The following is a 72,089-nucleotide window of genomic DNA, read 5'->3' as shown; positions in this document are numbered from 1 at the left end:
CCTACATGTTAGGATTACACATATGTATTCTATTCTCAATTTGTTTTCAGTTCAGTTGTCCCTCTTAGCTTTGGGAATTTACTTCTCTCTTTACTAAATTAAAGGAAAGGATTGCAGCAGTTAAAGGGAATTTGTGTTCAGAAAATAACTTACTGTTTAACTTCGGTTTTTGTGTTGCATGTATTGGGGGGATGGGGAGCAATTCTTTTTATATCATCACTTTATTAAAAAGAAAGATTAGTAATCTCGTAATTTTCACACTGGCCATTATCAGGAAGAGTTTTAGGCAGGCTACTTAAATTTAGGAATACAATGATGGGTAACACATAAAAATATAGGATCAACCATTCGCAATAGGCAATATCACAGCTGACCACACTCATTAGTTTCCTCCAGGGCCGGACTGGCCATCTGGCAATTCTGGCAAATGCCAGAAGGGCCTGTCTGGTTGTGGGCTGCACTGTCTGCAACGTTGTTAGCAGAATCGGTGTTCTCAAGACACCCATACTGTTGAGAGTTGTGATGGGGCACAAAGTCAGTGATTCTATCACTTACTCCAGCAGGCCTCAGGTTTTATTTGAAATATTGGTCTTGTAGTAAATCTTGCTTTCCTCCATCGAGGGTAATTTGTGTAATACAGTGGGGCAAAAAAGTATTTAGTCAGTCAGCAATAGTGCAATTTCCACCACTTAAAAAGATGAGAGGCGTCTGTAATTTACATCATAGGTAGACCTCAACTATGGGAGACAAACTGAGAAAAAAAAATCCAGAAAATCACATTGTCTGTTTTTTTAACAATTTATTTGCATATTATGGTGGAAAATAAGTATTTGGTCAGAAACAAACAATCAAGATTTCTGGCTCTCACAGACCTGTAACTTCTTCTTTAAGAGTCTCCTCTTTCCTCCACTCATTACCTGTAGTAATGGCACCTGTTTAAACTTGTTATCAGTATAAAAAGACACCTGTGCAAACCCTCAAACAGTCTGACTCCAAACTCCACTATGGTGAAGACCAAAGAGCTGTCAAAGGACACCAGAAACAACATTGTAGCCCTGCATCAGGCTGGGAAGACTGAATCTGCAATAGCCAACCAGCTTGGAGTGAAGAAATCAACAGTGGGAGCAATAATTAGAAAATGGAAGACATACAAGACCACTGATAATCTCCCTCGATCTGGGGCTCCACGCAAAATCCCACCCCGTGGGGTCAGAATGATCACAAGAACGGTGAGCAAAAATCCCAGAACCACGCGGGGGGACCTAGTGAATGAACTGCAGAGAGCTGGGACCAATGTAACAAGGCCTACCATAAGTAACACACTGTGCCACCATGGACTCAGATCCTGCAGTGCCAGACGTGTCCCACTGCTTAAGCCAGTACATGTCCGGGCCCGTCTGAAGTTTGCTAGAGAGCATTTGGATGATCCAGAGGAGTTTTGGGAGAATGTCCTATGGTCTGATGAAACCAAACTGGAACTGTTTGGTAGAAACACAACTTGTCGTGTTTGGAGGAAAAAGAATACTGAGTTGCATCCATCAAACACCATACCTACTGTAAAGCATGGTGGTGGAAACATCATGCTTTGGGGCTGTTTCTCTGCAAAGGGGCCAGGACGACTGATCCGGGTACATGAAAGAATGAATGGGGCCATGTATTGTGAGATTTTGAGTGCAAACCTCCTTCCATTAGCAAGGGCATTGAAGATGAAACGTGGCTGGGTCTTTCAACATGACAATGATCCAAAGCACACCGCCAGGGCAACGAAGGAGTGGCTTCGTAAGAAGCATTTCAAGGTCCTGGAGTGGCCTAGCCAGTCTCCAGATCTCAACCCTATAGAAAACCTTTGGAGGGAGTTGAAAGTCCATGTTGCCAAGCGAAAAGCCAAAAACATCACTGCTCTAGAGGAGATCTGCATGGAGGAATGGGCCAACATACCAACAACAGTGTGTGGCAACCTTGTGAAGACTTACAGAAAACGTTTGACCTCTTTCATTGCCAACAAAGGATATATTACAAAGTATTGAGATGAAATTTTGTTTCTGACCAAATACTTATTTTCCATCATAATATGCAAATAAAATGTTAAAAAAACAGACAATGTGATTTTCTGGATTTTTTTTTTCTCAGTTTGTCTCCCATAGTTGAGGTGTACCTATGATGTAAATTACAGACGCCTCTCATTTTTTTAAGTGGTGGAACTTGCACTATTGCTGACTGACTAAATACTTTTTTGCCCCACTGTATATACCATCTGCTGCTTGGGGACGGGGACAGCATGGGCCTGTGTGATTTCAAAGGCCAGGGCTGAATTTCAGCCCCAGTCCATACCTGGTTGCCTCCATACAAAAGACAGGGTCAGGGTCTGTAAATTGCAGGGAATGTACATGTGAATTTCGTGAAATAACAGGAAGTTTGAGTCTAAAAAATCTTCAGTGGCCATCATGAAAACTGCAAGCTTTTCATTTTTTGCATAAAAGGACTTCTGCATTGATCTGGCATTCCAGACAACACTACAGTGTTCAAAATAGTATGGGGTCAAATCATCAGACAGTTTTAGCACAAATCTGGCATGAAACTATTTGAAGCATCGCAAATTTATTTTGAAGCAGCACAATAAAATTGTGACTTTTCAAATGTAAATTAAGACAAAGATGTGCTCCAGTCCATGAATGAAGTATATTTCTGAAACTGGGGCACAACAGCTTAAAGATGTAGTAAATGCTTAAAGAGAATCTGTCCTCAGGTTATTGCTATATATTAGGTAGGGGCTGAGGCACTGATTGTCACTTATTAGGCTATTTTCTCATCTCCAGTAATCATCCATTAAAATGAATCCAGCAGCAATACATCGACATAAAAGTTGTGCAGATACAAAAACACTAATTTCAACTGGATCTGTTTTTTTAATATTTAAGTCTATGGAAAAAGGATTCGTTAGATAGCCATCTATAATGCTGTAGATAAGCCCCCAGTCCGATCTGTAAGATAAGAAAAATAAGTTTTATTATACTCACCTGGGGGTCGGTCCGGTCTGATGAGTGTCGCAGGTCCTGGTCTGGCGCCTCCCAGTTTATTGCGAAGCTGCCCTCCTGTTTGCTTCACAGGCTCCCCGGCATTGCTTAGCATAGAATGCTGTAGATAAGCCCTGAAAGGTGATGGCCGTATCTTATAGCGGCCAAAACTGCTGACAGGTTCGCTTTAAAAAAAAAAGATCCATTTGACATCAGGTTTTTTAAGCCGGACAAAAGTTGCATCTGCACAACTTTTTTGTCAACTCTTTGCTGCTGGATCCTTTCTGATGGATGATTACTGGACATATGAAGATAGACTAAAGGTACCTTCACACTGAACAACTTTCCAACGAGAACGACAACGATCCGTGACGTTGCAGCGTCCTGGATAGCGATCTCGTTGTGTTTGACACGCAGCAGCGATCAGGATCCTGCTGTGACATCGCTGGTCGTCGCTGAAAGTCCGGAACTTTATTTGGTCGTCAGGTCGGCGTGATTCGTCATGTTTGACAGCAAAAGCAACGATGCCTGCAATGTTTTTTCATGGAGCAACAACCAGCGAGAACGATAAGTACGTCACTGGATCGCTCCTGCATCGTTCTGCTGTTGCTGGTGTTTGACGTCTCCTAGCGACCTAAACAGCGACGCTGCAGCGATCAGCTCGTTGTCTATATCGCTGCAGCGTCGCTTAATGTGACGGTACCTTTAGACTGTGTGCTGTTGTTTCAATACAATTAATGTTTTATCACCAGGAGATTATCACTGCCCAGCTCACTTAAACCCTGGTCCAACCCCATCCCCTCCTCTGATAAGCAGCTTGCTGTCAGTAGACAGTGTACGCAGAAAACTATGCTGTTGGTGAGGTTAGTTTTCTGAGCTCTGCTGCATGCTAAAAACTGATTGTATCATAACTGTTGCACCCAGTAAACTAAGAGACACATCTGGATCGCCCCGTCAGGGAAGCAGGGTACTCGGTACCGGGTCCTTCGGTTCACAGGGAGGATGTCACGTGGCTGACCCGGTCCGTGGCTCTGGGACGTCCGTATTAAAGGGAAAGGTCTTTAAAGGGGAAATGTTCGTGACGCCACCTGTGGTATTCGTTCAGGGTGACCGACGCTGCTTTAAAGGGTCCACTGGGGTGATGTTATGGCAGCTAGATGGTATACCTTCCCACAGGTGAAGTATGTCCCCAGGGCTTCCCAGTGTGTAGATGGTGGATGGTGAGAGGCGCAGTGAAGAACGAGGACACAAGGTTGCAGTCCCTTTACCTTTACTGAAGATTCCAGCATCCACAGTCCAGAGCACCAGATCACAGGACAGGCAGAGTCCGGCCGGTTTGGAGGCAAGTCCAGAGTCCCCTTATCCAGGTAGAAATCAGTAGCCTTCCTCTAGCGCTGTGGTGTTGTAGTCCCTTACTGCCAAGCTTCTCGTAAGGTCCTCACAGATGTTCTAGATGTTATGTCTCTCTCTCTGTCCCCCAAATGGATAGGACAAATCCATATGGCCGGTAGCTTGAGGCATTTTACAAGGACTCTATCATAGCCCAGCCTCTAAGGGGTGCCACCTTGCCTCCTGGGTATAGGGCGGGCAGGTAACGTGAAATTAGCTGTCCTGCCGGTCTCTGGAGCAAGGCATAAAGGATCGCTGCTCCCTCGGTGTTCCAGCTACCAGGATCCTGCACCCCAAAAGGGGGCAGCCTGTGTAGAGCTGTTCCCCTCCTGGTATCCACTCCTTTGCTACGACTTCTTCACCCTCTCTACAATACAGTCCTCCTTCAGTGTCTCTTTCTAGAAGCTGCAGCTCTCAGGGCATGCACAGCTCCGTGTCCTTCTGTCTCGATCTCTGACAGGATCCCACCCCTGTCAGGGACCAACTACCTGAGCGAAGCTCAGCCATCAACTGACGAACTTACTCCCCAGGCAACCAGTTTTACCTAAGTGTGAAGAGTGCCCCAATAAATAGAAGCAGAGCTCCCCCTGGTGGCCTGGAGTGTGAAATGTGTTGCATGTTTGTGATACCTGGATGCAGTTGTCCTTCTTTGCCTCCAAACGTAATATCACTCCCCCTAGAGGAAAATGGTATTACTGCAACGACCAGGACCCTGGGGCACTGCACATCATTCGAATCAGGATCTCTTTTCCTAAATTATGCTGCTCTCAAGTGCAAAAACCTGGAGACAGATTCCTTTTAAAAAGTGCATATTTCCTATTTGAATTTGGCAGATCTTGCTCCTAGGCACCTTGTACTCTTACAAAAAAGTCATTCTTGATTAATCGGCCCTTATGTTTATTTCGCAACAAACATAAAAAGAACGTTAAAAAAAATATAGTTACTTGATCAGTGATTAGTTCTAAAGCCCTCAAAATGTGAATCTGAACAATTTACAATGAAGTTAGAGGAAAAGTAAGCAGATTACTAATACAGATAAAGTAAGACCATACATATAAAAAGTCAAAAAAAGATGTTGGAAGTTGCAAATAAATCCCTTTAACTCTTGGGGTGGGAGCCTTTTCAGGGTCCTGTACATTATGCCATGTATCTGCAAATACAATGAGGCTGCTCTCTTGATATTTAAATGAGCGGCTTATCCTGGCACAAGTAAGCAGTAGTAAAGAACATGTAGTAGAATAAAGGTGCTCCGAGTCCTAGACAGGGAGGGAGTGCACTGAGCAGAACAGGTAGACTGTACAGCAATGTATTTAGGAAAATATATTATTGTGCGCACTAGTACACTATAGTTTTTTTATTTAATTGAATACACATTTTAAGGTAAAAATGTGGCTTTTTCCTTATGGACTTAATGACTCTTAGGTTATGTTCAGTAATTGGTCAGTATTTTACCTCAGTATTTGTAAGCCAAAACCAGGAGTGAAAAAATAAGAGGAAAAGTAAAATAGAAACATATGCACCACTTCTGTATTTATCACCCACTCCTGGTTTTGGCTTACAGATACTGAGGTAAAATACATACCAAATACTGAACGTGTGAAGGTGGCCTAAGGCTAGTGTGTATGTCATTCTGCATAAGGTCACATTCACATGAGTATTTGGTGAGTTTTTTACCTCAGTGTTTGTACCATTCCTGATATTGGCTTACAATCAGAGGAAAAGTATAATAGAAATACGTCACCACTTCTGCATTTTTCATCCTCTCCTGGTTTTGGCTTACAAATACTGACCAAATACTGAACGTGTGAACGTGACCTAAGGCTAGTGTGTACGTCAGTCTCCATAAGGCCATGTTCACATGAGTATTTGGTAAGTTTTTTACCTCAGTGTTTTTACCACTCCTGATATTGGCTTACAATCAGAGGAAAAGTATAATAGAAACACGTGACCACTTCTGTATTTATCACCCACTCCTGGTTTTGGCTTACAGATGCTGAGGTAAATTACCAACCAAATACTGATAGTGTGATCATGGCCTTAAGGTACCGTCACATTAAGCGACGCTGCAGCGATATAGACAACGATGCCGATCGCTGCAGCATCGCTGTTTAGTCGTTGTGTGGTTGCTGGAGCGCTGTCACACAGACAGCTCTCCAGCGACCAACGATGCCGAGGTCCCCGGGTAACCAGGGTAAACATCGGGTTACTAAGTGCAGGGCCGCGCTTAGTAACCCGATATTTACCTTGGTTACCATTGTAAATGTAAAACAAAAACACTGCATACTTACATTCCGGTGTCTGTCGCGTCCCTCGCCGTCAGCTTCCCACACTGACTGTGAGGGCCAGCCATAAAGCAGAGCACAGCGGTGACGTCACCGCTGTGCTTTACGGCCGGCGCTCACAGTCAGTGCGGGAAGCTGACAGCGAGGGACGCGACAGACACCGGAATGTAAGTATGTAGTGTTTGTTTTTTTTACATTTACAATGGTAACCAGGGTAAATATCGGGTTACTAAGCGTGGCCCTGCGCTTAGTAACCCGATGTTTACCCTGGTTACCAGTGAAGACATCGCTGGATCGGCATCACACACGCCAATTCAGCGATGTCAGCGGGTGATCCAGCGACGAAATAGGGTGCTGGCCTTCCAGGTCTGACCAGTGATGTCACAGCAGGATCCTGATCGCTGCTGCGTGTCAAACACAACGATATCGCTATCCAGGACACTGCAACGTCACGGATCGCTATCGTTATCGTTGTTAAGTTGTTCAGTGTGAAGGTACCTTTAGGCTTTAACTATCATTATTTAGCTTTATCTACATCCTAGCTTCAGGTAATGCCCATCACCTTCCAACAGCGCAGATGGCACCCTCTTATTTTACAATGGATCTCCAAGACTGGTCCACATCCGTTAGCAATGTGGCAACCTCTATTACATTTTATGCATCTTTAGTCATCAAGAAATTGTGTTACACCCTGTTATAAATGATAGAAAGCATCTTGCACACTTGATATCAGAGATGTTAAAACATTTTCTATTTCTCTTTTGTATTTATAGAGCTCATTTGTGTTTTATAATATATTCATTTATATTTTACTAGATGGCAGCCCGATTCTAAAGAATCGGGAGTCTAGAATCCATATATACTTTATTTATTCAAATGTAAGAATAATACAATTAATAAATAATAGTAAGAAAGAACAAAAATAATAGGCAGTATATGGAGAAAACACCAAACAAAAGTTCAAAATTGGTGTGAAAATGTCACTGAACCACTTCACAACTAAATATATATAGTTTTGGTAAATGGTATTATCATTTTTTTGACGAAATTCGGCAGGAGCTTGAAGAGCAACATCACTGGGCCCGCCTCCACGCAGTAGAAACTTGCTGTGAGGTAAAAATTCAAAAATCACACCAAAATGGCGGGCGGAGTGTGTCACAGTACGGCACGTTTCTGATTGGTCGCTCGCAGCAGGCGGCAACCAATCAGACACTGGACACTGTTGACGTCACTTATCTCCGGACATTAGCTCCGGACATTAGCTCCGGACATTATCTCCGGACATTATCTCCGGACATTAGCTCCGGACATTAGCTCCGGACATTAGCTCCGGACAAAGCCACGGAAGTTGGCACAAATTGCAGGAAGTAGTATTCTAGGCAATTATATATTAGAAAAGTTTCACAATATGATAAAGTTATAAAACTACAAGCAATAGATTTGCACACTTGTTTTACTAGTCAAGGTTTACACCTACACGCTACACCAATACATTGCACTGTAGCTGGTGCTGACTTTAGGGATGTGTACTGTACCTATCTAGAACTTGTTACATTCTGTTTTGCAAAAGGGGATTGAAATTTGTTATAAAAATAGAAAAAATAGTAAAAAAAAATACATCTTAACCTTTTTACACCTGTTTTGCAATTTGAAAACCATATATGCTACAATAATACTGTGGGCTGTTGCTTATTTTTGCTTTTTGGTCATATACCTTCCAATATAGTAATTTTTCTTACGGCTTTTCGGTCAAGATGGACAGAATAGTCTTAAAAACAATTAAATGAATTTTTTATAATATATACACATTTAACTTTTTGCATACCTGTTTTACTAGTCCAATTTGACAACTGTAGACGCCACAATAATGCTACGGCTTTCTACCACATTTTGCTTTTGGGGCATATTCCTACCTGGCATTTTTTTCTTATGTCAGTTTTAGGAAAGAGGATTTAATTGTGTTAAAGAAATAAGAAAAATATACAAAAATCTTCACATTTCATTGTGTAGATCTGTTCTTGAACACCTATTTATTTTGTTAAATTTGAGGCCCGTACCTGCCACACCAATTCTACAGGTTATTGTTGGATTAGGATTTTTGGGTGTCACGTGTGGCTACCTAGCATTTCTTCTTCAGTATTTTGTCAATGCTTGAATAACTAGTTGAAAATTTTTGTAAACGTCAATTACACTTATGTATGTACAAAAAGTATGGTAAAAGAAAAAGTGACAATATCATTGAATGGGATAGTTTGAAAGAATTTCTCTCCTCTTCCGAATGTATGTGAAATGTATAAAGCCAGCACTGATAAGCACAGGGAATGCATGACATAACTATACTGGGAGAGCGAGTGTCCAGACCACTGGACCAAAGCCAGCACCATAGGTGAGTATAGGTGTTATTATTTTACTTGGGATTCAGCAGGAGTTGCCGAGTATTGGACAACCCCCTTTAATGCTATGATTACTATTGGTGAAGGAAGCTCATTTGTGCCTCAACCTCTGGTGGTACTCATTGGGATTAATATTAGGCAAGATCTTATATATCACTATGAATATGTTTTGTAATATCCACAATGGCAGCCAAGCCTGCTGCACCCGCCTGAGCTCATCAACCTGTCCTGTCTGCACCTGTAGTTCCTGTCATCTTCTTTGTATGTCTGCATCTGTTGGGCATTTCCCCGGGCCATCTCAGATACCTGTTTCTAGGGGTTGTTCACGCAAAGTCAGTCCTGGAGTAGAACCTGCACCACCTCCCTTGTCTCTCCTTAGATCTCGGTGTTGTTAGCTGCTGCGGATCTGAGGTCAGATTGGGTGAGGCTTCAAGTCACACCCCTCCAGGTCTTCTTTGGGATTTGGTGCAGTGGTTCCACCCTCCAGCCCGTTAAAATATATCGCTTTCTCTGTTACTGTTCTTCCTCTCCTGCATTGTGTCATCAGTTTTGTGTGCACAAGAAATGTGCGTCTAGTAATGCCTTTGTGTAGAAAGTCAACTCCAACATGTCCAAGTTCACCACATTGGGCTATTATACCATTTGCTTTTTACAAAATGATGGCATGTGCTCAGCATTAATGGAAGATACATAGCACCACTATTTGTAGAAGAAAGCTGTCTCATTATCTCCTTCCTTTTTTGTTGAAATTAAATACTTGGGCATCAAGTGAGGTGAATTCCACCGGTCGGACTCTGCGTAGGATAAATTGCCTGCGCAGGGCTGGACACAAGAGGCAAACTTTTTTCTCAAACTAAAATTGATGGGCTTCCATGACTGCAATATTTTTACATGACCAATTTTGACAATAACACGATATCACACTGCGCTGCTGTATTGAAGAACCCTTAGGACCAAGATGAGTTGAGCGGTTTTTATTTTGACAACGCGTTTCAACCGCTTGCCCTCGAACTCTTGCTGTGCAATTGGGTTTTTTTTTTCCTGTTAAAAAAAGCTAGTCTGATATTGAAATGCATTGTGGAAATAAAAACCATTCAATTCCTCACCCATCGTTTCCAGGCAATTGAAAGCTTTGCGGTATTGCGATTCGCGCAGAATTATTTTGCTGCAAATCAAATTTTGTTGACAAATTCGCTGTTAAAATATTCACTCATTCCTAATAAATATATTAAAAAAGACATGACACATTGTTGCTATATATTGGCATCCAAATATATGCAGCTCTTCTATATTTCCATGCATACAAACACAAGTCAATCATCTCTCTACACAACTTTACCTAATACATGTGACTTGAAATGAGCAAGTGTGTTTACACATACACGGCATTTCCCAACAGCCAAATAACACATTTTACATCATGCATGTTTTACAAAACAAACATCTTCTGCTGGTCCTAAAGGAATGCATTAATCCACTCTCACTGTAGCTATTTTTCATCAGCTATTATACCCGATAGTGACAGATTGGGAATTAATTAGAAAGCTAATGGCATTATAGAGTTCCATTACATGCAGATGAGATTCAATAAATATTTTTAGATAAAATCCTAGCCTATCCATTTTTGTTCTTTTCATGATGATCCCACATTAGAAACTGCAGATATTTTCTGATGTTAAGAAGGGAGACTTTTATTAGGGCGCAGTCAGACGGCCTTATAACATGGCATCATAGTGCACAGATGGATTCTTAGCTTTAGATTCCAACAGTTAGGCCTCATCCAGATGTCTGTTTCACTTATGAATTGTATCCATGTTTTTCATGCATAGAACGAGTACCCATTAGGTTAGGTGCAAATGACCATGTATTCTATCATTCAAGAGAATAAGGTCAATTATGCACCATGAGGTCGATCAGAGTGTGACCTGATTCTCTCAGATGTGGAGACGATGGAGAAAAAAATTCTCCATCTTCTCCACTCAGTCAGTCTATGGAAATCAGATTGCACTTAGAGGTCATCCGAGCACAGTTTGATGGTTTCAACGGACCCATTGACTTGCATGGCTGAGTGCAATCCGAATATCGGGCATACAGTGATTTTTTGTTCCCATCGCAAGCTTTGTCGTAGGAAAAAAATCGGACTTGTGCACAGCCCCATATAATAACATGTGGACAATCAGTCAAAATGACGGGTAGCGCTCATCCGAATATTACGGTCGTCTGCCCAAGCCCTTATAGTCTACAGGGAAAAAGTGATGAAAATCTGATTCAAGACACTGATGAAAATCAGTCAATTCTTCACAAGTAAAACAGACATGATTGTTTACACGCTGCAGCCACATTTCATTTAATCTCAACAAAATTGCAATTTTTAACAAAAAAATATTTATTATGCCTGCAGCATGTGACTGCAGTGTCAAAATGTTCCTAAAATACCTCAGTGTCTTCATTATTGGCTTTAGTAAAGTAGTATAAGGTCAGTTTTACATACAAAATTATTTTGTGCTGTTTATTGTTTGGTTGACATTCTTTTGATCATTTTTATGGTTATTTTCCCCATAAGCCTTTATGTACTTGAAAAATACCATGAAAAATAAATTTTAAATGTAACAAAATTAAAAAAAAAATCTAACCAACTAATCTATTAAAAATGCTTAAAATTCCTGTTTTTTTTTTCCAAGTGCTTGAAAATGCTGAAAAAAGTGCATTTGAAGGAGACCTGAGAGTTTCACAAAGCACCAAATTAAATGCTCTATATAGTGGACTACAAATTAATGTTACTATACATTGAATTCAACTAGTTTTAAACAAAGATCCCAATCAGTAATACTGATAAAATGTCAAACTCTGAGACCGTCACAATTGATTTTTTTTTTCAAAACTAAAGAATAAAGGTGTTTATTGAAAGAAGGCAATGACAAGACCAACAGCCTGAGTTTGGCAAGCTCATTGATGTAGGTTTACACCACATTTAGGGATTATGTTCAATTGGGCTGTATGGCTGTATGTGTCACGACTTTTGACGGGTATCCCAGGACCAGGGGCTCCTTCCCTGTCCCTAATGCTAGGAGGTGCCCTAGCTATCCCTGTTCCCCAGATTACTTCTAATGGCGAAGATGATGGGGCCACTTGCCTTGCTGAGCTCCTGAATCTGCCCTTAGTCTGTTCCCTCCCCCCACCCAGGGAAGAGGGGAGTAGTGGTGTATTGCAATACACCCACCAAACTAACAAGGTAATATGAACAGGGTAAAGGAAAATACCAATCATACAAATATGCGCACACAAACAACAGAGGAAAACATCGGGGAGTGGAGTATGGGGGAAAAACCAAAGTAAGAGAAGGAGAGGATATGCACACACCCAAACCAAACAACAATCTTAAATAAATCCAACAAAGACCTTCTCAAACAACAACTTTCCACAAACTCCTGAAACATGCAGCAATAAAGCTAGCTCTGGCAATGTCTGCTTGCCAGATTCCAGTTTACATAGGAGAGGGGAATAGCCAACAGTGAACAGCTGAAAGCCTTAATGCAGGTAATCTTCCATGAGTCTCACTAAGCAGATTAACCCTTGCACTGCTAGAAGAAACCTGTACTGTTTAATATAAAAGAGAAATTTTCTAGTCAGTGCAGGAACAAGAGAAATCAGATGGTGTGGTCTTCTGGCTCCTCTCCGTTGCAGTAAACACGTGACAGTACCCCCCATTCTACAAGGGACCTCCAAAACTTCAGGGCCGAGTTTATCAGGGTGTGCTGTTTGAAAAGACCGGGTCAACCTTACCGTATAGACGTCAGATGCTGGTAACCACATCCTCTCTTCAGGACCGTAACTCTTGCAGTGTACCAGATACTGAAGCAGCCGATGAACTAAGTGAGAATCAATGATCTTAGCTATCTGAAATTCTAAATTTCCATCAACAATGACTGGACATGACGGTAGCGGTGATGAACAGAGGATGCAATGTATTTTTTGAGTAGCAACTGGTGAAACACATTATGGATCCTAAAAGTGGGCAGCAAAGCAAGGCAGCATGCTACAGGATTGATGACAGTCACAATTTTATCAGGACCGATGAACCTGGGACCCAATTCCTAAAAGGGAACCTTCAACTTAATGTTCCTTGAGAACAGCCACACCATGTGACCAACACACAGGTCCAGACCTACCAAACATTTCTAGTCAGCCACACTCTTATATTATATCCCATCTTCTTCAGATTATTAAGAACCCCTTGCCACACCGACAAAATAGATTATGAAAATCGTTACTCGGAGGTATTCCTGAAGAACGATTCTTATTAAACGAGTTGAACTAAGGATGAAACCTGTATGCCCCGAGGAACGGGGACTTACCAGTAGACTTATGACAGTGGTTATTCAGATAGAGGTAAGTAAATAATCCAATCCTCCTGCTTCTCAGACACAAAACACGTAAGATAAATCTCAAAATTCTGGTAAACACGTTCAGTTTGCCCATTAGACTGTGAGTGAAATGCTGAGGAAAATGACAGATTGATCCCCAAACAAGTGTAAAACGCTTTCCAAAATTTGGAAATAAATTACACCCCAATCAGAAACAATATTGGTAGGAATCCCATGTAATTTTACGATCTCTCTGATGAAAACTTGTGCTAAGATCTTAGCATTAGGTAAAGCAGGTAGCGCAATGAAATGTGACATCTTACTGAATTTGTCCACCACCACCAAAATTACAGTATTACCTGTCGACTCCGGTAGATCAGTGATGAAATCTACTGATAAATGAGACCAAGGTCTACTGGGAATCGCCAATGGTTGGAGAAACCCAGGCGGACGAGTATGAGGGGTCTTAGAACACGCACAAACATTGCAGGAGTCTACATACTCCCAAACATCCAAATGCACCCCTGACCACCAAAAATGCCAAGTAAGAAGATCTGTGGTGGCTTTACTACCAGGATGTTTGTCCAAAACCGAATCATGATTTTCATTTAGAACTCTAAGGCCGGCGTCACACTAGGCGTAAGTAAATACGGTCCATTTTTTACGGCCGTAATACGCAGTAATTGTCCCAAAACACTGTTCCGTATTCAATGTGAGGATGCGATTTTTACGCACAAATTTATCCGTGTGTCATCCGTATGGCATCCGTATGTCTTCCGTGCGATTTTTTTTCTTGCAGGCTTGCAAAATGGACATATCATGGATCCATCGGCTCAAATATTCTTAAAAACATATGTACAGTCACATATATATATATATATATATATATATATATATATATATATTTAATTCAGCGCTAGAGAGCAGAAAAGCCAGTAATTCAAATGCCGGCTTTTCCTATCTCCTTCACAAACCCGACAGGATATGAGACATGGTTTACATACAGTAAACCATTTCATAGCCCATATTTTTTTACATATTCCTCACTATTAATGTTAGAAGTGTATGTGTGTAAAATTTGGGGACTGTTAAAATAAAGGGTTAAATCGCGGAAAAAAACTGGCGTGGGCCCCCACGCAATTTTCTCCGCCAGAATGGTAAAGCCAGTGACTGAGGGCAGATATTAATAGCCTAGAGAGGGACCATGGTTATAGGACCCCCCCCGGCTAAAAACATCTGCCCCAGGCCACCCTAGAATAGGCACATCTGGAGGATGCGCCTATTCTGGCACTTGGCCACTCTCTTCCCACTCCCGTGTAGCGGTGGGATATGGGGTAATAAAGGGTTAATGTCACCTTGCTATTGTAAGGTGACATTAAGCCAGGTTAATAATGGAGAGGTGTCAATTATGACACCTATCCATTATTAATCCAAAAGTACGAAATGGTTAATAAAACACACACACATTATTAAAAAGTATTTTAATGAAATAAAGACACATGGTGTTTTAATATTTTATTATACTCTTAATCCACCTTAAGACCCTTGTCACCTGAAACAAAGTTAAAAAAAGAAACAACAATATTCCATACCTTCCGTCGTTCAGTCTTTTCCCACGCTGTAAATCCATCTGAAGGGGTTAAATCATTTTACACCCAGGAGCTCTGCTAATGCAGCTGTGCTCCTAGCTGTAAAACTTGGTGAATGAATGGAATGCAGGGGAATGTACTGTAGTTACCTCGAGTCGTGGTGATGCGCCTTCTGCTGGATGAACTCATATGAACTCGAGCGTGGGAAAATCTTCTGAAAAGTTCCAGTGGACAATAAAACATAGTCCAGAAAAGGAATCTCCTCAAACAAGAGCATACATTTATCTGGTTTGGCAAATGATTTATTGTCTCTGAGTATCTCTAAGACTTGCCTAACATGTACCTGATGTGACTCAAGGTCAAGAAAATAAATTAATATGTCATCGAGATAGATCACAACAAAATCTCCCTGCCAGGTGATTAAAGATGTAATTTACAAAGGGCTGAAAGACGGCGAGGTAATTAGTCAACCCAAATGGCATCACAAGGTTCTCGTTGTATCCCTCAGGTGTATTGAAGGCTGTTTTTCACTCATCCCCCTCTTTAATATAAATGAGATTATACTCCCTAAAATCCAGTTTAGAAAATCATTTTGTTCCAACTATCTGGTTAAAGAGGTCAGGGATGAGAGGGATAAGATACGGATCCTAGACCATGATCTGATTGAGTTCATGGAAATGTAGGCAGGGCATAACCCAACGTTTTTCTTCTTTACAAAGAAAAATCCTGCAGCAACTGGGGATGAGGAAGGTCTGATATGACCCTTTGCCAAACTTTCCGTGATATAGTCCTTCATGGTGTGCCTCTCTGGACCAGAGAAATTATATAGTCTACTCTTTGGCAGCTTGGCCCCAGGAATAAGATTAACTGCACAGTCATAAGGATGACAGGGAGGAAGTTCTTGGCACCCCTACTCCAAAAGCACATTCCCAAAGTCAGACAGGTATTTAGGCATAGATTGGGTATCCACCCTGGCTAGCCGGGTGCCCAGTGTCCTTGACAATAGTCGCTCCACTTTACCACCTCCCGAGTCTCCCAATCTACCGCAGGGTTGTGCAGCATGAGCCAAGGTAGTCCAAGAACCACAGGAGAGGGCAGACTCTTAAACACATAACAGTCAATACATTCTGAGTGCATGGCCCCTGCCAGTAGATGTATCCATTGGACGACTTGAGTAAAATACTCCTGGCTCAAGGGTGCAGAGTCAATGGCAATTTTGGGTATATGTCAAGAAGGCATACAACAAAGCAAAATTTACATCAAGACAGGACGCCTTATACACCTCCAGACTACCTTCGATTATGTAATAGGTCAGATTTGTTACCTCCGTAAATGTCTGGAGAGACTGTGGCACATTCTTTTGGTGGATCCAGTCCTGGCAAAATATTTGAGTGACACACCAGCTGTTACCTTCACAAGAGCCTCCAACCTGAAGGATACATTGGTCCAAAGTCACTATAAACACAAGCCAACAATTTTCCGTGATTCCATCAAACAACCATGGGGTTGCCATCTGTGTGGCAAATGTGTGACCTTCCCAAATTTTTCTAGGTCAAATTCATTTACTGACTCCACTGGCAACAAGAACTTTACCATTACCCAGGCTATTTCATGCAATACTCATGCAGTGATCTATTATGCCACCTGTACATGTTCAAAAATTTATGTTGGGTTGACTACCAGACAATTCAAAGTTCGCGTGAGCACATCAATGGCATTATTGCAGCCAAAGACATTGATGACCTGAATACTCTCAAGACCATCCCCAAGCACTTTAAGGAACACAACAATTGTGATCCATCACAATTGATGTTCAAGGAAATTGATCATATTATTCCCAACTTCAGGGGTGGCAATGTGAGTAACAGGCTGGCCAAATTAGAAACCAAGTGGATTTGGACCCTCAAAACATTATACCCCTTAGGCCTTAATGAAAACTAAAGTTTTGTCCCCTTCCTATAATTTCTCTGCCATATAACTACCATTTTATTATCAAATGTGTATACACCTTTGTAGGCCTTGTTCTCCAATTTTTAACCTCATAAATTTTTAACCTTTTAATTAATTATTTATTATAATAATAATTTGTTATTTATCTTGTTTTATTACAATTATGCCCTTGTGTTTTGCCTGGTTATATCCTTGATTCTAACATTTTTCTTATATCCTGCGGCCCGTTGGGTTTTCTCCAGGTTCTCCAGTTTCCTTCCACACTTCAATACATACTGATAGGGAATTTAGATTGTGAGCCCCAGTGGGGACAGCATTAATAATGTACGTAATGCGCCGATGAATATGATAGGGATATGTAAGCAATGCAAAATAAATTAATATTTACACTGAAGGATTATATAATTGTGTTGCCTAAACAGCCTGCTGATCAACCAATGATCCTTTGTGGTGCATAAAAGATCTTTTGTGGTGAAATGATCTTTTGTGGTGCATAAAAGATCATCATTCTCGGCAGCGTATCATCCTATCTAAACATGACTCGCACTGCAAAGAACAATGGCAGCCTATGTGCACTGAGCGAGCTACTACAGATCATTCAGTGTACGTTGTTAAGGGAGGCCTGCATGTGTAAAACTGGTTAGTAAAAGACTGCCGTTTGGTAGATGAACCTTTTGGCCAGTTTTGTGGGGTAAATTATAATCAATTTGTCAGCTAATCTCGGCCTTGCTCCGTCTCAGATAAGCTGCAACTAGTTTTCAGAAAATTGTCAAAGCTGACATAAAAATGCATTTTTTTTTGCCAAAATTCTGGTGAAAACTGATGAATCTGGGCCTTAGTAAGTAACCATTGATCTAGCAAACCTGGGCTTCAGGTGACTGCAACTTATACATATGCTTTCCCAAATAAAATAGAAATCTAGATCTCTTTGGGCCCATCACCAGATCACAAGCGGCAGACTTCAGAGATGGCTAGCAATTTAGGCAACAAGTAAAATAGAGTAAATTCATTCATAATTCACCATCATTCTCCACAAGTTAAAACTGTCTTACCAGTGTAAAATATACAAAAAAAGGTTGCACTCTATCGTGCTAAAGCATGTCAATGTGAAATATATGAAATATGAATAGCAATACGGCTTCTGAATACTAGGAAAAAAATGAGACGCTTTGCACATAATTTGGCCAAATCATGCCTGCCCATCAACCAACATAAAAAAATGATGGGTCCCTACGTGTTTGAATAGCTTTCATAGGAGTGCTCAGTCAGTAAGCTACCATACATAGAGTGCAACCTTTTTTTGTATAGTGTATACGGAGGTAGCTGATCTTTGTATGCACCTGTTCACACTATATTGGATTTGCCAGTCAGTCTTTTGTTATTTATATGTTAACTTACTGACCAAGCACTCCGCCCTTCAATATGAGGTCATTTTTTTTTAATACAGTAGGTTCCTACCTACCCATAAATGCAGGCTGTACTGAGAGTGGTGTCCACATTTAATATTTGCAATATTTGAGGTAAGAGAATCACAGATGTTAAATAGTACGATGTGATGACCACCTTTCTTCTGCTCAATTTATGACATATTTTAATCATGTTCAAATTACTACATGAACCAGAAAGCTCAGATAAGTGTGGAAAGTTAGGAGCTAAGACTGAAAAGTTATAGCTCTGCGAGTCAGACCTGCATTATTACCATAGAGAGCTATTGTTTTGCTAGGGAAAGTTCACAATAACAAATGGATATCACAAAAGCAGGACCCCCAAATCAACTTACACCGCAAGATTATGGTGAATGAATGAGTATTCCTAGCTCGTTCCATGATAATATTGAAGTCTCTGCAGGTTGATGATGCTGCTCAGAAGAACATCATTCTCGACAGCGCATCGTCCTGAGAAAACAATGGCAGTATATGTATACGGAAATATCTATTACTGATCGTACAGTGCGCATCGGAAGCCGGTTCAGCCTGTTTGTTGGGAAACTGGCAGCCGGTCCAGTTACTGGCCAGTCTAAAGCCTTGGTCTACCTGGCTACATGGCTAAATGGTTTGGTAAATGCCAGAAACTCTTCTCCAGATAAATGAACTGGTGAAGTGGTTCAAAAAGGAAGCATAATGGGGCATTTTTATGAGCAAAAATGCACCAATTTTGGGGAGTAAAATATGCTAAAACAACTGGCGCATTTTATACTAGACATATTTATTAACTATTTTCACAAGAAAGAATGATATTTTTTGACACACTCGACACATTGCTCCTGAATGCTCAAAAGTCACAAGGCTTATGAGTGTCTAAGTTTTATACATATTTTTGACTAGTTTGTAACAAAATGTGGCACAATAAAAGTGACGTAAATTATACCACATCCAAACTGGCAGGGTTTGACTAGTTTCGCAAAATTTACCATTTACAATGAAAAATCATCCAAGTAAAAATGATTTAAGTTAAACTCAACAAAAATCACAAGTAGGCATAAACAATGACTTTTAGGCTTTGTTGACACATTTATGACTCTAAAGACTTTAAAATAACATATATATGTCATACAGCAGCTTGTGACTCAATTGTTTCATTTTTAACCCCCATATCACAGGCATTGACCTTAAGGCTATGTGCACACGTTGCGGATTAGGCTTAGGAATTTCTGGTGCGGATTCCGCCTCTCCTGGCAGAAAACGCACCTACGGATTTGTTGCGTTTTTTGTGCAGTTCCGCAGCGTTTTTTGTGTGTTTTTGCTGCGGTTTTCTTTTGGATTTGCTGCGTTTTTTACCCCTGCGGTTTTCTATAATGGAATGGGTCCAAAAACGCTGCAGATTCACAAAAAAAGAAGTGACATGCTACTTCTTTTAAACCACAGCGTTTCCGCAGCGGATTTTCCGCAAAGTGTGCACAGCATTTTTTTTCCTCATTGATTTACATTGTACTGTAAATCAATTGCGGATCTGCAGCATTTCTGCACCTCAAAAAACGCTGCGGATCAGCCACAGAGAATCCGCAATGTGTGCACATACCCTAATTTGTAGTTTTATGGAAAATATATATGCAGTGTGACCGCGTAAGAAATGTGCTCCAGTGAGGGACATAGACAAGTACATTCTGGCCGTTATTCAGCAAACAATTTGCTCAAGAATTGTGACAGAAAACTGAAATATCACGTTTTTGCGCAACTTGTAGTTTTTACACCAATTTCAGCCAGCTGCCCAAATATTTAGAAAGTGGCAAAGCTTCACTGGTAGGACGCATGGTCAACAACAAATTCATTATTGCTTCTGCTGCTAAAGTGGCGTAAATTTTTACAGAAATGTACTCCAGTTAAATTAGGCTTATATGTTATCTGATGAGTTTTTCTCAATGACAATTTATTTTTATCTATTGTGGTGCATTTACTTTTTCCATAAAGATTGTGATATCTATGACTAAAACATCAGACTAAATAGCCCCAGCGGTCAGTGTAAAAATTGCATGATTACTAATTTTTTTTTTTTTTATAAAGATTGCGATAAATATACACTGTAATGGTTGAAAGTGTTGCCACCCTTGAAATTTTTCCAGAAAATGAAGTATTTATCTCAGAAAATTATTGCAATTACACATTTATTTCCTTTGTGTGTATTAAAACAGCAGAAAAAAAAACAGATGAAAAAAAAGGCAAATTGGACATAATTTCACAGAAAACCCCCAAAATAGGACAGACAAAATTCTCTGCACCTCAGCTTAATTTTTGGTTAAATGCAATCAATCGCTTCCTATAACCATCCACAAGTTTCTTACACCTTTCAACTGGAATTTTAGCCCACTCTTCTTTTCCAAACTGTTCCAGGTATCACTTACATGATGGGTGCCTTCTCTCTGCATCAATTTTAAAATCTCTCCACAAGTGTTAAATGGAATTTAGATCCAGATCCATTCCTAGCCACTTGAGAACTCTCCAGCACTTGGTTCCCATCCATTTCTGAGTCCTGCTGGAAGACTCATGACCTAGGACGCAAACCCAGATTTTTTACATTGGGCACTACATTGCATCCCAAAATCCTTTGGTAATCATCATATTTCATGATGCCTTGCACACAGGCAAGGTACCCAGTGCCAGAAACAACAAAACATCCTCAAAGCATCTTTGAACCTCCACCATCTTTGACTGTAGGTACTGTGTTCTTTTCTTTGTAGGCCTCATTCCATTTTCAGTAAGCAGTAGAATGATGTGCTTTACCAAAATGTTCTATTTTGGTCTCTTCTGTCCACAAGACACTTTCCCACAAGGATTTTGGCTTACTCATGTACATTTTGGTACATTTTGGTAAACTGCAGTCAAGGTTTTTCATGTTTGTTTCAACAGTGAGGTCCTCCTGGCTTTCTTGCCATAGCGTTTCATTTCATTCAAATGCAGATGGATAGTATACGCTAACACTGATGCACCTGGAGCCTGCAGGACAGCTTGAATTTCTTTGGAACTTAATTTGTGCTGCCTATCCAACCATCCAGACTATACTGAGTTGCAACCTTTAATAAATTTGTCTCTGTTGTCCACATCCAAGGAGATTAGGTACAGTGCCTTGATTGTTGATATTTTTCAACAATTTTGGTTCTGAAGTCCTCAGATAGTTCTCTTCTCTTTCTATTCTCTATGCTTAATGTGGCACACACAGACACATAATGCAAAGATTTAGTAAACTTCTCCCCTTTCTATCTGGTTTCAGGTGTGATTTTCATATTTCCCACACCTGTTACTTGCCACAGGGGCGTTTGAATGAGCATCACATGCTTGAAACAAAGTTGTTTACCCACGATTTTGGAATGGTGCCAACAAATTTGTCCGCTCCATTTTTGGGGTATTGTGTGAAATTAGATCATCATCCTTAGAAGTTCATTATCCTGTCTAAACAGGACTTGCACAGCAAAGAACAATGGAAGCCTATGTGCACAGAGTGAGCTATTACAGATCATTCAGTGTACATTGTTAAGGGCGGTCTGTTTGTGTAAAACTGGCTATTAAATGACTGCCATTTAGTAAATTAACATTTTGGCTAGTTTTGTGGGGTAAATACTAATGAATTTGTCAGCTACCGTTAGACATACCCCCTCTCAGATAATCTCCACCTATTTACAGAAAGTTGGCAGAGCCAACATTTAAATTCAAAATGCTATTTTTTGCCAAAATTCTGGTGAAAACTGATAAATCTGGGCCTTAGGCTGGGTTCGCATTACGTTTAAGCAGTCCGTTAGACGGACTTCGTTACATCGCGGCATAACGCGGCGTAACACAGTCCGTTAATGCTGCCATAAAGCACTATTTCGGGCGCATCGCTGGCGCACGCCCAAAATGGTCGTGCGCTAGTGATGTGCCGTCATTGAGTGACGGACCCTCTGACGCGGGCTGCAGCGTTTCCGGGTCCGTCACCGCTAGCGCAGATAGAGCATCTGCTAGCTCTATCTGCGCTAGCGCAACGGCATGTCGGCACTTGCGTTAACGCAGCCCATTTAATGCATGTGTTGAACGGGATGCTTTAACGTAATGTGAACCCAGCCTTAGTATATAAACATTAGGCTGCCATCACATTAGCAGTATTTGGTCAGTATTTTACTTCAGTATTTGTAAGCCATAACCAGGAGTGGGTGATAAGTACAGAAGTGATGCAGATGTTTCTATTATACTTTTCCTCTGATTGTTCCTCTCCTGGTTTTGGCTTACAAATACTGATGTAACATACTGACCTAATACTGCTAGTGTGACGGCAGCCTTAATCTAGCAAACCTTGGCTCCATGTGACTGTGTCTTTTTACATATGCTTTCCCAATTAAAATAGAAACATAGATTTCTTCGGAACTGCCACTAGATAGATAGATAGATAGATAGATAGATAGATAGATAGATAGATAGATAGATAGATAGAAGAAAGAAAATTAAAGCAGCACAAAGAAAGAGTCCGGGTGCAGAGCTCCCCCAGGCAAATACCAAACCTCAATTATAAAAAACCTGAAAATTGGAGGCAGCACACCGTTTGCAGTGAAAAGGAGCTATTTAGTCAGCCCAGAAAGCAAGGAGAAAGGTTCCTGTTGGGACCGAAACATCGCTTTCTGGGCTGATTAAATAGCTCCTTTTCACTACAAGATGGTGTGCTGCCTCCAATTTTTCTGTTTTTTTTAGATAGATAGATAGATAGATAGATAGATAGATGTTAGATAGATAGATAGATAGATAGATAGATAGATAGATAGATAGATAGATAGATAGATAGATAGATGTTAGATAGATAGATAGATAGATAGATAGATAGATAGATAGATAGATGTTAGATAGATAGATAGATAGATAGATAGATAGATAGATAGATAGATAGATAGGTGGTAGATAGATAGATAGATAGATATTAGATAGATAGATAGATAGATAGATAGATAGATGTTAGATAGATAGATAGATGTTAGATAGATAGATAGATAGATAGATAGATAGATAGATAGATAGATAGATGTTAGATAGATAGATATTAGATAGATAAATAGATAGATGTTAGATACATAGATAGATGTTAGTTAGTTAGATAGATAGATAGATAGATAGATAGATAGATAGATAGATAGATAGATAGATGTTAGTTAGATAGATAGATAGATAGATAGATAGATAGATAGATAGATGTTAGTTAGATAGATAGATAGATAGATAGATAGATAGATAGATAGATAGATAGATATATGTTAGATAGATAGATAGATAGATGTTAGTTAGATAGATAGATGTTAGATAGATAGATAGATTGATAGATAGATGTTAGATAGATAGATAGATAGATAGATAGATAGATAGATAGATAGATAGATAGATAGATAGATAGATAGCTAGATAGATGTTAGATAGATAGATAGATAGATAGATAGATGTTAGATAGATGGATAGATAGAGCAGTTCTCACTCTCTCAGTGTCACTGACAGAGCTCCTAGACCAGACTAAACTTGACATGACATATGGGAGGTAAGGTGTGAAGTCATAATATATTCATTTCAACTCCTGTGACAATCATAACGGGCTGTGGCACCGTGCAGTTCAAGGCTTTTCCTCGATGAACTCAACTTTTTAAATAAAAAGTGTTTTGTGCCTACACTAGATCTCCTGTATATTATATGGTTGGGGAGATGCTGGGATGGAAGAACTCAATGCTGGACAGCTTCCCCCTCTGCTAGCAGTCTATGGACATTAGGGCTCAGTGAAGCATTCCTGTCCTGAGACACAGCATTGCACCCACCATCACCCCTCCAGCTAAGCTGTCTACTCTCCTGGGAGCCACAACCCCCAGCACTGGCACTGAATGGGTTAGCAAGAGGCAGAGCTGCCACTGTTATCAGCAGCCTGCAGATCCCCATTACCCACTCAAGGGTGACTACAGATGTATTTCCCACATTACCAGTCAAAATAAATAATGTGTGACATAAAGCCAATCTAACCAGGGCCAGCCTGTGATAAGATGATTGCATGCAGAGAGGAGCTGCAGCTCACAGCCACACAGGGAATTAGACGTGACAATTACACCAACACTAGATGTGTGTCTGTGGATATATATACATATTTAGGTATTTAGGGTGTGTGTGTGTGTGCGCGTGTGTGTGTGTGTGTGTGTGCGCGTGCGTGCGTGCGTGTGTGCCCTATAGATAGTGACCTATAGATACTGTATATATAGATATATACATACATTTCTGTGTATATATACACATGCACACACATATATTATGGACTTAAGTTTTGGCATCTATTTCATTATGTACAGCGCAGATTACTAGATTAATCGTTTGTTTTGATACCATTACACAACTTATTCCAATTGCCACCATACAGATCCGAGTGATCAGCTAACATCCAAATGATAAAAAAATAATAATCCTGTTAAATATTCAATGGTGATATATATATATATATAAAAAAAATATATATCTATATATCTATATATATATAGATATATATATATAAACCGTAAAAAATTGGAACAGCACAATGCTCACCGGTGGGTGCCTGGCCTCCCGGGCAGAATGGTCCACTCATCTGCCCACATAAATACAAAAATCAGCAAATGAAGGCAGCACTCCAAATCCTCATGAAGGTAAAAAAAGGCTCAGTGTGAGCCGAAACGTCGCACAGAGATGTGGGTTCAATAAAAAGACACATTTTTACCTTCATGAGGATTTGGAGTGCTGCCTTCATTTGCTGATTTTAGATATAGATAGATAGAAAGATAGATAGATAGATAGATAGATAGATAGATAGATAGATAGATAGATAGATAGATAGCAATGGAAGTACTACAGTAGATAGAAATGAGTGAAGCAGTGTCCTGTGTTCACAGAGTGAACGACCATTACTCCACTTTTGGTGTTGTGCCCTCCAGATGTGCCCACCACCAGACCCCCATGTTAGAGCATGAATTCAGCTTGGCTCTATAGCATCCTCGTGCATTGCTCACTTTCATACTGTATCGTTTTAACACCTGAAGTATCAGTCCAGTACTCAAAGGGTTACACACTGGCTATTGGAAAGGTACAAAGCGGACAGGGGGGCCTGGAATTTTTGACTAATCCTGGTTTTACAAGTCAAAAGGACAGTAGGAGGGGATCACTGCGGGGGTCTCTCTCCATCCCAAACACTAATATAAATACAGGGCGTATTAGCCGGACACTTGGCGGCTCCTCTCCTCTGTGACTCCATTACAAGCTGTTTCTCCTCCCAGGACAGCCCAATACTACCAGTATGAAGTTGGGACAAAGTTGTCCTGTGGGTGGAGGGGAAGCTGGACTCAAACTGGCAAGTCTTCTTTTCTGCATGACAAAGAGGAGGAGGACAGTGAGGAGCAGGGTCCCTCATTGTCCCAGTGCCCTGGCTCTGGGCTCCATTGCTGCTGCACTGGCCATTACTCTCCATACACTCCTAAACAAATGCAGAGCTCATTGTGTGATTGTGATGTAAAGCTGCTGCCACAGCCCACTGTGCAGGACCCCCATGGAGGCTGCTCGGCCATTTGTGCCCATACAGCTCACTGCTACATACCCTTGTGGCAGGGCTCCTAGCAGTGCCCAGCCATCCCACCCTGCCCAGTGCCAGGGACCAGTCTCCAGCCAGTGTAGTCCTGATATAAATTAACTGGTAACCATAGCTACTGAGCCCCGATTGGCTGCTAGTGGCAAACGTGCAGGTGGACGTCACCAAATCTGAATAAGGATGCGCGAACTGCCAGGCTTGGCACACAAAGCTGGTTATGGGGCATAGAGGTGGAGTTGGAGAAAGTGTCATCTAGGATCTGTGCACATCCAGCAGCCTGTGCCCAGCGAGGAGGACACTGGACCAATGAGGAGGACATAAGGGAGCACTTGTATCCTGGGCACTGCCAGCTGTCAGATGCGGGCACAGGAGTGGCACTGAGGAGCCGGGTGTATGTGGATTTATCTGGAGCCAGGTCTAGGTGTTCTGGGTGAATCATGATGGTCCACTGCGCTGGCTGCGAGAGGCCCATCCTGGATCGCTTCCTCCTGAATGTGCTGGACCGGGCTTGGCACGTCAAATGCGTCCAGTGCTGCGACTGCAAGTGTAACCTCACCGAGAAGTGCTTCTCCAGGGAGGGCAAGCTCTACTGCAAGACAGACTTCTTCAGGTAAGAGCTGAGTCTGCCCAGGAGTCGGGTATTAGGGAAGAGACTGCCCAGGAGTCGGGTATTAGGGCAGAGACTGCACAGGAGCCGGGTATTAGGGCAGAGACTGCACAGGAGTCGGGTATTAGGGCAGAGACTGCACAGGAGTCGGGTATTAGGGCAGAGACTGCACATGAGTCGGGTATTAGGGCAGAAACTGCACAGGAGCCGGTTATTAGGGCAGAGACTGCACGGGAGTCGGGTATTAGGGCAGAGACTGCACAGGAGTCGGGTATTAGGGCAGAGACTGCACAGGAGTCGGGTATTAGGGCAGAGACTGCACAGGAGTCGGGTATTAGGGCAGAGACTGCACAGGAGTCGGGTATTAGGGCAGAGACTGCACAGGAGCCGGGTATTAGGGCAGAGACTGCACAGGAGTCGGGTATTAGGGCAGAGACTGCACAGGAGTCGGGTATTAGGGCAGAGACTGCACAGGAGTCGGGTATTAGGGCAGAGACTGCACAGGAGTCGGGTATTAGGGTAGAGACAGCACAGGAGTCGGGTATTTGGGCAGAGACTCCACAGGAGTCGGGTATTCGTGCAGAGACTGCACATGAGTCGGGTATTAGGGCAGAGACTGCACAGGAGTCGGGTATTAGGGCAGAGACTGCACAGGAGCCGGGTATTAGGGCAAAGGAGCAGTGTCCAGCGTCGGGTATTAGGGCAAAGGAGCAGTGTCCAGCGTCGGGTATTAGGACAGAGGAGCTGTCCCAAGAGTCGGGTATTAGGGCAGAGGAACTGTGCCCAGAGTCGGGTATTAGGGCAGAGGAGAGGTGCCCGTCGCCGGGTATTAGGGCAGAAGAGCCGTGCACTGAAGCCGGGTATTAGCGGCAGCGGGTCCTGTATCTGAAAATACTGTGTGTATATTTAGCAGACATATTAAATAGCATAAGGCATTCTGTCTGTAAATCTATATATCTACCTATTGATCTATCTTTCTTATTATTAGTTTAACATGCTATTTACTTGTTTGTTTGCATCTTTATTTATCTATTCATATTCAAGTTTACCTGTACAAGAATAAAAGACATGTAGTTCACATTTACAGATACCAAATCCCAAATAAAACATTGTAAATGGCAGTTTTCTGCGCACTGAAATGGTTAATATACTTTGGATTTTAAACGGACTTTCCTTAACATGTTCTTAAAATGAAAATAAACTCAGGCAACATTAGTGCATCACACATCACACATGTGGGCAAATGAGAAACCGAATGCTGATAAGTGTGATAACGCCAATAATAATTGTGAATATCCCTCAATATTTTGTACACACATATACATTTGATACAATATAAATTCACTGTATGTGTACGTAAATATATATATATGTATATATGTTTTTGTGTATGAGAATATATGTGTGTGTGTGTGTGTGTGTGTGTGTTTGAGTGAGAGGGTATATAATTCTGTTTGTATATATATATATATCTATATATATATATATATATATATATCTATATATATATATATCTATATATATATATACACACGTGTTAAAGAATAAATATGTGTGTCTGCATGCATATGTGTGCCTGTGTGTGCATATATGTCCGTGTGCTTTTATTGATGTGTATATATGTGTGTGTGTATATATGAATATATAGTTGCACACATGTAGAAATATATATAGATACATATATATATCATCATCAATGAAAAACGTAAATAAATATTCCTCGCGTTACATAGTGTGATCTTTCCATCTTTCCTAAGGCATAATTGGCCATAGGGGCAGCCCATCAGCATTAGTGTTCCAGGATCGCAGATCTCTTACTTTTCACATCTGGATATTTCTTTTTCATGTAAAATTCCAGTCTATTTACTTCCATGTTACGCCATATAACGTCACTGAGCTAAACGAGCCTGGAATGAATGGATATTGTACTCCTAGATTTCCAGCTCATCTTTACAGTGTTGTTCTGATTTTGGCATCTTGATTGACGGAAAGTTTTGAAAGCTATCTAAGGAAGGGGTTAATTGGGCAATTCGCTCCCCCCCCCTTCCCCATCTTGAAACAAATGAACAGTTCCTCAAAGTCCCCTCCCAACTAATGTGAAAACTATTTAGAAGCATTTAATGATTTTTGATAAGGTGCAGGTGAGCTAATTATTTTTCTGGATAAGGCAACCATGACTTATGACCTGTATTACAGACACTAAATCAAAGTCACAAGAAGCCTCAGGTTAGCCTCCTCACACAGAGATGGTCAGGGCTTAATATGCATTATTAGCATTATCATGCCTGTATGTGTGTGTGTGTATATATATACACATTTATATATATATGTATATATCTATATATATATATATAGATATATACATATATATCTATATATATATATATATATATATACACATCATACACACACACACTATATATATATATACACACACACATTCACACATACACATCATACACACACACTATATATATATATATATATATATATATATATACATACACACATACACACACTATATATATATATACATACACACACTATATATATATATACATACACATCATACACTCACTATATATATACATACACACATACACACACTATATATATATACATACACACACTATATATATATATACATACACATCATACACTCACTATATATATACATACACACATACACACACACTATATATATACATACACATCACACACACTATATATATATATATACACACACACATCATACACACGCACTATATATATATACATACACATCATACACACACTATATATATATATACATACACACATACACACACACACTATATATATATATACATACACATCATACACACACTATATATATATACACACACACACATCATACACACACACTATATATATATATACATACACATACACACACTATATATATACATACACATCATACACACACTATATATATATATACATACACACACACACTATATATATATATACATACACATCATACACACACTATATATATATACACACACACATCATACACACGCACTATATATATATATACATACACATACACACACTATATATATACATACACACACATCATAATACCCACACACTATATATATATATACATACACATCATACACACACTATATATATATATATACATACACATCATAAACACACTATATATATATATATACATACACATCATACACACACTATATATATATATATATACATACACATCATACACACACACACTGTATATATATATATTTGTATAATTTGCATGGGGCAATAATTTGCGTTATCGCAGGGGCAATCGCATTGCTCAGGAAATAGTTGTTCATTTAAATTTGGTCTTAAAAATGGTTTTAATGGATCTTTTTCACAATTTCGTCGGAATTAGGTTTTACAGTAGTTTGATATTCTAATTTCCAAGCGATGCGAGCATACCACTTACTTATTGATGGATAAATAAAATATCTACAAAGCTTTTGTGAGAAACAACCGCAAATCGGCCCCACATAGAATATTATACTGGGATTGTCCTATATATGGAATTATTTTCCTCGTGTATGTATTATTTTAATAATATGGTGGTCTTGTAGTTTACTTCAAATTGTATTGCCATATAACATATTCATGCAAAATATATTATTTTAGTAGATAGATATTGTCTGCTTCTTTATCCCTTTCACACATGAGATAGATGGATAGATAATAGAGAGATAGATAGATAGATAGATAGATAATGAGATAGATAAATATAGGATAGATAGATATTTCGATAGATAGATAGATGATAGATAGATAGATATTTCGATAGATAGATAGATGATAGACAGATAGATAGATAGACAGATAGATAGATAGATAGATAATAGACAGACAGATAGATAGATGATAGACAGATAGATAGATAGATAGACAGACAGACAGACAGACAGATAGATAGATAGATAGATAGATAGATAGATCTGTTGTATATGAAGTTGTAAAGCGCTGGGGAATATTATGGGGAGATTATTATTTTTATTTTATTATATTTATTATTAATATTATTGATATATATGAGAGCTAGATAGGTAGATAGATTGATTTATGTGTAGTTTATTCTGTTATGACCTAAAATAAACGATCATTTGTGAGATGGTCGGGCAGCGCAGACCTGTCGGTCCCACATCCAGTGATCGCATCTCCCCTGCACGATATCATTCCTCCCTCTTGTTATGACACATTACCTATATTCTGCTTTATTATATTTGTTATCATCCATTTCTTTTCATTAGCAGTGGGAATATACGTTCAGGATGAAATCATTCTTAAGTTTCCAGCCGCAAATAACACGACTGGACATAAAGCAAATGTATAGAAATAGTATAACTGGAGATCGGTTAGAGCAGTGTTCCCCAACTCCGGTCCTCAAGAGCCACCAACAGGTCGTGTTTTCAGGATTCCCTTAGTATTGCACAAGTGATAACTGCATCACCTGGACAGGCAAGAATTCCATCACTTGTGCAGGAAATTCTGAAAACATGACCTGTTGGTGGCTCTTGAGGACCGGAGTTGGGGAACACTGGGTTAGAGCTACCTTTAGGGCTAAAAGGAACATAAGGCATTAGAAATAATATAGTCTAGTAATGATGTCAGGAAAATATAATATTTCAGGAAGAATAATATAATATTTCAGGAAAATATATCGTGAACACACCATATGATGAGACAGATGCCTGGCAGACCAATCACCACTGCTGCCAGTAATGGGATTCTGACACATAGTATTATATATTCATGTATCTATATAATGTCCGAGTATATAGTGTATTATCTCTGTGCTCAGGGCACCAGCTGAAGACCCCACTCCCCGGTGAATGGGGGGCTGTCTCCGCTCGGCCATTCGGTGCTCTCCCTCCGTCCACACCGGGCTCCCGCCGTCCTATTAATGACCATGACATAACATGGCTGGAGGAGACAATGATCGCACGGAGATCGCACGACTTTCTCTGCAGTGCCGCGATTTCCGGACATCTTTCTGTCTGAGATTATGGCGTGTTCTTTTTTTTTTTTCTCTAGGAAATTCGGGACGAAATGTGCAGGGTGCTCTCTGGGAATCTCCCCCAGCGACCTGGTGAGGAAAGCCAGGAACAAAGTTTTCCACTTGAATTGTTTTACCTGTATGGTGTGTAACAAGCAGCTGTCTACTGGGGAGGAACTCTACATCATAGACGAGAACAAGTTTGTCTGCAAGGAGGATTATGGCAGCGCCAGCAGCCTGAAAGAGAGCAGCCTCAACTCAGGTGAGACCGGGGGCGTGACGTCACCTCAGGGAGCCGTGACGTCACCTCAGGGAGCCGTGACGTCACCTCAGGGAGCCGTGATGTCATTGCTTTTGCCTTGTGACACATATCTGATGACCAGAGTCAGGAGTGTTTGGAAGAGGGAGAGATGATTAGATAAATAGATAGATAGATAAATAATATATAGATATGAGATAGATAGATAGATATTAGATAGATGATAGATAGATAGATATTAGATAGATAGATATATAGATATCAGATAGATAGATAGATATGAGATAGAAAGATATTAGATAGATAGATAAAGGATAGATAGATAGATAGATAGATATCAGATAGATAGATATGAGATAGATAGATAGATAATATATAGATATATATAATAAATGTGATACAAAATACATAGACAGATAGACAACAGATAGATAGATAGATAATACATAGAATATATCTCTATATACATTTATATATATATTTATATATATATATATATATATATATATATATATATATATATATATATATATATATATAACATAGAAATATAGATAGAATAGATAGATATGAGATGATAGAATAGATATGAGCTGGATAGATATGTGATAGAATAAATAGATATGAGATGGATGGATAGCCAACCTGTACATTGCTGTATGTAGCAGACTGCATGCCCCTCTCCTCCTCCCCCAATTCTAAGGCTTTTACATGAGCCCTTAATTGAGGTCATGATTTGCTAATCTCAGACAGAGCACAGAGATACCCAAACACTCGCCCTCCCCTTCCCTGGTTGCCAGCCTGTGGGTGGACCTGAAGCAGTAGCTATAGTCTGAACATAATAACCACCACTGCCAGACACACCGGCTTTTGTTAACTAGCCAGGACCACAAATATTTCTCCAGACATTGGACTCCCCTAAAGAGGTGTTGTGCCCAGCCTTTCATTCTACGTTAGTGCCCCTTTCCCCATGCACCCAGAAGGTGCCATTTTCACTATTGGCCAATACTTTATTGTGTTAGTTTCAGTGCACACTATTCTGGCTCCCTGCCCATAATTATGACATTAGTCCTTATTAACTATGGTTTATCACTGGATCAAGAAAACAACTTTAAGTATTGAATATTGTATTGTCCTTAGTATGAACACTGTTATTTGCTCTTTTGGGATACTCCTTTATCAACTTTATGGAATTTCATACATTCCAATGGACATTTTATATATATATATATATATATATATATATATAAACCTTGCTTATTATTTTTTTCACCTGCCTAAAGTCTCCTGAACTTCAGATTGCTATTGCCTAAGCAGAAAATATTTCTTCTAACATTTATGATACTATGATATCCTACCAAATCAACGTTTGGGACAGGTTGTCAGACTCCGTTAACTTGTCAGATTATATTTTCCACTTGACCGTTCCATGTAGAGTAGATAAACAGAGCGGATACGCAGAATCAGGATCCCTTGCATTCCTGTTTACAGAGGGGACCCTTCTGGAAGACCTCATTCAGATGTCATTGTTTTTTCTCTTCTGCATTTTTCCTCCATATTTTTGATCCAATTTTCATCAGTATTTGGTCCATGCGTCAGATTTTGCCATCAGAGTTTCATCAGTGATTTGCTCATATGAAAAAATACATAAACGATGAAGCTTCTCTTATACATTACATTGTTAATCAAGGACAGTACACGGATTGCAAACGGATGACATTGTGAAAAATGGATGTGACTCAAAAAACAGACGTGTCTCAGCGATTTTATTATGGCCATACGGTCTGCAAAAAAAAAAAAATGGACATGTCAACAGCCCCAGAGATTACACTGGGGACATAACTTGTCCATGAAAACCACTGATAGATCATATGCATGAGCCACGAATGTCTGAATGAGGCTTTATATGGGGGTCACACTAATTTTCTGTTTATTTTTACAATGAAATAAATAATTTCAGCATGATTTCCAAAAATAAACAACAAAAGGATGTGAGATGGACCCATTAAAAAACAAACGCGCCCCCTCTGATAATTCCATTTATCTGAACCAGCAAATGAAAAAGAGAAACAGACAGAACCTAAGGGTACCATCACACAGTGCAATTTTCATCGCACGATTCGTGACGCTCCAGCGTCGTAACAATATCGCTCCAGCGTCGTAGACTGCTGTCACACTTTGCAATCTACGACGCTGGAGCAATAATTTCATGACGTATGTGCGATGTAGAAGCCGTTGGTTACTATGCGCACATCGTATACGATATATGTTACACCATGCAATCATGCCGCCACAGCGGGACACTAGACGACGAAAGAAAGTTTCAAACGATCTGCTACGACGTACGATTCTCAGCGGGGTCCCTGATCGCAGGAGCGTGTCAGACACTGCGATCTCGTAACTATATCGCTCGAACGTCACGAATCGTGCCGTCGTAGCGATCAAAATTGCACTGTGTGACGGTACCCTTAGGCACGAATGTGCCTTCACTAATTCAGTGGGCATATTATGTTAACATTGCTTCTAGTGCTGGCAGATTAATGTGTTGGAGTCCTTTCTTTTCTATTGTGCACTGATCAATCTTAACAAGAAAACCATACACTAGAAAAAAAACACAATGAAACCTCAAGGTCACATTTGAAGTTTTGTTTTGTCATTGTTTCCTTTTGTTGCACATCTAAAGACACCTTTTTTTCCTAAGACTGAACCAGATACAGCTATATAATTTTATTATCTTTCAATTTAAAGCATATATATTTGTAAACATGTTTGTTTAGAATGGATTTGTTTAATTCAGTTTTTCCAAATGTACCTTTTTTATGGATAATTTCGTAGGTCTAAGGCTGCCGTCACACTAGCAGTATTTGGTCAGTATTTTACATCAGTATTTGTAAGCCAAAACCAGGAGTGGGTGATAAATACAGAAGTGGTGCATATGTTTCTATTATACTTTTCCTCTAATTGTTCCACTCCTGGTTTTGGCTTAAGGTACCGTCACACTAAGCGACGCTGCAGCGATACCGACAACGATCCGGATCGCTGCAGCGTCGCTGTTTGGTCGCTGGAGAGCTGTCACATAGACAGCTCTCCAGCGACCAACGATGCCGGTAACCAGGGTAAACATCGGGTTACTAAGCGCAGGGCCACGCTTAGTAACCCGATGTTTACCCTGGATACCATCCTAAAAGTAAAAAAAACAAACACTACATACTTACCTTCCGCTGTCTGTCCCCCGGCGTTCTGCTTCTCTGCTCTGGCTGTGAGCACAGCGGCCAGAAAGCAGAGCGGTGACATCACCGCTCTGCTTTCCGGCTGCCCGGCGCTCACAGCCAGAGCAGAGAAGCACAGCGCCGAGGACAGACAGCGGTAGGTAAGTATGTAGTGGTTGTTTTTTTTACTTTAACGATGGTAACCAGGGTAAACATCGGGTTACTAAGCGTGGCCCTGCGCTTAGTAACCCGATGTTTACCCTGGTTACCAGCGAAGACATCGCTGAATCGGCGTCACACACGCCGATTCAGCGATGTCAGCGGGAGAGCCAGCGACGAAATAAAGTTCTGGACTTTCTTCCCCGACCAGCGATATCACAGCAGGGGCCTGATCGCTGCTGCCTGTCACACTGGACGATATCGCTAGCCAGGACGCTGCAACGTCACGCATCGCTAGCGATATCGTCTAGTGTGACGGTACCTTTACACATACTGATGTAAAATACTGACCAAATACTGGTAGTGTGACGGCAGCCTGATAGCTTTGAAAATAATTTTTCAAAAACCATTTTAAGGGCATGTGCACACAATGTCTTTTTTTACATGAGTTCAACCTGGAATCTGCCTGGAAAAGGGCTGCAACGCCACAGCATAAAAAATTAATATAATGCACAGAAAAGTAAAAACAACATTGTTGTGCACACGATTAGTCTTTTATCGCTTGTTTTTACCGCTTCAGTGTTTGGAAACCATGAAAAGACAATACAGTTGAAAGTACAAAGAAAATACACCGGCGGAGGAGTGGCCACAAAATATGATGGCAAAACCACCAGCGACGCCGCTTTAGGAAAAAATACCGCCGTAGTCTGTAGTAGACTACGTCTGAGTATCCGCTTCCAGTAGAGCTCATGTTCACTCTGTACCATTATAGTCTATGGCCCCATCGGCGCATACGTCTGAATCCCATTTCGCGGAGGAATCAAAGAACAAATGGCAAACGCAATCTGAAAGCACCCTTAGAAAATATTGGTAGCTCCGCCTGCATCCCAATGACGTTGGGTGCATATACAATTACGGGGTTTAATTTTTTTTTATCAAGTCTATAATTATTGATGTAACTGACCTAAACATCTGAAGGAAATGTCTGCACTGTAGTACCACACAGAAAAGAAATGCAATAAGACTGAGAAGTGTTTCTGATAAGACTGACAAGGCAACCTGTCATCTGCTTCATGCTGCTCAAACTGGGGTCAGCATGAATCAAAGCCTGCCTGTGTGATTGTAACCAGGTATGTTTTCCTCAGAAACACACTGGCATTTCAGAGACAACAGACATTAAAGATCTGGCTGGGGACCATAGTCAGATAACGGACTAGTTTGGTACTGCCCTTGGCTGGCTCCTTCCAGCATTGCCAAAGGTGATTGACAGGTCTTCCCCTATGTACACAAGAGAGACATGTCAATCACCTGCAGCAGCACTCTTGAAAATCGGCCAGGGGTGGAGCTGGACTAGTCTGGTCTTCAGCTATGGTCCACTGCCCGATCTTTAAAGGGAACCTGTCAGATGATACATGCTGCACAATCCATGGACAGCATCTATCAGCCACTGGCTGTCCTACCACAGCCATATATGATTGTCTATGAATTTCCTCAAAATTTCAGAGAAAAACATAATTTTATTAGGGACCGAGCCATGTGGGTGACTAGTCGTCCCCGGCAGCTTCTCCACCCGCCCAATGACAGTAAATGACAAGCCTCTGCCTATATGTACATGCAGGCTGAAGCTCATCAGTCACAGTCAGTGAGCAGGGAGAAACCGCTAGAGACTCACCTGTACGACTAGTCAACCACGCGGCTCGGTCCCCAACTGCCATTAAAGGTATGTATTTCTCTGAGACCCTCTAGCCTTTCACAGACAAACATACGTGGCTGGGATACGACAGCCAGTGGTCAATACATGCTGTCCACGGTTTGGGCAGCATGTATCAACTGACAGGTTCCCTTTAAAATATATTTTCTCTAAAACATCATAGTGTTTCAGAGTAAAATATACCTGGCTGCAATCTCACAGCCAGGCTCTGATTCATACTGCCTGAATTTATAATTATGAAATAAGGATTATAAGGATTTATGATTATAAAATTAGAAAGGAGGGATGCACAAAAAAAAATCCACAGGCCTTATGGCCTACAGGTAACACTTAGGCTGCCGTCACACTAGCAGTATTTGGTCAGTACTTTACATCAGTATTTGTAAACCAAAACCAGAAGAGGAACAATTAGAGGAAAAGTATAATAGAAACATCTGCACCACTTCTGTATTTATCACCCACTCCTGGTTTTGGCTTACAAATACTGATGTAAAATACTGACCAAATACTGCTAGTATGATCATGGCCTTAGTCATATGGTGATATTATTGATATGGAGCTGTGATTGTCTACTTAGGATGGTCTTGACTTAGGGCTCATAGTCATCTGCCCTTAAATCGGACGAGTGCAATCCGATAAAAAAACGGATTGCACTCTTCCTTATTGTTAGTCTATGATTCCCTGCTCATATGCAATTTTTTTCTCAGCACAGATCGGACTGAGAAAAAAATAACAGCATGCTGAGAGTGGCCACGTATACCGGGCGAGTCTCATCAATGAAAGTCAATGGTTGTGAGAAAAAAAAATGGATCATCCGTGTGCCATCTGATTTTTACACACCTATCTCCTAGAAAACCTAACATAAAATTAGGGTTAACCCCACGTCATTTTTTTGGGGGGGAGGTACCCTCTTTTTAATAACCAGTAAAAGCTATGCAGACAGCAGTGAGCTGTTATTAATACGCTCTGAAGATTTATGGATAGTCACTCTGTCCTAGAATAATAACACCAGCGGTCTACTTTCCTTCAGCTGCTAAAGAAAAATGAGGGGGACCCCACACCAATCTATCCCATATCTATCTATCTATCTATCTATCTATCTATCTATCTATCTATCTATCTATCTATCTATCTATCTATCTATCTATCTATCTATCTATCTATCTAACATCTATCCCATATCTATCTATCTATCTAATTCTAAAACTCTGGGCAAAACCGTCAATGAAAAAGACCTGGGTGTATGGGTGGATGACAAACTCATATTCAGTGGCCAGTGTCAGGCAGCTGCTACAAAGGCAAATAAAATAATGGGATGCATTAAAAGAGGCATAGATGCTCATGAGGAGAACATAATTTTACCTCTATACAAGTCACTAGTTCGACCACACTTAGAATACTGTGCACAGTTCTGGTCTCCGGTGTATAAGAAAGACATAGCTGAACTGGAGCGGGTGCAGAGAAGAGCGACCAAGGTTATTAGAGGACTGGGGGGTCTGCAATACCAAGATAGGTTATTACACTTGGGGCTATTTAGTTTGGAAAAACGAAGACTAAGGGGTGATCTTATTTTAATGTATAAATATATGAGGGGACAGGACAAAGACCTTTCTGATGATCTTTTTAATCATAGACCTGAGACAGGGACAAGGGGGCATCCTCTACGTCTGGAGGAAAGAAGGTTTAAGCATAATAACAGATGCGGATTCTCTACTGTAAGAGCAGTGAGACTATGGAACTCTCTGCCGTATAATGTTGTAATGAGTGATTCATTACTTAAATTTAAGAGGGGACTGGATACATTTCTGGAAAAGTATAATGTTACAGGGTATATATACTAGATTCCTTGATAGGGCGTTGATCCAAGGAACTAGTCTGATTGCCGTATGTGGAGTCGGGAAGGAATTTTTTTCCCCAAAGTGGAGCTTACTTTTTGCCACATGGATCAACATATTAGAGCATGTTAGGTTAGGCTATGGGTTGAACTAGATGGACTTAGTCTTCCTTCAACCTTAATAACTATGTTACTATCTATCCCATATCATGTATCTACTGTATCTATCAATCTCTGTATTTAATATACATTTATTACTTACTAGCTTTAACCCCTTCACCCCCGGAGCTTTTTTGTTTTTTTTTCGTTTTTGTTTTTTGCTCCCCCTCTTTCCAGAGCCATCATTTTTTTTATTTTTTCCATCAATATGGCCATGTGAGGGCTTATTTTTTGCGGGACGAGTTGTATTTTTGAAAGCTTCCATTGGTTTTACCATGTCGTGTAACAGAAAACGGGAGAAAAATTCCAAGTGCAATGAAATTGCAAAAAAAGTGCAGTCACACACTTGTTTTTTGTTTGGCTTTTTTGCTAGGTTCACTAAATGCTAAAACTGACCTGCCATTGTGAGTCTCCAGGTCATTATTGCATTTTAATGCAATGTCGCGGCGACCAAAAAAATGTAATTTTGGCCATTTAGCAATCAGGTTAATCCTTTTTTTTTTAATTGATAGATTGGGTGATTCTGAACGCGGCGATACCAAATGTGTGTAGGTTTGATTTTTTTTTTATTGTTTTATTTGATTGAGGCGAAAGGGGGGTGATTTGAACATTTATTATTATTTTTTTATATATTTATATTAAACACTTTTTTAAAAAATTTTGGCATGCTTCAATAGCCTCCATGGGAGGCTAGAAGCATGCACTACTCGATCGCCCCTGCTACATAGAAGTGATGCTCAGATCACCTCTATGCAGCAGAATTACAGGCTTGCTATGAGCGCCGACCACAGAATGGCGCTCACAGCAATCTGCCATCAACAACCATAGAGGTCTCAAGGAGACGTCTGGTTGTGATGGCAATGCACCGAAGACCCCCAATCACGTGATGGGGTCAGCGGTGCGCGTACTTCCTGCCGCGTGGCCGACAGCGCTTGTTAAATGCCGCTGTCAGCGTTTGACAGCGGAATTTAGCTAGTTAATGGGCACAGGCAGATCACGATTCCGCTCGTGCCCATGTTGAAAACAGCTGACATTTTGCGTCTTTGAGGTGGGGTCACCGCTGGAGCCCACCTCAAAGCGGGGGGATACCGCCAGCTGACGTACTATTCCGTCAGCTGACAGAAAGGGGTTAAAATGACATTAAAAAATTATAGTAAAGAATAGTAATAACGGTCCTAGGAGCACTGGAAATGAGACCAAAACAAGGATTTTAGTGTTGAACCACAACGCGTTTCAACGGTTAAACCATCTTCATCAGGTGGAAAAAAATTATAGTATGTAAAAGCTGATGTTAATATTACCAGCAGAGTAGGCAAAAAAATTAAAACATAACCTTTAATAATAATACTCTAAAAAGGCCAAATGCCATGATGCATATTAGACAACAAAACATACATAAAGTGCAAGTGCTCAAAACAACTAGATAAAAAAAACTGGGGCAATCTCAACAAATAGTTCTAGAACTATTTCCTTCTTTTTCCCTCTTTTTCCCTCACAGGGGTGCTGACGCAATCAGCTTCTGATGAGGTTTTACTTGCCATTGCAAGGAACCTGTTACAGACAATACTATAACTTTTTAACTAGTTTTTCTACCCCCTGATGAACCCCCCCGAATGGAGGGAGACATACGTAGTAGAGGCTACATGTCCCTATGGGTTACTTATAACAGGTTCACACTAGGGTACTGCCGTTGTCAGGGCAGGAGTAATACAGGGGCACGACAAGGAGTGGTAAAATACTAAAAAAGAACTCTCGAAAGTTCTCCTTTTGTATTTATAAGTTTTTTTATTGTCTGAGTCAAAGATACTTTGAACATGAAGTGACAGAAACACACAGGACGAAGGGGGTTCTATATTTGTATCTAGAGCATGGTTGTTTTGAGCACTTGCACTTTTTGCCTACTCTGCTGGTAATATTGGTCTCTAATTGAGAAGGCACTGCAACTCAGATCAACCTCTGACGTAGATTGCTACAATAAAAGCTGATGTTAAAATCATATTGCATACAGATTGCATACTCATGTCATACAGATACCATATGGATGCTAGTTGAGAAAAATCGCATTGTACTTGAGTGACACTCGCCTTACTTTTCAGGAACAACATTGCACCGAATGTATTTATGCTGATGAGTGTGAGCCATTATAGTGAGGTGATTGTTGGAGATTTCCAGAAGGGCCTTTGAAGTTTGGGCACTTCACCACTAGGTGTCAATTTTTATAGAGGTATAGTTTTCAAAAGACTTTGATAGTTGTACAAGGTTTGAAATCAAAGTTAGAGGGGTTTTCCACTTTTAGGAAAGTGGATCCCAAATGCAGTAAAGTATCTTAAATAAACACAGTAGATCCGCACTCTCCCTGGGTCCTGCAATGGCTCCTCACTGCTGCTCCCGTCTGGGCGGTCTGACGCAGGATGCTGTCACTGGGCCCAGAGAGGGTGAGGAGCTGCTGTATTTATTTCAGGTATTGGGGTCCACGTTTCTGAAAGTGGAAAACCCCTTTAAGCAAGATTTGAGTGATGATTTATACATTTTATCTCCAATACTAGTGTAAACATCATATGTTAGAGAGTAAATCAGTGTTGCAGCATTTGACCAACATTACATTATAATTTTGGAGATCTTTTTATGCAATACTTTTCAATTAGTGTGACCGAGTTCTCCCCAAAATGCTCCTATTTATGCTTTCCTTGCCTGGTGTGCTCACGCGATGGATATGTCTCTGTTTTGAGGCTACTTATACTACTGACATGCCAGTTAGAAAAAACAGTTGTGTTTCCCGTTAAGTAATAATTCTTGTACATGCTAGTTAGGATTATGTCTTGTGCTGGTCTTAAACATGTGAAATATATTGACAACTAGGACATACTATTTGTTTTGTCAAAGGGGTGTGTCCCTACACAATTTGCAACTACCAGCACTGACTGGAGAATCTGTAGAAACACACCCTGTTGTCAATTGAAAGCTGACAGGTCCTTTTTAACTGTCGCTTGCTGTAAAACAAAAACATCAAAGCTGTGGGCACATTGACCAAAATAAAAACACACCTCTATATGATGATGCTGCACAAAGATTGTTGCCATTATTATTATTGATACTACTAATAATAACTTAACATTCTAACTATTTGCATATTTGTAATATTCTAATTGATATTAGAGTTAGTCTCTCTAAATATCTAGAAACACAGCAGGCATCATACTGATAGGAGTTAAAAAATAGGAATACATACTGTATATAGATAATGGCCAGATAGAAGATAGCTAGATAGATAGTATATGGTATTAATAGATGGATGGATAGATATTAGATGGATAGATAGATAGATAGATAGATAGATAGATATTAGAGATAGATAGGTAGATACTAGATAGATAGAGAGATAGATAATATATAGATAGATAGATGATACATAGATAGATGATAGATAGATAGATAGATAGATAGATAGATAAATGATAGATAGATAATAGATACATAATGGATAGATAGATAATTGATAGATAGATGATAGATAGATAGATAGTAGAGAGATAGATAATAGATAGATGATACATAGATAGATAATAGATAGATGATAGATAGATAATAGATAGATAATGGATAGATAGATAATAGATAGATAGATAGATAGACAGATAGCTTGATGAAAGCAGATGCATATTTGCATCAGTTTTATCATGAGTTGTGATTAGGTGAGGCTCAAAAAAACTGACCCTGATGCAATTGATATATGTGAACTCAAACTGAGGCTCTTTTGAGCACAGCCCTTATCTGTTGCATCCTCAAACTTTCATTTTATTTAATGAGGGTGTCAGATGCAAAGAAATATGCGTCTATCATTTATTCAGTAAAGAACAATAAATTTACAGCATCTATGTGTCATATAATAACAAAAAGCAAAAAAAGAATATCCAGCTCAACGAGACAGTGAAAAGTAAAAACTTGGTACTTTATTCACTTCATATAGAAGCAGAGGATAAAAACATCAGCACAATAAGGATAAGAACACTATCTATCTACGCGTTTCAGGTGGCAAAGCACCCTTAATCATGATATGAGCTCACTATGGTGAGCTGGATTTTCTTTTTCGTCATATAATAACAACCTGATCCAGGAACCTGAAAACCAAACCCTCACTGATGGCATGTTATCACTTCTCCAACCAGAATCTGCGCCCTGCCTTTTCTTGTATCCCCTATTATGTATAGGACATAATTTGGCGCATCACTTAGGGCAGTCCCACACGTCCAGATAATTCCGGTACCGGAATTATCCATGTCCATGTTGTTAGGGTTGGCGGAACGCACCAAATATATTATTTATTAAATGGAATTGGTGCGTTCGCAACCCGGGATCCACCGTGCAGGAAAGTACCTGCTGCTAAATAATGGCGGCTCTATATGGCGGTATATACCAACTCTGTTAGCTTCACAGAGTAACCGCGAGAGGAAAGCTCTGTGCCCTGTTAGACTTTCACAGAGGCACAGGCCAACTACCCAGACGTGAGCAGTGAGTGGTCATGCATGCATACAAAACTCCTCGCTGGAGATGCCAGCATTCTAGGGGCTTATTTCAGCCGGGTCCCTGAACACATTCATACACATGACCACATTGGCGCAAAGCATATAACATAAGACGATACTAGCGCATGGCCGTGCGGCCATACGAGCCTTAAATAGCTGCAGCACATCTAGGACCTGTGAAAGAAGGACCAATGGAATTGCTGCAGCACCTGAGCACGTGACCCCAGACCTCCACTGAGAGATCCTGCCCTGGGCATGCTCAGTGTGCAAAGCAGAACTAGTCCTAGTACCTGCAGGACCTTCCGTGAGAAGGACCAATGGGAGTCGCTGCAGTACCTGAGCATGTGACCCTAGACCTCCACTGAGAGATCTTGCCCTGGGCATGCTCAGTGTGTGTAAATAAGGACTTAGTCCCAGAGAAGCCTGCTCGCCGCAGATCAGTGCAGGGTTCAATAGGAGAGCCAGAAAAGGTAGTAGTAACCCTATGCACAGAATCAGCCTCATCGAGACGCTGGGAGCGACGTCTCCGCTGAGCAGACCCCACTGCGGCCGATGCAGAATGGGAGACCGCAGCAGACACGGATCGAGACTCCCCTGTGCAGCAGAGGAAACTCGACTCCTAACACGTGTGCCCCTGCGTTTCTGTGGCACACGTGTGCCACCCCTGTGCCCAGTGGGTACCACACGGAGCATGCAGGAGACAGCGCTAAAGTTTAGCGCTGTCCCCTGCATCGTGCTGAAACCGCGATTCATATCTTCTGTGCAGCAGCGTTTGCTGCAGAGAAGATATGAATAATCCATTTTTTTGTGGTTTTTCGTGTATAAAATAAAGGTCCCCACTGACGTGTGAAACCAGCCTTATAGAGTGTACTAATGACTTAGGTAATCGGCTTGCATTTTAATTACAAATAATTTTTTTAGCTAATTGATTAAAAAGAAAGAAAAGTCTAAAATCTTTTTTATTGTAAAATAGAATTGTCTTTTCTAACTTGGGTATTTCTGTGATAAATATACATAGGCAGATGAATTTGTGCTACATTTCTAAAAATATGAAGTTTAAATTAAATGTAGGGGTTTCAGAATACATATACAGCCAAGTATAGTCCCAACCATACTCAGCCTCAGGCCATGTTCACACATTCAGTATTTTACATTAGTATTTCTCAGCCAAAACCAGGAGTGGGTGATAAGTACAGAAGTGGTGCATATGTTTCTATTATACTTTTCCTTTGATTGTTCCACTCCTGGGTTTGGCTTACACATACTGATGTATAATACTGACCAAATACTGAACGTGTGAATGCGGCCTAAGGGCTGGTTCAGCCGAGCATATTACACGTATGTTTGCTGTTCATGTTAAATCAGATATCACACAGGCAGCACATGGACTAGTCTTACTGCATAGGGTCGGTCTTCTGATGGCTACCAGATGGATAATCCATATTTTCCCCATTTTCTACAGATACATTGCAATTATTAACCTAAGAAACAATATTTGGTCTTGTACATTTTTTAAGAGTTGTTGTTTAAAAATGGATGCCATACGGTTGTAAAATATATATAGATGTCACACGGATGGCATATGAATGATAATACAGATGAAAAGCATCCTTTCTTTTTTCTAGATTAAAAACATACAGTTTTTAATTTTCTCATCTGAACCCGGCCTTATTCTGCTTCCTTCACGCCAGCATCTTGCAAATCATTGACATTCTATACTCTGGCATGAAGACAAGGTGTAATTGGTTATGTACGCTGGATATCCGCTGCCATCTCTCACTATTGACAGGGCAGGTGCACATTACCAGGTCTTGCTCTTCACCCAGCAAAGTCTCTTTTGCCTTCCATGTACAATAATGTTTATAAAATCCATAGGGTCTATCAATTTCCTTCATATCTATAGCGCCAACATAGCATGGGGATTCAGTAAGCAAACATGACAACACATACAGTGGGGGAAATAAGTATTTGATCCCTTTCTGATTTTGCACATGTTCCCACTGACAAAGACATGAACAGCCTATAATTTTAAGGGAAGGTTCATTTTAACATTGAGAGATAGAATATCAAAAATAAAATCCAGAAAATCACATTGTATAAATTATATAAATTTATTTGCATTTTGCAGTGAGAAATAAGTATTTGACCCCCCTGGCAAATGAGACTTAATGCTTGGTGGCAAAACCCTTGTTGGCAAGCACAGCAGTCAGACTTTTTTCTGTAGTTGATGATGAGGTTTGCGCACATGTCAGGAGGAATTTTGGTCCACTCCTATTTGCAGATCATCTCTAAAACATTAAGATTTTGGGGCTGTTGCTTGGCAATTTGGCGCTTTAACTCCTTCCATAAGTTTGTCTATGGGATTTGGAGACTGGCTAGGCCACTCCATGACCTTAATGTGCTTCTTTTAGAGTCACTCCTTTGTTGCTTTGGCTGTATGTTTTTGTTGCAAGACCCAGCCACGACCCATTTTTAATGTCCTGACGGAGGGAAGGAGGTTGTCACTCAGAATTTTACGGTACATGGTTCCATCCTTTTTCCCATTATTGTGGTGAAGTAGTCCTGTGCCCTTAGCAGATAAACACCCCCAAAGCATAATGTTTCCATCTCCATGCTTGACAGTGGGGACGGTGTTCTTTGGGTCATAGGCAGCATTTCTCTTTCTCCAAAACACGGCGAGTTGAGTTAATGCCAAAGACATCAATTTTCGTCTCATCAGACCACAGCACCTTCTCCCAATCACTCACAGAATCATCCAGGTGTTCATTAGCAAACTTCAGATGGACCTACACATGTGCCTTCTTGAGTCCTTGCTGGCACTGCAGGATTTTAAACCTTTACGGCGTAATATGTTACCAATGGTTTTCTTGGTGACTACTTTGAGATCATCATTAACAAGTTCCCCCGTGTAGTTTTAGGCTGATCTCTCACCTTCCTCAAGATCAAGGATACCGCACGAGGTAAGATTTTGCATGGTGCCCCAGATCGATGTCGATTGACAGTGATTTTGTATTTCTTCCATTTTCTTACTATTGCACCAACAGTTGTCTCCTTCTCACCCAGCATCTTACTTATAATTTTGTAGCCCATTGCAGGTTTGTGCAGGTCTATGATCTTGTTCCTAACATCCTTATAAAGCTCTTTGGTCTTGCCCGTGTTGTAGAGGTTAGAGTCTGACTGATTAATTGAGTCTGTGGACAAGAGTGTTTTATAAAGGTGACTATGTAAGACAACTGTCGTTAATGGAGGTAATGAGTTGATTAGGAGCGTCTAACCGGTCTGTAGGAGCCAGAACTCTTAATGGTTGGTAGAAGATCAAATATTTATTTCTCACTGCAAAATGAAAATAAATTTATATGATATATACAATGTGATTTTCTGGATTTTATTTTTGATATTCTATCACTCAATGTTAAAATTAACCTACCTTCATGTCCTTGTCAGTGGGCAAACTTACAAAATAGTGATCCATCCATAACATTTCTTCCATTTGGTGAATACTGAAATGGTGTTTGAAAAATGTCAGAATTGCTGTTTTTGATCATTTGCTTACTAAAAAATTGTAATAAAAAAGATCAGTAAGTTGCAAACTTGCATGGACCTTAAAATGGTAATGATAAAAACGACAAACTATACAACAAAAAATTACCTTGTACAACTCCATCAACTAAAAAATAAAAAAGCTATGGTCTTGGAATTCAAGATGGAAAAGTGAAAGCGAAGAGGGGCCAACTCTGTCACCCAACAGTCTGAATATACCTGGAACCGGTCCTTTCTCGGTCACAATGTTGCCTTTATATTTCATATGAGTTCCTACTTGGAAAAATGAGCATAATATGCCTTGTAAATGGCAGATTGTGGGATTTTCAGAGAAATGCATGGCTATGAAACCATATTGTATTTTTTAACAATGAACACAATACTGCTAATTATATGTTTAAGTATACAACACAAAATTTCTAAAAAGAAATCCACTTGTGTTGTGTTTCTTGAGTATCCCTTTGACATGCTTATGAGGACACCATTCACATGGATGAATTCTAGCATGGGACTATGCATGAAAATAGGAGATGTTTCATTGTATCAGAGTCCATTCTTTAGGAAGCACTCCTGTCCACACTAGGTATGCAAACATGCTAAGATTATTTGCATTTAGTGACCTTTTTATATGTTAAATAACACAGTGAATGAATTATAATGTATTCATTGAAAATTAGCCTAAAACCACTTCACTATCAATGTGCATTTTGTCTTGAGATTGAAATGATTCTTGTATATATTTGCTCTCATACGCAAGAGTGCTCGCTTGACCAAGCGCTCCTGTGCTTCTTATGAGAAAACCATTTCTAGACATGTCTGGCGACAGATTATGTCCCTGAGAAAAAAGCTATCAAAAGTCTGAAATTGGAAATGCCCAATCAACATCTCTAACAATCAGCTGTTTGGGGACTCTTTATGTGAAGGAGAGAATGGCTAATGAAATCAATTATTACACCTTACATAAGCCAGCTCAGATATGATGTGACAAAGATGGCGACTATATCCTGGAACAACACCCTGGAAGGAATTTTTGGAATGTGAAGCAGATACTGGACATTGGATTGAATACCAAATATGGAGTGGAGTTGGCAAGGACCTATCATATGCTGACACCATGAACTATTCAGAAGTTGAACAACACCAACTTCCTGCCTGTTACAAGATTCTTTTTTGTAAGAATAAAGTTCAGTTGTTTGCCAGCCTTTGCCGAGGAAGGAGCATACATCTGACTCTGTGTCCGGTGTCTCTCTTTTAAGCAAATGAACACCGTGTGCACTGCTATATCTGTGGTGCAGAGACTAGGTTCCCAAACCATCAGTAATAGAATATAAAAGTCTCGCACTCAACTTCAGTCTCATTGATTAGTGAAGTTTATTGATGCAAGGTGGCACTAGAAACGTTTCAGCTCATATAGAGCTTTCATCAGTCACGTGCTGTGCCTTAAGAGTGTGTATCGGACATGTCACGGGTTGATATATGGGACATATATGGTACTGCCAAAAAGGGGTAGAAAGATGAGATGGTGGTCTTGTGTTTAATGCTTAAATTACAAGATAGAGGAGCTCATAACAATAAGAATCTCTGGAAAAGATCAGGGGCCTCAAAGTAATCAGCATGAGAATATGGGCTTCTATGCGTAGTGTCCGTAGAAAGAGGTGATAGCCTCAACCCTGGCCGAGTAGAAGCAGGGGCTGCTGTATAGAGCCGCCTGTGTGTGGGAAGCGTCCCCTGAGATGGGTGGACTCCGCGTCTCAGGGGACGCTTCCCACACACAGGCGGCTCTATACAGCAGCCCCTGCTTCTACTCAGCCAGGGTTGAGGCTATCACCTCTTTCTACGGACACTACGCATAGAAGCCCATATTCTCATGCTGATTACTTTGAGGCCCCTGATCTTTTCCAGAGATTCTTATTGTTATGAGCTCCTCTGTCTTGTAATTTAAGCATTAAACACAAGACCACCATCTCATCTTTCTACCCCTTTTTGGCAGTACCATATATGTCCCATATATCAACCCGTGACATGTCCGATACACACTCTTAAGGCACAGCACGTGACTGATGAAAGCTCTATATGAGCTGAAACGTTTCTAGTGCCACCTTGCATCAATAAACTTCACTAATCAATGAGACTGAAGTTGAGTGCGAGACTTTTATATTCTCTTTTAAGCATGCACTTGGCTCATATTTTGATCAGGAACAGGCAATCACAAAAGGTCTCACCTTAAGAGATCACCCCAACACTTACACATTAGATTGTTGGCTGAACCCATCATTATTGATGGATTTGGACAACATTTCACTATTTCTCCCTACTCCTTCAGATAAGGTTGTCAGTTACTTATAAGACTGCCACTTTACTTTTGAGCAAAGAATGAATAATGATCTCAATAAATAAAACACAATGTTTTGCCCTGGTCTAGAACATGCTACCCACAGACGGCGCATCATTTTCATGATGATAACGTTGATAAAGGATCAAACAACTGATGCTACTGTACGGTCTAAGCACCATTTTACACCACTGACTTCAATGTAGAAAACATTTAAAAACCAATCTTAAGAGTTTTAGGCTTGTATGCGTTTAAGAAGTATGTTCAAAACCCAATTTTACTTGATAGACCCTTGCTACGTCTTCCGAAAGAATCCACCCTTGCAGCATAGCCCCAGTATACGTAAAGTCAACAAGTATGATAAAGTTATAATCCAGCAACGGGAGGTGTGCGGAGTACAGCTTCACCAGTATAAAGTTCATGCACCAAGGCCAAGGCAGGGAATCGTGTTTGGATGGACTTTTTTAGGCATTATGAATAACGGGCAGAGTTTTACTCAGAAGCCTTACCATTGCTGGATTATATTTGTTTTACTATGTAAAAGATTGAAACTCTGCGCCTGAATCCATATAGATAGATCGAATATTCTAGTTGTCTTCTAAACATACCGGTCGTATAACACTATGTTCTGTGTTTCTTTAGTGTCCTCTTGTACAGACAGAAGTTTATCTCCAGATCTTCAAGACCCTATACAGGATGAAAGTAAAGAGACAGATCATTCCACCTCTTCTGATAAAGAGACTGCCAACAATGAGAATGAGGAGCAGAACTCTGGTACCAAAAGAAGAGGACCTAGGACCACCATTAAAGCAAAGCAACTAGAGACCCTCAAGGCAGCATTTGCAGCCACTCCAAAACCGACAAGACACATTCGAGAACAGTTAGCACAGGAAACAGGACTCAACATGCGAGTAATTCAGGTAAACGACAGCTCAGGAAGATATTATTTCCTTTAGAATCTATATGTTTATGGTGCAATATTATTATTAATACTTCTGTTACTGTATTTGTTCTTGGAGTCTGGGAGAATGCATGAAGATTCTTTCAAGCAGAAAGTGATGTCTATTACTTTAGATGCAGTTGGATAAAAAGCAGATATAAATGGATAAAAAGAACGCTCCACCTTATGTTTAATTCATTGATAATTGCTAACAATTTACAAAAACATTTGTTTGATATGGTAGTTAACAGTGAGTATGTTTTGGCCTTATCTACAATGGATCAATACTGAATGATGCCTAAAGGGGAGTTCCATCACTAAGATCCTATTCCAATACGTAGTAGGTGTAATAATAATAATAATAAGGTAACTCCAATTAGAAATGTAGTATAGTTCTTCTGATTCGCTATGTCTTACCCATGTGCAAGGCATTGCAGTGGCTTAAGTATCCATGGTTATGACCATGAACAGTTAACTGTCACTATATGAGTAGTTGTAACCATGGATATCTACGCTACTACAATGCTCTGCACATGGGGTAAGCGACATAGTGAATCAGAAGAACTAAACTACATTTCTAATTGGAGCTATTATAAAATTATTATTACTACATGTACTACATAATGGGATTGGATCTTGGAGATGCGACTCCCCTTTTAAATCTATTTTTGTTAAACAATCTGAGAGCAGAATGATGTAGGGGCAGAGTCCCTGATTACAGCAACCTACTATTTACTGAGCTGCTTTCTGCAGTTTTGATAAAAATCACTGTTATGTCTGCAGCAGATCTAGCAGTTCTCTGAATGCTGAGCTCTGTATAACCCTACCCACACCACTGATTGGCATTTTTCTGTGTACACCGTGCATAGGCAGAAAGCTGCCAATCAGTGATGGGTTATTCAAAGCCAATGAATATATTGGACTACATGGTGTCAAGTTTGCTAGTTCTTTAGTGATAAACTCCATTTAATCAAGACTGTAGCAAGCAGTCCAGTGACACATTGCTGAATTCAGGGTCTTTGGTAATACAATTCGACTCTGAGATTAGGTGGCAAAAACCTGGTGACAGATTCACTTAAAAGTGAATATCAATCTATTGTCATGTTGTTTCTATATCTAACATTCAGTGCTGTCTATTTTATCAATGTATTTTTACATTGTAGCTCAATTTTTTGATACAGAGCTACAAGTCCCCTGTGTGCACATTGAGTTAAATATTAAAATTCTGTCTGCCCGCTTCCTCCACTAGGGGGACCTTAAGCGCCTAGACTTTACAAATTATGCAAATTGTCTCTTCTGCAAGGAGAAACGATACTTCTTAGACTATACAAAGAATTCATCATCTCAAAAATAATCTTTTTTTCTCTACACTTATGATAGGACGTGGTTATTCCATTTGTAATATGTGTAATTAGCATAGCATTTTATTTGACACTCATATGTAAAGGATGAGGTTATGAAAAAAATAACTGCTTGTCTATTAAAAAAGGTTCTAGTTTCAACAAACTTTGCATTATCAATGTTCAGGTGAATATAAGAAAATATATGGTATATCTTATCAAAGAAATCTGCTAATTTATCCTCTTAGGAGACACTTCTTCCCCTCCTCACACCTCCAGAACTCACCATCCACTCTAAGAAAAAAAGCCAAAATCAATTTTGGTTAGAGCGAGACCAATAAGGAGCCAGGTTACACCTCCTGTTATAGTCTATGGAGAGGGGAGGGATGAGGAGAAGTGAGGAATACTCAGCACAGTGTGACACACAAAACTTGTGCTGCAGCTTCAAGCAAATATTAAACATCAGTATAGAGCTGGATTCGCAGCCACACTGCTCAGTAGAGCTGTATAACTTCTTACATGCAGCTGTTGCTGCTTTAGATCATGTGTTACACAGAGACATAAGAGCAGGATGCCCTCTCCTTTTGTGTACTGTGTATGGGAGACATCATAGAACCTAGTTTCCTCCCAGTAGCTCAGAGAGAACTAAAAATTATAGAGCCCGCAGAGGCAAAAGCTGGTGCAATATGAAGGATGCAAGTGATATAATGTCCAGAAGCTAAGTAATTCCTTGTGTAAACACAAATGACAGCTTGTTTTGAAAAGTTACCTGAAATGACAATTACGCATTAATGTTTAATGTGTATTGTTATACAGATGGGTCACAATTTCTGTAGGCCATGGGCAGTTACCAAAGATTTGCACAGATGAGCCACTGAAGACATTGCCATTGTGTAACATCAGTTGCCCTGGGGCAAAACTACATTGAGAAGAAACAAACCAAAGGAAGACCTCCATTACAAATTAACATTGATTCTATCTACCTTTGGGACATTTTTTTAAATTAGTGTTTAGGCCAAGTGAGAAGGATTGTGCCATAATGGGCCCATGTCATATGTTCTTTTTACACCATTATGAAAATGACCTTTGAGGGGTTCATTAGATTTCTTACCAGAGATGAGCAATTTGTTGCCCTTTAGGACATTGCAAACACTAACTTAGCACCTTAATGACCTATGAGGTACATTTTCATTATAGGTCGATAATGAATGTATGAAACAGTCTCAGGAGCTGAAACCGCTTGATATCAAGCAGATGCTGTGTTGCACAGCCGATTTTTGCATTTAACTACAATGACCAGAGCTTTTTCCGATCCCTCCAGTTTAACCCGCCATTTTGATCCACCAGTAAAGCTCACAGTGAAGCCACAGGCTGAGATCCATAGGAGAACCGCGATTTTACTATATACTGCAATACTGTGGTTTTGGAATATATAGTATAAGGATCGAACAAATATAGGTTGAAGTCCAACACGTGGACTAAAAAATATAGTAAAAATGAAAAAAAAATGTTTTCCGAAATATAAAAAATATAAAAATCTGAATAACCCTATCATCCCCATTAAAAATTATGAAATAAAAAAAATAAACCTATTTGGCACCTCCGTGTTCTAAAAAGTCCAGTGTAACAAAATATACGGTTATTAAATTCAGAAAAGAAAAAAAAAATGTGAAACTCCAAAATCGTAGTATTTGCAGTTACCTCACTTCCTCCCCAAAAATATAATATCAAAATATGTCTATTCCAAAATGGTGTCAATAAAATCTACAGATCAGCGCATACAAAACAAGCCTTCATACAGTTCCGTAGGGGAAAAAAGTAAAGTTACCGGTCTCGCAAAATGAAGACACAAACAAAATTATTTTCTTTTTTTTTTTTTTTTTTACAAATCTCAACTTTTTTTCACCATTAAAATAACAAAAAATATTGAAGTTTAGTATCACTAATATCATATTGACCCTTAGAATCCTCCCTGAAGAATTAATACGTTGAAAATAAAAATCCCCAAACAATGGCGGAATTGCTTTTTTTTTATGTTTACAATTTCACTTGGAATTGTATTTCTCATTTTTCAATAACTGATATGATAAAATTAATGTCATCATTCAAACTACACCAAAAAACAAGCGCTCACACGTCTATGTTGATGGAAAAATAGAAAAAAAAAAGTCATGGCTCTTGGTAGAGGAGGTGGAAAGAATGGAAGTGCAGAAATGAACAATTCCTGGGTCCTTAAGAGGTTAAAGTGCATCCTATACTGTTTTATTTTTATTTTTTCAGCTGAACCAAGAACACTCCATAATGATTTCATGTCACAATAGAGGAAAATAATAGTCCCTCCTACAATGATTGGCCATTAACAGTCATAAGTGGTAATGAGTCCGTCGTAGTGCCCATTCATGGCACACCGCTGCTTTATTATTGGCGACATCACACAGAGGCAATGCGATATGCTGCTAATATTCCCACTGGTAATGAATTTTCCTTAATAAATATACCACATGCTTTTGTAAGCCTTAAAAAATTAATTGCCTCAAGGTAATGTTGAACTATGGCCTATCCCATCTCCAAGAAAAAGATAATTATACATATCTACGCTTCATATAAAAATGACAGGCCCGATTATTTGCTGCATTTGCGCCTGATTTTCTTTTTAATGAGTTTTTAGTGTTTTGCACCTTTTTTTGTTTGTGCCATATTCATCTTTCTATTTGCTCCTTTTTTTAAAGTCACTTTTTTATGTGTTCATCTGGTTTTTTTTTCCACTACGGGCAGAGTCTAGGGTTCCCAGATGTTTTCATAATTTGTGACTTTTCTAAAAGTTGCAAAATTTGGCACAAATATGCTCCAGTCCCCTTAAAGTAATTTTATGGGCACATTAACCTTTAGTACAATTTTTGTGACATTTTTTGCACTAAAAAGTCACACAAAAATAAAGAATGTTTTTTTATTTTGCTCAAAATTCATGAACGGCATGCACTATGTTGATGAATTTGGCGCAAACAGCACCAACGTATGCCATACGTAAGACAAGAAGTGAAAAGTGATTTCATAACATCGCTAATGATATGTCTTTTCTATTAATAATTTTTCAATAATTCTGGATTATGGAAGATAAAATACAGTAGAGAAAGGGAGTTATTAAACAATAAGCTAATTTTGGTATATGATTACGGTATGTTATATGTAAGTTATTTAGTCTCTAAACCTATCTGGTAATTTGGAACTTTGAATTATAATTTAACTCCTTTAATTAAGAAATCAGAGAACCTGACCAGTGTTAAATTATTACCCAGAACTACTGATTAAAATATGTTCAGTAGGACTGTAAGCCATTCAGATTACCGTACATTTTTTTCCTATTTCTTATCTTTTCGAAAATATTCAAGGTAAAATCCATAGGACATTGTCACGTATTTGCCTGCGCAGTATGCGTGTTCATGTCATTATTAATTAAATATCCTTTACGGTAATTAAAGCATAGCTTTAATGTTCTGTGTTTGAACAATGAACTATGTAGAAAATATATGAAGCACAGATTTATCATCATGAAATTAACAAAGATATTTACTGACAAATAATTTCTACTAATTTATGTTTCTTTTTAAGAATTGTAGAGAAAAAAATATTTTAGGCACATTCAGTAGGATATTAGACTTGGCTTTATTCAGTTGATATGTTAACTATATTTTTTTATACATAAAGAAATTCATTAAAAATTATCAAAAAATATTGACTACGTAAGGTTGCCCAGTGTTCTGTCAAGATCTATAAACCTGAGACATTTATAAATTACTTATCAAAAATTAGTATTATTTTATGACGTTTTTGTGCAATCAGCAGTCAAATAATAAATAAATAAATATAAAATGCAAAAAAAAAATGCTAGTGTGAACACAGCCTCAAATACTAATAAAGTGATAAATCATTTTCAAAATCTTTATTTAAGGGTATGGTTTAATATAGAATATATAAAGAAATGTCTAAACAATAAAAAGAATATTAATAAACTTAACAAAACAAATGCCACAATCGTAATGTTTTATCTCGTCTGGTTCCTGAACTCAGGTGTACATCTGGATGAAATGGCAGAGCTCAGTCTTTCTCTTTCTTAGTTACATTTTTATGTGGGTCTTTGCATTTTTCTGTAGCTATTTTTTTTTTTCAAAGTTCAATACTTTTTTTTTTCCAAGTCCCTGCCTATTATTTAGTTTGTAAAAAAAAGATTGGTGTTTTTTAATCCTCATTTCGCAGGCGAAAGAGTAAGGTCCTTCCCTTGTCTCTCAGACGGGGGTCCCCATTCATCGCCCTGAAAGAGTTGTAATCCGTATCCTATAAGCCCTTTAGAGGGGCTTGTACAGGATATGATGCTTTTGATAAAGTGGTTTTCATGTTTGATGGTTTTCATGTTCCTTCTCTGGCGGCTTATCCCAGTAAGAATTCCTCCAAAGTTCTCAGTAATCCCTCATCTTAGGGGTGGGACGCCATGACAGAACCAAACTTAAGGGATGAGCTGTAGACCTGTGGTTTTAAAATGCCATCACCGTTTCACTACACTAAGTTTGTAATTACCTTGTCCTCTACAATGACCTGTTGTGAAATTTCAGTGTTTTCCACAAGTCCTTAAGTAAAGACGATCAGAAGATCAATGTTTTACTCTTCTCTTCATCCTATAGAGTATTTATACTGTAACATAACACGTTTCATTACTGGATTAGGTTTTTGGGTTCATCCAGACGCTCGTGACACTAGATCATGTTGTGCCCATAATTCAGTACTTGAATATTATTTTTTGTGTTTGGTTTCCATTCACTTTTATATTGCGTAGATCATCTAGTTTATGTTAAATACATTTCCCAAACATTAAAAAACATAGCAACCTGTTTTTGTGACATGTGTATGATATAGCGCTAGCTCTGTATGTAAATATAAGCGGCTATGCGGCAATTACTAATCTTTGTTAGCATAGCCCAAACATGGTTGAGCAGCGCCGCGCAGATAGGATTTATGCTTTCATCTCAGGTCTCTGTCCCAATGGAGCTTACTATCTAATTTTCATGGCACAGGCAAAAAAACACATAGGGGTCAATTTCATAGGAAGCCAATTAACCTGGAACTGTGGTTTTTAGATTGTGGGAGGTAACCAGAGTGTCTAGAAGAGACCCATGCAAATATGGGGTCATTCATTCAACCTGAATGCAGATGGTGCCTGATTCTGAATAAATGAGGAGATCCCAACAACGCAAGACAGCATTGCTAACCATTGTGTCACCATGCTCGAGGCAGATAGTTAAAAAAAATAGTTACTACTTACCCAATATATGGTCAAAATTGTACTGCCGTTCCCTTTCACAGGGAACACACATAGCGTTAAGTGGATCTCACTTTCTTTTAGCATTCTCGGCGAAGATGCTGAACTCTCTCAGTATCTGACAATCTGTCTCGCAGTCTTTTTTTTACTAGACACACAGTGGCACATTTTTTGTTAAATGTTTTATTAATAGAAGCTTTTAACATAGTTAGATGTAAAGATTTGTATGTGTTAATAGCTTATGCACATACACTCTTTATCTTAAATTGCTTCTGCACATTCACATCCTTGAAAAATAGATGCAACATCCATATTCATTCCTTCTAAGTGTTCTTCTCATGAAGCACAGTACCCTCTTTTTACCAAATTTCTGTTGTTGCCCGTAGCTCGTGAAATGTTTCTATTTTTCACAAACCAATAGCGAATAAATTACTTGTTCCAGAAAATATACATTTTTCCCATGATTTATCACAATTTTGTGGTTCTTCTTTGAACAACCACCGGGCAAAGACCTCTTTTCAGAACTTCATGGAGATTAAATAGTAAAGACTACTTTATGGGACTTTTTTTTCGAGGGGACAATCAGTAAGAAATTTCACCACTTGTATGTAAAAATAGGACATCTGAAGACTCATTAAACATTAATTGTGTAATTATAGTGCATAACCGTCGCTCAAGCTATGTTAATGAAAATTCCCCATCTCATCAGATCACATGGGAAGTGCCTGAGTACTTTTATTGTGCTGGGGCTAATTTTTTTTTATGTGATAATTTCTCTCCATCTTGGTAGGGCTTGTATAATGTGCTTTGTGGACAATTCCTACCACAGGACCACATACAAGAAATATTTCCTTTCCTTGTTATGTTTAATTCACATGATGTAGCTTTGTTTCGGAGATATCTAAAACTTCAAATCAGTTCCATTTATCAGAATGGGGTCATTCGGACAACAATCCCAATGATTTTTGAAAGCCCTTTTAGATTCTTGGAACAGTCGTAGAAGCTTCTAGAACAAATCTGCACAGAGTGATTTATGGAATCTAGCTAATCACAGGCTACTGGCCATAGATAAATATATGTAATATACACTATCTAGGCGCTAAGATAACAATGACTGGCTGATATTGTATACCTGGAATAGTGTTTGTATTGCCTGAAGGCCCAATAATACACATTAAGCTAACATCAGCTAAACTCACCAATATCGTCAGGTATGACTGACAGTCTAATGTATATGGAACTCCTGATTCTCCCCCAATAGATGATGTCAAAAGAATCCAATATGTCCAATTTTGAATTGCTGAACCTTTTTTTCTCTGAAAGCTACCGCCAGAGATGTCTCTCAACATCTCTCATAGAAAATACAAGGGAACTCAACAAGCTGAGTGCTGCTGTACATGGGAGAGTCTGGCAATATAGCTGCTGGCCAAAGGATCATCCAAACCATCGTTTTCCTGATGGCTTTCTCTTTTTTATCTCCAGTAGATTATTTCCAGAGCCACTTGGTTTCATTTCTTTTCAACCTACTGTAAAGTACTAATATCAATAGTGTTTAGTAAAACCAGGAAATGAAGCTAAATGAGGCTTTATTACATTATTTATTACAATAAATAAAGAAATGGATATAGCAGAGTCAGGTCATTGTTCTATTGAAAGAAGAAAAAAATAGAAAAGAACAATGATATCTAGAATCTGATTGCTTCCATCGCTAAGACACCTGCATTATGGACATCACATTTGCATTGTGATTTATATTACAGCCAGAAACCCCAGTAAGGAGCCACATTGGTAACACTACAGATGCCTGGGGTGACCAACAGAACCTAATAACTTATGGCAGGGTCAGTTGAGATTGCTATCAGTTTTATGCTTGATTGCATAGAAAAATTTAAAGCAAAGCCACAAAAAGAGGAATTCAATTCATCCAAAAATTCAAGATTTAACACAGCAAGAAAGGGCAGCAGTATTTACCTGCCAGGTCACAGAACTAATGCGCTATCAGGATGCAGCATACCCATGTAGTAAAGATGGCGGCAACAAAGGTGCAAAATACTGATGAGATAACAACTCACCACCTACCAATACATGGAGGGGGTGATGGCTTAATATTAAAATTGCACACAAAAAAAGGCTTGTATAGGACGCTGGTCACACACAGGGAGTGCACAGACCTGGGAATACTGTTGCCCTTTTTGCTGTGTTAATTGTTTATATAGAGCCATCATATTCCACAGCACTTTACAGACATTATTATTGACAGTATTCACCATTTTGATGAGTGAAATGGCACTGCATGATGTAGTTTTAACACAATCGGTCATTCTAAACAATCAGTGATGATCCAGTCTACCCATCTTTGATAAAAGTGTGGCAGATCAAAGCAAACCTGTGAAAAGACACTCTTCCTTTAAGATTGGTATCAAGATTGGTGGACATAGTGGACATAGTGAGGAGAGGGCCCCTATGCAAGAATGCTTTATGGGTCCTCTGCAAGCCAGTAGCTCATCATAATGGCACAATTCCACCTGCTTTGCTGCTTTGTAGGTAAGAGTAAGCCCCCTTATCTATTGAGCCCCCGTTTGGCTGTACAGGTTGCACCAATGGTATGTCCGCCCCTGGATCCTTAGTCATCATACTCATCTTGGACAGTAAAGTCTTCATGAAACATCTCCAAATGGGTCGTTTATTTTGTTTTATTCATTTTCATATAATTGACATTATGATAAATCTTGTATGGTTCCTTATGCAGGTTCAATACAAGTTTGTTAGGAGGATATACTGTCCATCATCCTTTCCCATGCCACTATCGCTATGCTCTGCTAGTCAGTGACCTTGCATGGACCAGTGGAGTGTGATGTCCCCTAGTCCTTAATCACATTGACAAGATGACTTGAGCTGTTGAGAGGAGTTTTGCAGGAACAAGAAATTTACCGCAGAGGCCGCTGAAGTTTTAATGGAACAATTATAAAAAAAATCATATTCTACAAATAATCTTCATGAAGACTCATATATGTACTCAAGCATTCTATATGTAGCCTTCCCAAAATCTTCTGGTTTTCTGTGTATTTGAATGGTTATGTAATTACTCATATGTTAAGTTCTGTATGTAAAGACATTCATCCCAGGTTACTCAATCATTAGGGATACAATGGGAAAAAGTATTTAGTCAGCCACCAATTGTGCAAGTTCCCCCACTTAAAAAGATGGAAGAGGCCTGTAATTGACACCATAGGTAGACCGCAACTATGAGAGTCAAAATGAGAAAACAAATCCAGAAAATCACCTTGTCTGTTTTGGCAAGATGTATTTTGCAAATTATGGTGGAAAATAAGTATTTGGTCATTGAAAAAAGTTCATCTCAATATTTTGTTATATACCCTTTGTTGGCAATGACAATGGTCAAACATTTTCTGTAAGTCTTCACAAAGATGGCACACACTGTTGGTGGTATGTTGGCCCATTCCTTCATGGCCCTATTCATTCTTTCATGTACACGGATCAGTTGTCCTGGTCCCTTTGCAGAGAAACAGCCCCAAAGCATGATGTTGCCACCCCCATGCTTCACAGTAGGTATGGTGTCCTTTGGATGCAACTCAGCATTCTGTCTCCTCCAAACACAACGAGTTTTGTTTCTACCAAACAGTTCTACTTTGGTTTCATCAGACCATATAACATTCTCCCAATACTCTTCTGGATAATCCAAATGCTCTCTAGCAAACTTCAGATGGGCCTGGACATGTACTGGCTTAAGCAGGGGACACATCTGGCACTGCAGGATCTGAGTCCCTGGCGGCGTAGTGTGTTACTGATGGTAGCCTGTGTTACCATGGTCCGAGCTCTATGCAGGTCATTCACTAGGTCCCCCCGTGTGTTTCTGGGATTTTTGCTAAGTGTTCTTGTGATCATTTTGACACCACAGGGTGAGATCTTGCGTGGAGCCGCAGATCAAGGGAGATTATCAGTGGTCTTGTATGTCTTCCATTTTCTTATTATTTTTCCCACAGTTGATTTCATCACACCAAACTGCTTGCATATTGCAGATTTAATCTTCCCAGCCTAGTGCAGGGCTACAATTTTGTTTCTGGTGTCCTTTGACAGCTCTTTGGGTGTATTTTATACTGATAACAAGTTCAAGCAGGTGCTATTACTACAGGTAATGAGTGGAGGACAGAGGAGCCTCTTAAAGAAGAAGTTACAGGTCTGTGAGAGCCAGAAATCCTGCATGTTTTTAGGTGACCAAATACTTAATTTTCCACCATATTTTGCAAAATAAATCTTGCCAAATCAGACAAGGTGATTTTCTGGATTTGTTTTCTCATTTTGACTTTCATAATTGTGGTCCACCTAAGATGTCAATTACAGGCCTCTCTCATCTTTTTAAGTGGGAGAACTTGCACAATTGGTGGCTGACTAAATATTTTTTTCCCCAATCTATGTTTAAGAGGTGGTTGAATATTTTTAAAAATGTCCCAAACAGCAGCAAATGAAATAAATTCAAATTAAAAAGGGTAACTGGACAAAATAAAAGCTTGCATAGGGAACTGGTTATGTAAAATGTCCAAACTCATTAAACTCACCTACTAGCCACTCACCTGGATCCATCGCAAGCTACTCTGCATTTAGCCTCGGCACCAAACAGCCACCAGACCACTGGTGCCTGTGATTGGCTACAGCGGTCAGTTGACTTTTGTAGTGCATCATTGAATGTTTTTTCAGATAACAAGCTGTTCAAAGTCAACTGACCACTGCAGCCAATCACAGGCCGCAGTGTTGTGGCTGGTTGAATGGTGGTACCACCACTTCTTCTGCCAATGCACTAAGGTGAGTGCCAATAGGTGAGTATTAATATGTTTTGTATTTTTTTCCAAAGATTTAATTTTACTTGGAAGACCCTCTAACCGTAATTTACCTTTTAAATCCCAATAACCCCATACCATCAATCTGGTGTTCTCTTCTAAAATTGTTACATTCTACAGTCATTATTTGCCACACATGCTGATGACCACTGCAGCCAATCACTGGCCTTAGTGGTTTTGTTTCATACATGCATGCTGAAACCAGTGATTAGCTGCAGTAGTCATGCACATGACTGGCACATGACCAGGGAAAACAGCACAAAGCACCAGAGACCACTGGAGCAGTGGAGATTTAAAACATAAGTTATGGTTTGCTTGTTTTTCACATTTGCTAGTGTTTGGGACATTTTGGAATATCTCGGACACCCTTAAGGTAGTCTGTAGTACTAAGAATAAAGATTGCTATATACTGTCAGACCCAAATGCCTTTATCCACCATGTGGGAGACAATATCTTTATTAGAAAACAAAAAATAAAAATATCTAGATAGGCTGACATTCCTGTATATAAGTTATGGGTAGCATGGTGGCTCAGTGGTAAGGACACAGTGGCTCAGTGGTTAGCACTGTTGCTTTGCAGCGCTGGGGTCCTGAGTTCAAATCTCACCAAGGACAACATCTGCAAAGAGTTTGTATGTTCTCCCGGGTTTGCGTGGGTTTCCTCTGGGTTCTCTGGTTTCCTCCCACACTCCAAAGGCATACTGATAGGGAATTTAGGTTGTGACCCCAATGGGGACAGCAATAATGTATGTGAAGCGCTGCGGAATATGATGGAGCTCTAAAAGAAACACATAAAAATAATACATTTTTAAAGTGTCAACCTTAATTCTGTCTGGTATTTTATGGTTTGAGTAGTCACTTATTGATCATGTATTATTCGGGCTCAGCCTAGGATTATACCACTCATATTAGACAAAAAGGACATTACATCATTGCCTAGCGGACCAAATAAGATATTGGTATGATTGGTATGTCAGTGTTGCGCAGCCAGCCCCTGTCTCAGGTGTGTAAGGACATTACTGGTTTCCAGCATTTTGCACAGTCTGTAGCTACTGGAGGGTAACATATTCTTCTTTCCTGGTGACAAGTCTTTTCTACAGCTATGTTAGGATTTTATTTGATTTTTTTTACAAAAGGTAAAAGTTTTTGCTAATATCCACATGAAAAATGTATAATTGGTTGCCACTTAGATGATTTTGTAACTTCGGTTTATCTTTTTTTATTTTAGGTTTGGTTTCAAAATAGGAGATCCAAGGAGAGGAGAATGAAACAACTCAGTGCTTTAGGTGCTAGAAGGCATGCGTTTTTCAGAAGCCCAAGACGAATGAGGCCATTAGGCGGGAGGCTTGATGAGTCGGACATTCTTGCGTCAGGCCCTTACAGCTACTATGGAGGTAACCTACAGCCTGAGTGTGATGTACCAGCAGACAGATCCCCAGCTGATTGGGAATACCACGTGTGAGATTAAAGGCAGTATTAATCCTCATTGATGAAAAATCAAAGTTGGAATATGGATGTGAATTCATGTCCGATGGGGCTACACATTATTTTTTAAACTGATTCTCAGTGTTAAAGTTTTCTAATTAATTTGCATTTTTTGTGTTGTCACTGTTTTGTTTTTGTTGTTTTTTTTTGTTTGTTTTAGAAGTATATGGTGTGATTTTTTTTTCTGGGGAATGAATATTCGATCAAGTACCTTTATTTGAATTGAGGTTTACACATTTTTCTGTTACATAATCTAATTAAAACATTCTCGTTTGGTCACCCATATATACCTACACGTCCAACTTACTCCCAAGTACTTGCATAACCCCTCAGAGTAGCAACGACTTTCTGTTTTGTCTCACAGTGTATTTTTTTTTTTTAAATACCTCTACTACAACACTTCATTAACTAAGCAAATTATTCTAGAATCATGTTCAGTCTAATTTTTAACAATATCTCAGTGAAACGCTTGATAATTGTGTTAACACTATGTTCCCTTTACACATGACCAAAAGCATATAATCAGGGTTTTTTTTTGCTTGTGTCACTACTGGTCTCAGACAGAATGTATGTTCCATGCCAAGATTAAAGTTGTCCTTTAACTTCTTTTTTTTATTTTATCAAAAGGTCAACAATGAAAACTCATATTTAACTTAAGATGTATGACATTCCTTGTGGTGACCCCTATCAGTGCCTATTTAAGGAATAGTAAAGGATTTTACTTTTCTTTATCCCTAAAATACCTTTGCCCTACCCAGAAACCTCATTTTCAAAGATTAAATGATTGCAAAGCCTCCAAGAGAAGGATTTTCGCAAGGTTTCTTCCTGAGGTCTCTTTAATCTCCTTTTCCCTCTCAATCCTCTAACCACCATCACCACCTCCTCCTCTCACGGCAGCCATCACCTCTAGAAGGTCTCCTAAACTTTTTCTTGTGCGGCAAGTAAAAAGTAAAATAGACATGTCATTGTAGAGGTGACATGCCCCCGGAGGGTTTTCCCCATGATGTGCTCCCCACCTTTCTGCTCTTTCCTCTTTCTACCTCCCCCTTCTTACTCTCCCCTCACTCTCTCCATCTCTCTCCATAGTGTTGTAGGGGACAATAGCACAGCTGCTTTCTTTGTACCTTATTCAGACAACAGTTGTTCCAATTACCTTCACATTCTTTGAACATATGGAGGGTGATTGGAAGAGAGCAGGGTACCCTGCCTTTCTCTGTTTGTTTTCTCCTTCCTCTGACTCACAATTTACCCATTGCAATTATTATGAGTGTCATGTGCCCTGAATCTCAGACATAAATAATAATCTGAGAATACCAAAATGCCGCGGTGGATCATTTTTCTCTCCTCTGACATATTGTTGTATGCATTCAGCTATCATGTTTTCTCTCGCCTGCCTTACCACGTGCATTATTACCAAATATTAACCCTTAAGCAAAAATATTTTCTGATCTTTTGGCCTACATTCATAATTGCGTGGATTAAATGCACACACACACACATATATACATGTGTGTTTTGCTTTTGTTGTGTTATGTTTGTTTTATAATTAAAGTCTATAGTGCAATTTTATTTATGGGGAATGAGTATTTGATCAAGAACCTTTTGGGATATATATATATATATATATATATATATATATATATATATATATATATATATATATATACATAGGTTCTTGATATATGATGAGGTTCTTGATGAATATATATATATATATATATATATATATCTCCTCACAGTTTTATGTCATTCTAGTTATGTGACTTCATGTGATTTTTTCTTCTTTGGCTTGATGTGCCATGTAGTACAATGTCCAGCCTATTTCTTAAGCTTATTGATGTCAATATTTTCCTTCTGTGCGCCTTTCCCTCTATTACGCCGGCCTTCCCTAGCTCCCCTTCCATCCTTGCACCTAATATATATTCCTCCTTCAATCCTTTCCACATCTCTGCCTCCCTCTCTCCCAAATCTCAGATTTTCCCTTCTCCTCTATACATCACCCCCCTCCTTCCCATGTCTTTGTGATCTGTTACAAGTTGGATGTGTCTTGTTTCTTTGAGCTGTATGAATGGGGATGTCTGTTTACCAAGAGCTGTGCATTCTGTGCCCTGAATAGATTTGTATGTCAAGAGATTACAGAATCGGTTCTTTCATTCTGAGCAAAGAGCAAAACAAAAGAATCCAAATACAGGGCTTTATTCCTTCTCCTCTAGGTGATTTAGTCGCAAATTCAATTAAAAGGATACTAAATCTGACCCGTGGATCCTTTCACACAGGATCCTTTCTGCATTTACATTTATATTTAGTAGTAGAAGTCTAGTTTTGATTTTGTTTCAGTTCATGGCATAAAGTAAGGTGAATATTAATTAAATAACTAAAGGAAGTGTCTATTTTAATATTATAGTTGTTTCTCGATCTCTAGGTTTTTAATCTATTTTTTTAGATTATATCATTTTGATTACATCTTGGTACTTTTTTTTAATTGTGTAATAAGTAGCCTAAAAAGTAATTATTTCCCCATCTGCTCCCTCCCTGCATCTTTGTATTATCCCGTCCCTCCTGATGCAGCCCAGCATACCCTGAACACTTAATGCCTTGCCACACTTACAAATGGGTTTCATTCTGCTAGCTGTGTGATTTATTTCTACTAAGTGTTTGGCTTATTATTTAACATTAATTAGGGTATGAGTGCGCTGACCCCAGACAAGCTAGTATTGTGGGAGGTGTTTATCTCATGGCATCAAAGAACGCCCCCGTAAGAAATGATGCTGAACTTTGTCAACATCACATGAAGACACTTGGCCTTTTAAATGATAGATAGTAAACAAAAAAGGTTATATATTTTCATCCATTTAGAGGAATTCTCATATACACCGACATTAAGCACAGATGTGCCTCTACTTATTATTGATAGCTGAGACGTAAAGATTGTACTTGTATATCGCTCATTCTTGGGCCTCGGAATATTTTTTCTGATAGAAATATGAATGCAAATGGCATCGGTTTACTGGTAAAGCAGAGCTGGATGATGTCAGTCTAGCCCTAAGCAAAGTCTCTTCTCACCTAAATTGTTGTGTTTTTTTTATATATATTTTTGATAAAACAGTTTTTCCACCTAGGAAAAAAGTTGTGAGAAAAAAAAAAAGAATTCCTCACCTTTCCTGTCTTGGTCTTAATTAATGCAAAGCAAGTTCTCGTTTCACAGTGGCTTTTCTCTCCTTTCAGTCTTTTTGTCTTTTCTTCCACTTGTAGTTTTCATATGCTTGTCATCTGCTTTTTAATCCTATGGCGAGTTTTATCAGCGGCACTCTCCCGCATTGACAGAATAAATTATATATTCACAAGAAAACACACAAAAGAGCTGCTTTCTGGTGCTATCTCATGTACCACAGCCACCAAGGCCAGCTTACGATTCTGTACGCTAGGCACTGCTCTGTACTGATAACATGCATAAAAGGCCAAAAGTAGACCCTTTGGAAGCAAATAGGTTAAACACTACCCATCATGGACAAGTCTAGGATGCTCACCTCTAATTTTGCCTTTTTTTATTGACAATGCCATATATATTTAAGTATGAGAAGTAAGAATAATTGATATAAAGAAGACATATGACCACACTGTCTTTATCATTTTTATTCATCTCTATTCCTGTCTCTATTTTTGCAGATTACCAAGGAGATTATTATGGAAGTGGAAACTATGATTTTTTCCCTCACGGTCCTCCATCCTCCCAGACACAATCCCCAGCAGATTCCAGCTATTTACAGAATTCAGGGCCTGTTTCTACTCCTCTTGGTTCCCTAGAACCACCATTAGCTGGCCACCATCCTTCAGAAAACCAAAGATATGCGGACATGATATCTCACCCTGATACACCCAGTCCAGAGCCTGGCATGACAGGCTCACTTCATCCAATATCTGGAGAAGTCTTCAGCAGTGGTCCAAGTCCTCCGTTTTCTATGTCTAGCAATAGTGGCTTTAATGGTCCTATACCCCATCAAAACCCTGACATTAATGAGGCCACAGTGTGGTAATAATTGAAACTTGGGGGATTAACTTTCTCGTCAGTGACCGCATATCAAGCATTTGTTTTTTATTTCATTCTTTCAAAGTGATAGGACAAAGACTTGATCCTGCATAAAGTAGAGTATAAGCTCTCCCGGAGTATCTCCTGCTCTTCAACACAACGCCCCATGCTGAGCTCGAAATGAACACTCCTCTGACAAAATGGACAAAGTAAAAAACCAAAATGAAAGAGTACAGAAACAACCAAAAGCCAACACCCAGTCAGTCTCCTTGTATCTCATCCTGAAATACTGGATCATCATCAGATCAGGATAAGATTCTTCATTGGGACCAAGATGGCACTAAAACCAAAATTCACCTCCATGGCTGTTGAATGGGCTGCCTCCTCCCTCATATTGGAACACCAGTGAAGCTACTAGTTTACCACATGGATTGGGACCAATTTTCATACTATACCTTTCTATTCTATTACTAGTGACAATTCCAAAAGTTGATTAGAAGAGGAAATCATTTAGCATTCAGATCATCAGCAAAAAAAGCTTATATTCCAAATAATGTATTTGATTTGTGTTTTGCAATTCTTTATAGAATTTTCTATTGACAATACAGAGGAAAAGACGAAATCAGACGCCAAACCTCGCTGTCACTAATGGGTCATTTGTGATAATAATAAAAAAAAGTTAAATTTTATTTCTCATGCATAAGCCGTGATGCTGGGCAGAACTTGCAGCAATAAGAAATGTTAGCAGACCTGTACATGCTAATGTGATGGATTGGATTTAGATATTGCTCCCATTTTCAGTTTTTGCATTGATTAAATTCTTAGCTGGTATTAACCCAGTGTGCTTAAGAAATGGGTGTCAAATATATAACCCTTATATTCTTACAATCGGATGATAAAATGCAAGGAAGAAAAAAAAACCTTTAAAATAGTTCTAGAGGCTTAAATTGATCTGTTTCATGTATACCAACAATGTGGTGTTAGGATGTCCTCTAGTGGCAAGTTTGTAGGATTTGTCTTTTACTGATATTAGGCAAAAAGTCACCTTTATCTATTACTTATGCACTTCCAAGAAACTGTGCAAAAATATGTTTGTTTTTTATATAACCTCCCAGCCCCCGACAAAATAATTTATGGGAGATGAGAGGAGGGGGCAGTGTGGAAGCCCCTATGCTGTACTATAATTTGAGAAGCTTCTAAGCTTCACATTTACTTATTTTGTATAAAGAATTGAAAAAATAAAGTACGTTTTGTGTTTCCTTATTTATTGTACAATGTTCACCAGCCTTTTTCTTTCCGACATCTTCCTACTTGCACTCTGGCAGGAGTATATTACATATGCGTTTCCTTTATATATATATTTTTTTTTAATACTTTATCTTTTTTTGTCTGTGAAATACAGAATTTTCATGGCAGTAAACCTCTTCCCTTTTGCTAAACATATCAAACTGGTGTTTAAATATTATGTTCCTAATACACGATAGTCTGTTGTTGTTTTTTGCGGCCTATTGTTTATTCTACAATATTTTGTTTTTAATCATTTATTTCTGTTCTAATCATTTATTTAAATTCAGGCTCCATTTTGTCATTCTTTTTTACCTTTTTTGGATAGTAGGCATTTTCACATTGGCGTCAAGATCATTATAGCTTCTGCGCAATTTTTATTCTGGTTCTTTGAGTCCTCGCAGTGCCATTTGGTTTGAACCAAATTCATCAAATGTTTTGCACTATGTTTATAAATTTGATGCAAAATTCACAAATGAAAACAGAAAGACAAAATGGAAAAATGTGGCTGTAAAAAAGCAATCAAATTAGGGGTCCATATCTTTTGATATCAAATTCGATGGAAAAGTTATCATAGGTCTAAAATTCGTCACAGCCCAAAGCGCAACCCTTAATAATCACTGATCTGAAAGTTATATTATTCTGGCGTCCAAAGTGAGGATGATTAAAGAGCGGAAACAAAAGATTAAAATAAGGGATACACGATCAAGTCAAAAATTTGTACTTGATCATTAGACCCTTTTTGAGTTTGTTGGCCATCTAATTCCAAAACCATAGGCATGCTTGTGAGAATTTGGGCCGGCTTAGCCATTTTTAAGGACAAGCACTTATTTTAGAAAGGCATAACTAGTAATTGGCCTTCCAAACTATCTCAAATTCGTTCATTGGTTTTATATTTTGCTGAATTATCCTTCACTGGAAATAAGCGGACCTTAGTTTAATGCTCTAAAAACAGCCATATTCTCGCTTCTCCATCATATAACAGAAGGCACTACCAATTCCAAGAGGTGGGATTCGCCACTAAATATTATTCATCTATCCTGCTGCCATGATTCATCGTGCCAGAGAACGCATTTCCTCTGATCCATAGTCCAGGAAGTTTACATCAGTCCAACTAAATCTTAGAAATGCATATTGGGATACTAGGCATTTGTACAACTGTTTGGCTATGGAAACCCATTTCATCAAGCTCCAAAAAACCCACTTCTTGTGCTAATGTCATTCCAGAGACAGTTTGAAACTCTGTAATGATTGATGCGACACAGTAGGCATCACATACTTCAGCGCTCAGTGGCCTTGCTTTGTGAATTTGTGGCAGGACAGGTATTAGTTACTGGGCTGCTTGCTGCAATTTTGATAAAATCACTTTTATCTGCTGCAGATTGACAAGCTTTATAAATGCTGAACTCTTAATAAACCCGACTACAACAATGATTGACATATTTTTACGTACACTATAAACAGGCAGAATGCTGCAATCAGTGGTGTTGATGGGGTTATACAGAGCTCAAGAATACGGAGAGCTATATGTGTTAGGAGTCGAGTTCCCGCCACTGCACAGGGGGAATCTCGAGCCATGTCTGCTGCAGTCTCCCATTCTGCTTCAGCGGCAGTGGAGCCTGCACAGCGGAGACGTCGGTCCCAGCGTCTCACTCAGCCTGATACTATGCAAAGGGTTACTGCTGCCTTTCCAGGTTCTGCTTTTGTAGCCAGCACTAGTCAGCGGTGTGCATGTGCAGGCTTTTCTGGGACTAAGTCCTGCTTTGCACACACTGAGCATGCCCACGGGAGGACCTCTCATTGGAGGTTGGGGGTCAAACGCTCAGGCCCTGTAGCAGCTCCTATTGGACCACTTGGAAGGTCCTTTTCTGCTACAGCTATAAAAGGTTTGCATGGCTGCACGGCCATGCGCTAGTATCAAATCAAAGTCTATGAGCTCAGAGCCAGTGTGGTCATGTCTTGATGTGGTTAGGGTTTGGCTGAAATAAGCCCCTAGAATACCGGCACCTCCAGTGAGGAGTTTGTATGTGTGTATTCAGGGCCTTGGCTGAAGTAAGCTGCTAAAATACCGGCACCTCCTGTGAGGAGTTGTTTGCCTGTTTCTCTGACTGCATGACCACAGTTTTCCTCTGTTTGGTAGCTGTGTACATCTGTGAGGTTAACAGGGAACAGCATCTTGTTTCTAGCGAATCTGTGGAGCTAACAGAGTTTGCTTATACCGCCATATAGCGCCGCCATTTGCCAGCAGCAGGTTCCTCTCCTGCATGGTAGACCCCCGGGTTGCGAATGCACCTTTTAATACATATATATTTATATATACACGGTGCGTTCCGCCAACCATAACAATATGGTGTTAGGGCTAGCGGAACGCACCAAATAATTAAATAGATATAATAAGGTGCGTTCGCAGCCCGGGGTCCACCGTGCAGAGATGGAACCTGCTGCTAAGTAATGACGGACTATATGGCGGTACAATGAGGATACACACATGGGTTAACTTCACCCTGTATGAAGAAAGCGATCCCTGTTAAGTCACAGGGTCGTGGTACCGCACAGAGAGCGCAAGCAAGGAACCACAGAACTCTATCCCAGGACACAGGATTAGAGTTAGTGTAGACCTCTTGTGATCGACACCACAATTGGGGTATCAGAGGTAACTAATATGCACAGAAGTGCATGCTGTGCCCACCAGCGGACACCACTAACCACCCAGACTTGGGTAAGGTAAGCGCTCTAATAGCGCATGGCGCTGCACTGGCGGTCACAGCAGTTAGACGCTGTTTCGGGTGTTAAAGCTGTGAGTTCAGCTGGGCGCTAGATTGCAGCCATACACCTTACGCGAACAGTCATACATAAGGGATGAGTTTTTTAAGGAACGACTTGCACTCATCAACACACACACGATAACAATTGTATACTAGCGCATGGCCGTGCGGCCATGCAAACCTTTTATAGCTGCAGCAAGTACAAGACCTTCCGAGAAGGACCAATGGGAGTCTGCCACAGAAGAAGAACACCTTTAGGACCTTCCTAGAAGACCAATGGGATTAGCTGCAGCATCTAAGCATGTGACCCCCGACCTCCAATGGGAGGTCATCCCGTGGGCATGCTCAGAAAGGAAAAATCTGAACTTAGTCCCAGAAAGACCTGCTCACTGCTGAACATTGCTGGCTACAAGAACAGAGCCTGGAAGGGCAGTAGTAACCAGTCATCCAGTATTAGCATAAGCTAGACGCTGGGACCGACGTCTCCGCTGAGCAGACTCCACTGTGGCTGGAGAAGAATGGGAGACCGCAGCGGAGATGGTTTGAGATTCCCCCTGTGCAGAGGCGGAAACTCGACACCTAACATTACCCCCCCCTCCTAGGGCCCCCCTCCCTGGACCTCGCTACACTCAAAGGCCGCAATGAGCTGTGGAGCTCGAATGTGTTCAGCAGGCTC

General features: G+C 39.7%; 1 protein-coding gene across 1 annotated transcript; it reads left to right on the top strand.

Moving 5' to 3' along the window:
* Positions 1-25,988: 25,988 nt before the first annotated feature.
* Positions 25,989-70,191, top strand: LHX5 (LIM homeobox 5). The gene is made up of 5 exons (XM_069759801.1): positions 25,989-26,624; positions 31,719-31,942; positions 50,049-50,326; positions 63,081-63,246; positions 67,004-70,191. Exons 1-5 carry the CDS (start codon positions 26,452-26,454, stop codon positions 67,369-67,371), a joined length of 1,209 nt encoding a protein of 402 aa, XP_069615902.1. The 5' UTR covers positions 25,989-26,451; the 3' UTR covers positions 67,372-70,191.
* Positions 70,192-72,089: the final 1,898 nt, after the last annotated feature.

This window comes from Ranitomeya imitator, chromosome 1 (assembly GCF_032444005.1).
Source record: "Ranitomeya imitator isolate aRanImi1 chromosome 1, aRanImi1.pri, whole genome shotgun sequence".
Taxonomy (NCBI): Eukaryota; Metazoa; Chordata; class Amphibia; order Anura; family Dendrobatidae; genus Ranitomeya; species Ranitomeya imitator.
The sequence above is the reverse complement of the archived record's forward strand: the minus strand, read 5'-3'. Positions and strand labels throughout refer to the sequence as shown.

Bases quoted from the DNA above. Each gene is read 5' to 3' on its own strand.
- LHX5 (XM_069759801.1), top strand. From the start codon at position 26,452: ATGATGGTCCACTGCGCTGGCTGCGAGAGGCCCATCCTGGATCGCTTC. The intron at 26,625-31,718 runs GTAAGAGCTGAG...TTTTTTCTCTAG, and splicing joins TGCAAGACAGACTTCTTCAG to GAAATTCGGGACGAAATGTG. The intron at 50,327-63,080 runs GTAAACGACAGC...TTTTTATTTTAG, and splicing joins TCAACATGCGAGTAATTCAG to GTTTGGTTTCAAAATAGGAG.